Here is a 72,089-nt window from a genome sequence, read left to right on the forward strand (position 1 = left end):
AGTCATAAAATTAGTCTAGCATATTGCTACAAAAGTTTCAAACATTCCCTCTCAGCTCCTGACCTTGTTCCCAGACCAGCGCTGGTTTGAGCAGCTCTGCTCTAACTCAAGGCCCTTGCCTTGACTTAGCCACTGGGAGCCTGGACCACTCATGTCTGACGGATGGGAGAACAGGCCACACCTCAGCGGGTCAGTGATGTCTCATGTCTCTATATTCCAGGGACTCCTTTCTGATTCTTCCTTAGGTTCTAGAAATATTTCCCACATTAGAATAATGCCGACTTCCTGAGGAGGGGATTTGTCTGTACTTCTGACTGCGGATCTAGAGCTACCAGGCTCTAAAGCACCTCGGAGAACAATGAAAGAAACGTACGAGTGAGGAGCAGGCAAAGGCTTTCTGGTTGGAACGAATAGGTATTTTGAAAAGCATCCTCAAAACATGTCAAAAGTCTGAGAATTGTCATCATTGTGACTGGTGAGTCATGGTCCAGGCTGGCACTAATGCAATTGCCAGCAACGCAATTGGCTGCTGTCTATTCAAAAACCTGCTCCTGGAACCATGCGCGGGGTAGTGGGGGGTGAAGGTCAGTCCTTAAATGGCTTTGGACAGGAAAAGAGGGCGAGCTGGTCTACAGCACTCAGGAGGGTCTGGGAAGTAGCTGGGAGGGAACAGTGGCCCAGTTAAAATTCTTTCTTTACTTCCCGAGGAAGCAAAGCGATCTGTCTCTACGCATAACAAAGGACCAATCGCCCTTTTGGAGCAAAATTGGGTGTGATCATCCTTTAGTAGTGGAAGCTGGAAAATGAGGTCCGACAAATTGGCTGGGGGAAAGGACTCCATTTCCTAATTTTAAAAACAGCTTTATTGATGTATAATTGATATCCAATACACTTCACATGTTTACAATGTACAGTCTGACGAGCTTTGACATATGGATGAACCGGGGAAACCACTCCCACAATCACAGTAAGGAGCGTGCCCATCACCACCCAGAATTTCCTGGTACCCTTTTGTAACCTCTGCCTCCCACCTCTTCCCACCCCACCTACCAGGCAACCACTTTCTATCACTGTAGATTAGTTTGCATTTTCTAGAATTTTATATGAATGGAATCATACAATATATACTCATGTTTGGTGTGATCTCTCTCAGCAAAATTATTTTGCGATTCATTCATGTTATTGTATCTATCATGTTGTTGATCATTTTTACGGCTGAGTGGTCTTCCACCTCGAAGCAATTTTACATCTCAAGCAAGGTTATCTTGGGACTAAGATTTTGAGGTGTTAAGGGAAGTTTATGAAGATTTGAATTCTTCCTTAGAGTGGATCTTGCTGCCCCTATCTTAGAAAATAAGCCTTTTTTGCTTCAAAATTAAGGATAGAACAAAGAAAAATCAGCCATTTAAGATTCTTAAATGATAAAAGGGATTTTGCAATATGCAAGGTGTGTGGCCTATGAGGAATAAGGAGAAAGAGACCTGAGAAACCAGCATCCTTCCTGCTCGAGACACTTCTCCAGCTTCCTGAATCTCCAGTGCCTGTTCAGTTTGTTTCTTCCCCTGGGGTAGGAAATGCTCTGAAGAGAATGTTCCCATCACAATTGTGATTTTGCTTTTGGAATCTCAAAAAAGGAAGAGTACACTGCAACTCCATAATTAGAGTTACTCATTCATTTGTTCCTGCAATCATTCACTCACCAGACATGGATGAGGGGTGTCTATGTGCCAGGCACCATGGTGGGGATACAGAGCTGCCCTAGGGACTTATAGGAGGACTTGGTTCCTGCTTCCACAGAGTTATAGGGTGTGCAGGCTTCATGGCTGGTTAGTTTTACATCAGACTTCTTCACGATAAATCAGGGATCAGAGATGGCAAACAGGTCAACACAGTGGTTGGGCCAAGCTGTTATCATCCTGGAGGCTGGAAGACAGGATTGAATGTGACAGTGGTGGCAGAGGAAGAGCTCTGGTTCATGGACTATCAAGAAGCACAGCGCCCCACTGACAGTGACAGACAATGCCACCCCAACAACCCCATAGCGGGCAGTGGGGAAGAAAGGAAGACATAGGGGACACATGGAGCATGTCTCCTGGCTCCAAAAACTAGCCTTGGACATGCACATTGTTGGCTGCCCTACCAAAAAGTAGAGCCTATTTTTGTAAATAAGTGGTGGTGGTGTTCTAACAGAAGAAGGTTTCTTTAAAAAGCAGACCTGTATTTGTTCCCAATCCTTCTAGCAAGGCTACACTAAAAGAGCACAGTGGAAAACAGCAGGATACAAAAGTGAATGAGTAAGATGATGATTATAATAAATCAAACAATCTATTCCTTAGAAGGGAGAGGTCTAGTGGAGAACTGTCCAAAGAAAACACACTCAGAAAGTTGAAAACCACTTGTTTGTGTCTTCAAATTTTCTCCAGTGAGTATTGTGCTGCTAAGACTTTGAAGAGTTGCTCTGAGACGCACTCTTCTTGGGAAATATGGATTCTCAGCCAAAGGAAACCACAGTCAACAGTTCGAATTTGCCTGCAGTCTGGAGAGAAGCCCGGAACCATGGAGGGACATCAGAGAAACCAGCGACAGAGGAAGAGTGAGACCTTGAAAGGGGGCTTTTGCCAGCCGGAGGGCTCCACCCTGAGGTGCGGAGAGTGAAGAAGACGCGCAGATGGAAGTGGGGCCTGGGGTTCAGCTGGAGAGCAGGGCAGAGGCAGGCATGAGCGTGCCGCTTCCGAAGGACCAGGGCCAAGGAGGCCAGCACCTGGCTGGGAAGTCACAAGAAAGTAGTTTCTTTTGGCCTCAGGATCCTTGTCTGCAAATGGAAAAGCAGGACTAGGTGATCTTTACGGTCACTTCTAACTCTACACGTGTAGGAATCTGAATTGTATGAATCCTGTCAACATCTCTCCATTGAGGACCTTCCATGTCTGAAGCACTGTGGGTCGGCAACCACAAACATCTCTTCAGTTGAGCTCACACCAATCAGAAACAATTGAACACCTGTTACGAAATGTACAGTGATGTATATTTTCTAGAAAAAGAGTAGTACAAAAGCAGTCCCTGATTACAGCAAAGGCTAAGATAGCACATCTACCTCTTTTATAATGTGACAATCCATTCTGGTTAGGGGTGTCAGAAAAAGGATTCTCCAGAAGTCATGGAATGGAAATTGACCCACGCCTTAGCCGGGAGATGCCGAGGCATTGAGAAAGGCCTGCTGCCCTCATGGGCATCGCTGTCGGAAGAGGTGTTCCTCTTCCGGCTCCCAAAACCAGCTCCAGTCACCACTGTTGACTAAAGTTGGAGGTGAACTGCTGCCTGTTGGTGAGATATGTGAAAACTCACGCACAGATGGGTGGAGCAGGAAGCTGAGGGAAGGTCAGAGAAAAATAAAAGGGGTTTCCTGTGATGAGTCACTGCCTTCTGGGAAACAATTTCAGAAGTGACCACAAAGTCCCCAGCACCTGTCCAAGGCTTGTACTTTGTGCCAAAAGAAAATATGGCAAATGAAGGACTGAGCCACATCTGACAGCCTGCAGGCCATATGCAGGGCAGAGGTCTGAGAAAGAGCCAGGCTGGGCCAAGCACACGTGACAATTTGCAGATCGCCTGCCGGAGTCTCCAGGGCACGCATGGGGGTGGGCTGAAGACTCCCAGTTCTTCTTTTCCTTAAATGGAGCAAACACTATACTGTTGTTTCTTTCAGTAATCACAGTGTGGATTTTCAGATAAAGTTTTTTTCTTCTTTTTGTTTTTTTTCTATTGCCCTGTGATTAAGGTCAGAGAATATCAGATAAGGTTTTTAAGTGTAAAAACCTTACTGAATCTAGAAAGAAAACAATTTGACCATAATTCTGGGTCTCCAAAGCAAAATGGGAATTGTTGGACCTGACGTGGGATGAATTCCTTTTCTTGGTTTATGTTGATCTGAAAACAAAACCAACATTTATTTCCTCATCCATTAAAAGGGTGTGGTTTATAGGTAGTAGGGTAAAAAGCACAGAGGCAGTCTCGAGCTATTACTAGATGATATATACAACAAGCCGAGAGAGTAACCAAGACATAAGAAGACACAGGAGCCAGAACCCAGGGGATCCAACTCAGGAGAGAGGCGGAGGGCATCTCCCGGGCGACGATGAGGAAGACGTGGAGCAGCCCTGGAGAGCCACCAGTCCTGAAAGGAGACGGGGGACAGGAGCCTCTAGGAGGGCTTGCTCGCTCTACAGAAAAAAAAATAATAATGTTTGCACATAGATCAAGCTGTGATATACAGCTCCGTCAGAGAGCTCTGTATGGAAAACTAAGCAACTGCATAAACAGAGCAGAGCTGCCCCTGCCCCCCCACACACATCAAGGCTCACCTCTTCCCCCAGGGCGTCCTGCTTGGCCAGCTCCCCTCCAAGGGCAAGCTCCCTGGAAGCAGGAGCCAGGGAACACATGGAGGGACAAGACATCCAGAAGCTGCCATGGGGCCCTCGATGGAGCAATCGGACTTTATTGGTCATCTCAGAAAAGACTATTGAGAGCTACTTTGGTTTTTAATTTTCAATCTGTTAAAGTTACAAATTTAAAAATCTAGGTCTTCCTCAAGCTTTTAAGTTTAATTTAGAGGTCTTATTACATCCGTTGTCTAAAAACCTCTTATAGCTCTAACAAACTTTAAAAAATGACAAATCTTAGAGTCTTTCAAATATTCCAATACTGACAGTAATTTTAGAATGTCTTCTAATTTAAAACGACAAAACTAAGTCAATTTCTTAATTACATATTTTAAATTGGTATCAAAAGGATGATCATTACTCTAATGGGCCAATTTCCCTTAAATATTGCAAATACTTAAAATACCAAATGTGTACAAATTAACAAAAATATAATGAGTTTCATGATTCTCTTAAACATTTCTACATTTATTTATAAATCTTTGTGGGATTAAAAATGCTTACCCAAAGTCCATGGTTTACTCTACAGCTCACTCTTGGTGTTGGACATTCTATGGGTTTGGACACAAGTATAATGACGTCATAAGGTAAACTATGGACTTGGAGTGGTTATGATGTGTCAGTGTAGGTTCATCAGTTGTAATAAATGCACTCCTCTGATGGGGGATGTTGATAATGCGGCAGGCTATTTATGTGTGGGGACGGAGGTATATGGCAAAATAGAGCAGTTTATTTTTTTAACTGCTCTAAAAAAATAAAGCCTGGCCGGTCCGGTGGTGCAGCGGTTAAGTTTGCGTGTTCCACTTCAGTGGCCCCAGGTTCACCAGTTCGGATCCTGGGGGCAGACCTACACACCAGTCATCAAGCCATGCTGTGGCAGGTGTCCCACATATGAAATAGAAGGAGATGGGCACGGATGTCAGCTCAGGGCTAATCTTCCTCAAAAAAAAAAAAAGTAACCATCAAAAACTAAAGCCAATTTTTAAAAAATTGCTTACCCTCTAAGGAAACAATGCCCTCTTAAATAGTCCTAGGTTGCTGTCCCAGACAATTTTGGGGGTGCTATCTCAGCTGGATGAGGCTTCTGGTGGTGACCCCACAGGTGTCTGCCTCCAGCCCGCTGTCATGTGGAGGATGTTTCTGAATTGCCTTGTCTCATAGACTGCCTCCCAAAGATTTCAGTAACTCCTTTTCTGACTCTATTCTCCCCCAGTTCACCACCTGGTTAGTTCCAACCAATCTATTTTCTCTGCCATTTTGTTCTTAATTTTTTTCTTATTCATCCTTTTAGCACCACAGATCTTACAGATATTTCAGTGCCACCCCATGGAATTCCTCACAGTGCTGTCCACCTCTGTTTTCCCAGTTCCAAGTTCATGCCACTGATGGGAAGAAGAAGACGGAGAAGGTAAAGCGTATTTAAATTTCTGCATGGCTTTCGCCATAGCACCCTCCTCTCTATAAGGATCAGGGAACAAGCAGAGAAGGTACCATTGCCCCTGAACTCTTAATGCACCCTGGGGTCAGCCCCGTCACTTCTCGTCTGCCTGAGCTCAGGATTCTCCCTGTAGAGTCCTGAAGGCCCAGGCCTCCAGGCCCAGGGTCAGTTCACAGAGCCAAAGGGGCTGATCAGGCTGGCGAGTGATTTTGCTTGTCTCTCTCTCTCTCACACACACACACACACACACCCCCTATACAACTGATCCTCTGTGGCCCTGGACACAGGCTCATAATCATTCCCATCCACTATCACGAGGCCAGGCCCTTCCACGTTGAAATTCCTAAGCAGGTTACACGAACTCTGTCACATCCTTTGGCTGTTGACAGTGGAGCTGCCTAACCTATTTCCTTTCTGGTCTTCGTTTACAGCAGTCTCACTTAAATACAAAATAGGTTTTGGTACCAAGGCAGACAAGTTGAATGACTAGTTTAGAACAGACTGTTTGGGGGAGGGGGATAATTTAACAAAACAGATGTGGCGAGGCTCCCTCCTCCCACCACGGGGGGCAGTGGTGCAGTGAGTGGAAGAGCACTGGACACAGATTCGGGGGCTTGGTCTCCAATCCAGTTTCTGTGACAAACTCTGCATCTTGGGCCCAACTCCCATGAGCCTTGGTTCCTTCACCTGTGACATCACTGACATGGACACAGGAGCAATTGACAAGGGTGTTTCCAAGATTAAACTTGAAAGTACACAACATAAATGAAGTCTTCAGTTGGCTCCCAAGATCTGACACGTTCCTGGTTTTCCTCCTGCCTCATCAGCTGGTCCACCTCAGTCTCTTTGCTGGCTCTTCCTCATCTCCCCAACCTCTAAAGATTGGGTTCAATCCTTGTACTTCTGCTCTCCATCACTACTTACCTGATGCTCTTACCCAGTCACGTGGCTTTAATATCATCTGTAGGCCGATGACTCCCACATTCCTATCTCCAGCTCAGAACTCTCCCCTGAACTGCAGACTCGTCTTTCCACCGCCTACTCATCATCTCAGCTTGGGTGACAAATAGGCATCTCGAACTGTACATTCCAGCCCTATTCTCCAGCAGTCTTTCCTTGTTCAGTAAATGGCAATTCCGTCCTTCCAGTTGATTGGATCCAAAATCTGTGCACTCATCCCTGACTCATCTCTTTCACACCTCCCATCCATTCCATCAGCAAATCCTTTGAGCTATCTTCAAAAGATATCCTGAAGCAGACTGTTCCTCACCACCTCCACTGCCACCACCCTGAGGAAGCCCACATTATGTCTTACCTGGATTCTTGCTGTAGTTTCCGAAGTGGTCTCCTTGGTTCTGGCCTCGGCCCCTTCCACCCTCCTCAGTCTGTTTTCAACACAGCAGACACAGTGAAGACTGTTAAAATATAAATTAGATCATGTCATTCCTGTCCACAAGACCTTTCAACTTCTACCCATCATATTCAGAGAAGTTACTGTTACACATCACTCACTACAAAATGGGAGCCATAATAGTGCCTACTTCATGGTGTTGTGAAGATTCAAAGAGTCAATATATGTAAAGGACCTAGAACTAATACTGATTGAGTGTTTGCCACGGATCAAGCCCTGCCCTCCATACTGATATATATTAACTCATCATGTATTAACTCATTACTTCTCAGAAGAATTCTAAGGTATATACTATTATTATACCCATTTTACAGTTGAGCAAACTGCAATGTGTTACAGAGAAGGTAAGTAACTCCCCCAGGTCACACAGCTAGTGAGGGCAGAACTGGGCTTCCACTCCTGGTAGTTGGCTCCAAAGACTGTGTGTTCACTACTTGGCCTCATCAGTAAGCCTTCTTCTGTGATGTACTCTTTAGAGGTTGACTAGTATCCCATCCAATGGAGGGACCATTCATTTACTTAATCAGTTCCTCATTAAGTCCTCTGATCATTCTGGAGGTTCTCATTTAAGCTAATAAATTCATTTATTCAACAAATATTATTGAATAACAATATACTAGGCACTGGGGACAGAGGAATGAACAACCAAAAAATGGACACCGAACTCTGTCCTCATGGAACTTACATTCTTCTGGAAGTACTTTTGATAATGGAAGGGTTTCTAGAGACCTGACTGGCTTGTTGACGAGTCGTTCTGCTCTCCTGAGGCGATCAGGCTCAACTTCGTTCGTTTGGCACCTCTCTTGGGCAAGGCCCTTGGCTGACTTCTGTGGGAGGAACAACAATGATTCAGACGTGGACCTTGCTCTCGGGAGGTTGTACATTAACGTGCGCCTGGGTATCTCTAGGAAGCAGTTCTTGTCGAACTTGTTTCTGGGTCTCTCCAGTGCCTTTTTTCATTTGCACACCTCTGATTAAACATCTCAGCTCCCTAAGGAGGAGGAACACTCTTGTGGCTTCCTTCTCTTCTCACAGAGCCTAGAAGAGTGCTTTGAATATGCTGGTTTCACAGTTTTATGTTCTTTGTTGAGCACCAAGTTCTAGAAAGATTCCTCAAAAAACTCTTTGGCCACAAATTTTATTCCCCATCTTTCTGCCCTTATTAAGGCCACAGAAGTTTAGTCCATCAGCAGACAGAAGAAGATAAGGCTGTGAGCTACCTTTTGTAATTATGAGTATTTTAATCGTCCTCTTCCTGACGAGTTTTAACCTGTCAGTCACTAGGATGGAGGAGGCCTGATGATCTACTGAATGCTCACTTCAAAATACAGCAGATGAATTGCGTCACAAACACACACACACACACACATCCTGCTTAACACCCTTCAAGGGCTTCCCATCATGCGGGAGGAAAAACAGCCAAATCCTCAGCAAGGCCTCCAGTGCACATGGCCTGAGTGGCCTGGCTGTGCCTGCCCCTCCAGCCTGGCCTTACGGTAGACCATGAATCTCCTTGCTTTCTGCACTCCAACCACAGGGCCTACTTGTGGTTCCCCAAACAACCTGCTCCGTTCTGCCACAAGGCTTTTGCATGTCCAGTTCCCTCTTCCTAGAAAGCATTTTTTCCTCCAATCTTCAGATTCAACTCAATCATTACTTCCTTGGGAAAGCCTTCACTGGCCCAGGGCCCGAGGCTTTAGCCAGCATCAGTCCTTCTCAGAGCATCAGTACCTCTCCTTCAGGGGTACTGTTTACCTGTTCATTCATGCTGGTGGCAATTTTACTTGTATACGTGAAAATAAGTCATTACTGTCTCTCCTCCACTAAACTCTGTGCTTCCCGAGAGCAAGGACCATTTCTGGTTCTGCTCACCGTTGTGCATCCAGAATAGAGCACAGTGCTGGAAACTAAAAAAGTGCTCATTCGCTCAACACATATTTAATGAGCACCTTTTGTGTGCCCGCCCTATTCTGTGTGCTGGGGATACATGAGTGAACAAGCCACAGCCCCTGCCTTCCTGGGGCTTACATTCTGGTTTGGAGAAGAGAAAATAAACAGAGAAGCAAGGCGATTTCAGGGAACAATAAGTGCTATCAGGATAAGGGTGTAGGATGTGACCCCTGGGGATAGGTGGGACGCTGTTTCAGATAACCGTCAGGGGAGGCCTCTATCAGGAGGTGGCATGTGAGCAGAGTCCTGAGCATTCTGAAGAGGGCTGGATTTTCAGAGCAAAACTTGGGACAGTCCCAGGCAAACCAGGACAGTTGATGACCCTAGCACGGAATGTTGCTGGGAGCCTGCCCACGCCTTCGGCCACTTACTCAGGAAAACGGTTCTCCCACACATTCTAAATCTCTTTTCCAGAAACATTAACTTTTTGAGAAATACAGTTTAGAACTTAATAAATGCTTTGTAATGATGAGGAAGCTTCCCAGGAATCCACACCCACTCAGCTTAAGAATGACCCTGGCTTTGGTATTGATCCCGGCTTTAGGACTCCCAGTCACACCAGGCCCCCTCCTGCAAACCTTGGCTCTTGGAGGCCCATATTTGGATTTCCATTTGGGTGGAATCCACTCACCAGGAAAAGCTCATTTCCTCCCTCCCTCTGGTTCACACTCTCAGCCTGGAGACTTCTTCCACAATACCCCCTGGCAGACTCCTGCACTCTCTCTTGGCTGGCTGTGCCTCCAGTGAGTTCTGCCCAATAATCAACTACCTGTAATAAACTACAGAGTGGTCGATCCCTGCCCAGTGGTATTCCCACTCCTTTGGGCAAACGGTCAAGCCAACTCTGCCTAAATAATTGGGGGTGGGGGGGGGGCTGCCCCCTTGGCACAGGTGCTAATTCTTCCCCACTCTAACTGCTCTAAACTACTTCCTTTTTTGCTTTTTTGCTGAGGAAGATTGTCACTCAGCTAACATCTGTGCTAATCCTCCTCTATTGTGTATCTGGGACACTGCTACAGAGTGGCTTGATGAGTGGTGTGTAGGCCCTCACCCAGGATCCAAACCTGTGAACCCCAAGCTGCCAAAGCAGAGTGCACGAACTTTAACCACTACACCACCAGGCGGGCCCCTCTAAACTATCTCTTTAATGGATTTCAAAATAGTTCACTGACTAAACTTATTTTTCATTTCATCTGTGGTCAAATTCCTAAGCCGTTGTCACACGCCTCTCTTCTTCCTCATCCTCTTTCCCACCCTCGTTTCTCCCTCCCCTTCTCCTCTTGCCTCCCCACCTGCTCCTACTGATCTGAGTGTCCTGGGGCTCCAGAGCCAAACCTCCAGGGCTCTAGTCCCAACTCTCCTCTCACCAACTGTTTGGGTAACATTAGCACCTACCTCCTTGGGAGGATTGAAAGAGTTAATGTAGGTTAAGCCGCTAGAACAGTGGCACACAGTAGGCCTTCACATGGATTCACTGGGCAAATGGAATGCTAGCTCTTATTACTGCCCCTGAGACCTGAGGGCCCTCTGTGCCCTGCTCAGAGAGTAAGTGGCTGCCTCTTATGGCTTTATTTGAAAAGACAAAATATCCTTTTGTCCAAATGCCTCCTTCCTAACTTTGAAATCCCTACAACTAGCATCTTCATTCAATAGAGCACACGAGAAGGAGGGGAAACATTATAACAATTACCCATTCTTTTTCCAGGAGGGCTTATCAGATTAAATGGAAGAAGAGGGGCTGGCCCGGTGGTGCAGTGGTTAAGTTCGCACGTTCTGCTTCAGCGGCCTGGGGTTCGCCGGTTCGGATTCCAGGTGTGGACTTATGCACCGCTTGGCAAGCCATGCTGTGGCAGGCATCCCACATATAAAGTAGAGGAAGATGGGCATGGATTTTAGCTCAGGGCCAGTCTTCCTCAGCAAAAAGAGGAGGATTGGCAGGAGATGTTAGGTCAGGGCTAATCTTCTTCAAAAAAAAAGAAGGAAGAAGAATACTAGGGACTAAAGACAGACAGGGAGGAGAGACTATGTGCCTTGTTGAAAAGAGAAGGTCAAAAGTGGTGGGGGCCGGGGGGGGGGGGTGCGCCTCTAGAGCCAGCCCTGATGGCCTACTGGTTAAAGTTCGGTGCACTCCACTTCTGTGGCCCAGGTTCAGTTCCTGGGTGCAGAACCACACTCATCTTTCAGTAGACATGCCATGGTGGCAGCTCACATAGAACTAGAAGGACTTACAACTAGAATGTACAACTATGTACTGGGACTTTGGGGAGGAAAAAGAAAGAGAGGAAGATTAGCAACAGATATTAGCTCAGGGCAAATCTTTCCCAGCAAAAAAAAACAAGGGGGAGCTCTCTAAGGAGGGGAGGCCTCATGAGGGCACTGGGCTCTCAAGCGGGCGAGGGAAGCTGAAGCAGAGGGCATGGAGGAGTGGGAAGGGTATGGATAGGAGAGATGCAAAGATAAAATTCGTGTAGGGTGATGGAACCAACTCGTTTTCTAGATCAACCCACCTTCCCTCCCCAGCTCTGGGCTGCTTACTGCAGGCATTCAGGCCAGGAGAAAATAGCCTGGATTTTCATGCCAGCATCAACTCAGAGCAAATTCCAGTTCTACCATTTACTAATTGACAAAGATAACTGACCTCTCTAAACCACGGATTCCTCTTCTGTAAAAACAACACAAAACCAAAACTCTCCAAGAGTTGTGAGGATTAAATAAGCTAAAACATGTGACATGCCAGCTTAGTGCCTCGCTCCCAGTAGGTGCTTTCTTCTAACCATCACCCCAACACGCGCCTGGAGCATACTCAGTCAGCTTTCTCAACACACTAAATCCATAACTTCGTGCACATTTTCACGTCTAGTTTTACATGTAATTGATCACATCCAATTCAACTCAATAAAGAGTTTACAGAACGCCAAACACTAAACTGAGTGCTAGGAACACAACAGGATCAGGTCCCACTTGCTCCTCCCCCCAAAACTTATAGCTTACTGGGGAGCCTGGTGATCAGACATGTAGTTACGACAGTAGTGAGCATTCCAATAAGGTAAACACAGGAGCTGCCAAACACACACAGAGCTCTCATATTATATAATAAATGCATATATGAGATCTACATCCTTTATGCTGTGTCAGGACTCAGCAATCAATACAGCCACAATAGAAATCTACAGAGACATCACAGTGGGGCTCATTATTAGGTTGAAAGTAGCTCCAAAGTTAGCACAAAACTGAAAACTACATAAGCAATCACCTCTAAAAACAATCCCTTTATTACCCATAAAGTACAGTACACACGGTTTTGATGTACAACCATGGATAGTTATGTAAGTATGTAAATATGTAATAATCTACAATAATAAAGAATATGTAAAATATATTTATACATTTTTATTATACAGAAGAGACCAAAAGGTGAATTGGAAAAAGGTTGCAAAATTCAATGTTCCTCGTGTAATACCTTTCAGTAGAAATGCATGTTTATTTCTGACAAAGTCCTAAAAGGTCAATATGCAGCTGCGATGCAACGCACACTTACACTCAACTGCCCTGAGCTTTTCTCAGAAAGTGTAAATAAAGGCCGCAGATTCAGGAAATCATCCTTTAGTTCTGGTGGGATCCGGTTGATCTTACAGAGTAATAGAAAGAAAACTAGCCCTCTAAACCTTACTAGCCTTGCATCCTTGGACAAGTGATAGCAGCATAAAATCTCAAGGTTTTAAGGGAACTTAAAGATCATTAGTCCAACTTCTCATTAGATGTTTCAGTCCCTCCCAAGGGATCAGCAACCTCTACTTAGATCACTCCAGTGGCTAGAAACCACCCATTCCACCTAAGAACGCCTCCAGCAAGAGTAATTAGACACACAGGGACTTCAAAATGTAATATGACAAAATGATGTGTGGCATCAGGATCTCCCTGGTGTTGCTTCACTTTAAAAATATTATGAAGAATTTACTCTGCAGTATTTTAGAAAATCACTAAGATCTCAAAAGATACACAAGTAAAAATATAAATAATCACGATATTTGATTTAAAAGTTTAATCTAGCTCATTTAATAGGCAAAAGAAGATCTCACATTTTAATACATTAAATAACAAAGGTTTTGAAAACGATAATACGCAACATTAGCAAAGCAGCAATGAAACACACCTAGAAACTGCTGGTAGAACCATAGATTGCCATCAGTTTTATGTATTTCAATTTGGCAATACTCATTTGTCAAAGAACAAAGACCAAGACCATCAGAGGTTTTGCTTGCTTTTTTTAAAATCACAGCTGAGTCTCCTAATTTACCAGGCACGGGAACATGCCCCAGTGGAGAAATTTGCAGAGTACCTTCCTGAAGGGAGAAAAGTTGCGGGGGGGGGGGGGGGGGGGGGGGGCGCGGTTTGCTTTTTTAAGTGCTAGGACGGTGGTTATTCTAATTAAGCACCGAGAGCTAGCCTCCTGGAGAGGCAGTTGGTTTAAACCAGTCCTCCTACTCACTGGGCAGAAGGGTCTTCAGTCAGGTCTGGGGGCCAGGGCCTTAAAGTTCATGGTCCTTTATTATCATCAGCTGGTTAGAACCAGTTGGGATGAAACATAATGTTTAGTTTTGAGATTTCCTACGCAAGTTCTCCCATAAGTGAAAACTTTTCTTTTCATTCATCTATTCATTCAAAGACGTGCGTTAGGAACCAACGCCAGGCTGGCCCCTGGCAATGCAGCAGCCCAGAAGGCAGGAATGTCGCTGCATTCAGGGAAATTGCCACTTAGCAGTGTGAGCCCGTCATGAAAATGTTTATATCATTTGACCTAAAAATTCCACTTCAGGAAACCCATGCTAAGGAGATAATAAATAAAGTGGTCAAATATTTATACACAAAGACAGTCACTGGAGTATTGCTTAGCCAAAAAATGGAAACAACCTAAACTTCCAACAATAGGGAAACTGTTGGAAAAAATATAATACATTTATAAAATTGACTATAAAAGGTTTAATGACATGGGAAAATGTGTATGACATAATATGAAGCAAGGCAAATAACATAAAATAACATAGATTGTGGTCTCAATTAAAATGAATTTTAAAATACCTAGAAATATATCTGACATGCTAACAATATTGGTAAATGAATGCTGGATTATGAAGAGTTTTTTTCTCTTTATATTTTAGTTTGATTAGAGCACGTATTAATTTTATAATCTAGAAAGTTTGGTAAACCCCCTGTCCCCTTCAAATAAAAAAAAAAAATCAGAACAAAAAACAAGCCCAAATAGGTAAAACTGAAAAGCACTCTACAAGTGGCTTAGTTCCGTGTTTGCAATCGAGATCCTGTAACCTAGGACTCGGTGTTGAAAGGCAGAATGTCCATGAGAATTAATCTCATTTTTCTTCCTACTGACTCTATAGACACTGCGCTCCCCACGGTTTGCCCAAGATGAGCAAACAGGGTAACACAGACTTTTCTGAGATGGACAGTGTCGTCATGTGTCCCGCGTCCCGTCCCCCCCGCCCCCCCCCCCCCCATTGTATGACCAAGGAAAAGAATCCCACCTCTCATTTCTATGGGCCACAGGAGTTAAGGAAACTTCCTCATCTTGAGCCTCACAGCAACTCAGAGAGGTGGCAAAGTGAGGAGAATCTAAAGCTCAGTTGCCTGGAGTCACGGTCGTGACCAGAGAGAGCCTCGGACTCAGACGCGGACCTAGGGCTCCAGGCCGGGCCCTTGCGGGTGCCAGGCATCCTAGGACCCGTTCGGTGGAGCTGAGGACTGATTTTACCTTAAGCCCGGCTGTGTCCATTTTTAAATCTACCAAAAGGTAACAGCCCTGGAAAGATTTCACACCTCTTAATACAAACTCTCCCTCCCCTTGGTCCTCTTTAGTCTTTCCAGTGAACACAGGAAAATGGGAGATGTCGCCAAAACAGGCTATGCCAGCACTACAATTTATTATCCAAGAGCTAAGTACTTCTATATATGTTATCATAAATCGTTCTCTTGTCGACAGATAAAATATCTAAAGATACGCTTTGATTTCCTCATCTGTCAAATGGACTGAAGAGCGCCTGCCCTTCCCATCCTTTCCATGCCACAGGGTTGTTTAGGGATCAACCGAGATAAAAACGGTGGGAGAGAGCACGTGGACACTAGATGGCTCTACTTAGGAAAGATGCTGTGAAGTGCAGACCCAGAGGCCGGGCCCGGGCCGCCCCAGGAGCGAGGAGAGGCTGCCCCGAAGCGTCCGTGCGCCCCTGACGCGCCTCCGGCTGCCCTGCCGAGCAGAAACGCCCGGACGCTACCGCTGCGGATCAGGGATCGCGGCCCCGCTGCGGCCGCACAGCCGGAAGCTGCTCGGAGCGGCTCGCGAACGCGGGCAAGGGCGAAGTCCCCGCGGGCGCGGCGGCCGGGCCCGCCGCCAGGAGCAGGGCGCCTGCGCGCCACCGCCCCGAGCCCTGGACCGCGGCGCGGGGGGCGGGCTGGCGGCGCGCCCGGCCCGGCGGCTCGGCGCTCACGTAGCGAGAGCGTGAGTCAGCGCGCTCGGCCGCCCGCCCGCGGGAGCGCGCGCTCCGGGCCCCCAAGTGGCCCTGCAGGGACGGCTTCGGCCCAGTCGGTCCCGGCCGGCCCGGAGCGGGAAGGGTGGGGCAGGGCAGGCCAACCCCCACCGCGGCCCTTCCGCAGCGGGAACTCGATGTCCCTGTCCCCGCGTCCCTTCCTCTGAGCCGCACACTCGCGAGCTCACGCCTGGCCCGACTTGGTCGTCCCCCGCCCTCCGCCCTGGTCGGGAGGCGATGGAGCCGGGGCTCTGCGCCCAGCGGCGCGGGCCGTGCCCAGGGCAGACCCTGGAGGCTGAGGCCACAGCCTCCGGGGGGAAAAGTCCCTTATCAACTGCGTCTCCCAGGCTGCGGGGACTTATCCGAGTCGGCCTGCATTTCCTCAATTCTGCACCTGTTCAGTCACAACCACCAACTTTCTAAGAGGAAGTTGCCTACGTGCCTGGCGGCTGAGGGACAGAATTAGAAGTCCTCTTGATTAAACGTGTGAACGGAGCCTCCCGTTCAGCTCTAGACCTACGGGGTTGCAAGGCTGGGCCTCCCAAGGGCAGAAAAAACGCCAAGTCCTCCTTTGCCTTTTGGTAAAATATTCTTTCCCAAATTAGGGCACATTATAAAGCACTCCTCTTCGTGCACCTGTGATGTTCCTGTGTCACTTTTTCAAAGCTTGTGCAAGAGTAGGCGTGTTATGGCGAGGGAAACAGGAGAAGGATGCTTAGGAAGGGAAAGAGATACATGGGGAAGAGGGGAAGTTAATTAGGAAAGGAGCATTGAACAATGAGTAAAGGATTAACAGAACATATGGAGCCCCTAATGGAGTTCACGCATGGCTGGGCACTGGAGAGGCAACATAAGTGGCTCCCCAAGGTCTCCACTCTCGGGAGTGCACAGGGGAGAGGAGGACGTCAGCTAAGTAGAAAGTTCAACTTAAGGGAGACTCAGTGCCCTGGTTCAGCACCCAGACTCAGGAGTCAGGCTGGCCAAGTTCCCATGTCAGCTCTGCAGCCTGCAGACTGTGTTACCTTAGCCCACTTGTTGTCTGCCCCAACTCCCACTTCATTTACCTCGTTTGAAAATGATAGTTGAAAACAGTACTTTTTAGGATTTTTCAAAGAACTAAATACGTTAATACAAACAAAGCCCTTGAACAATGCCCTGCGTTCACTGGGCACTCGATAAATATTGCTAAAAGAATGAATCAAGGAGACACAGACCGGGCCAAGTACAGCAAGGCGGGCTGTGCACTGCACAACTCCAGGAGGCCCGTACACACAGACATGAATGAAGCTTTCTGGAGCTGTGCGGAGGGGGAGTTCTGAGTACAAGTATGTCTATTTTAGAATTGTTCATAATAGCAAAAAATTGAAAATTCAAATGCATTTATTTATAAATAAAATGTGGTACTTTCATACAATAAAGTACTATTAGAGCCATTAAAAGGAATAAACTACATCTGTGTGTATCAACATGGATAAATCTCAAAAATATATTCAGTAAAAAATAGCCAGTTGCAAAATGATACATGCAGCATGATGCCATTTATATAAAGAAAGCATGCACACAAAAAATCTATGTATTTTATCTATGTACGTATTTTTTTAATGCTGGAAGAGTACACACCAAACTTAAAGGTATTTCTGGATGGAGGGGGAGGAATTAGAATTTGCAATGGTGGTCATTAGAGATTTAGTTTATTCCACATTGCACTAATTGTTTCGAAGAACAATGTACCTATACATCATATGGCTTTGTGTTTTTTTAAGGTATAGATATATAAAATAAAAACAGAAGCCAATATGTCAAAACTGGCTAATTCTGGGTTGCAGGAACATAGGCAATCACTACTTTTTCATCTGTAATTTTCTACATATTCAAATTAAAAATAATTACAACCTTGCAGGGTAAGTGCTGTGATAAAGTTATGAAAGGGGTGGGGCTGGAGGGGCGTCTAGGCTTGCACGCCGAGATACTTTGGTCCTAACAGAGAACAGAGCTGGCTTCCCGGGAGCCCTCTGTTCTAACTGTACCCTGGGGCAGGAGAGGGGCCTCTGGCATCCCAGGGCTGGCCCGGGTTTGTCCCTGAGCGTGATGTTGCTGGTGCCCACACTTTGCCCGTTCCTCTTTCTATTTTCAGCCTCCCTACAATATGGCATTGTCATGCCCGCTGTGGAAACACTGAGTGACAGTAGAACCCCTGAGAGAGGCCACCATGCTCTACAAGTGTGTCCCCTACAATACTGAACATTTCAGTGAGCTACGGGCTGTCACACAGCCAGCGAACAGTAGAGGAGGAGAAGGAAATCGCCTCCACTCCCAGCGGTGAATGCTGACTCTTCACCTCAGCCTCTGCTGAGGACACGTTTATGGGTGTTGCCCTTTTGGGGAGCAGCTCCAAGGAGGGATAAAGATTCAGGCTTTGCAGTCACTCAGACCTAGGCTCAAGTTGCCAACAACTACGATTTGGGACAAGTTACTCAATTTCTCTAAGCGTCTGGCTCTTCTTTTGAAATGGGGATGACAATAGCGCAGGGAGGACACGCTGGGATGGCAACGCGGTGGCCCCCAGGGAGCCCTCAGTCAGTGGTGGCTGGAAGAGGTCTTTTCATCACAGCGCCTGTTCTAAAGAGGGGCTTCTTCCTCACCCTGTGGCTGGTAACCCTAGCAAAGGGTTAAATAGTGTGTAGAAAAGGAGGAAAGCCCTTGCCTCCGTCACGTGGGACTGAACTTGATATTGACATTCTACAAGGGTTTGAGGCCTAGGAACAGTTGTTTGAAGAGCGCCCAGACCCCCCTGAAAGAACCACTTGTGTTTTTGTTTCTTAACAGCCACAACTATCCCCTGAAAGCTCCCCATCTCCAAACATTAAAAAAATCACTTGGAGCCAGTGCTTCTGAAGGGAGCAGACTAAGGGAAAACACACTAAAAATTCCCTTTTTCTCCTTTGGTTGCTTTCTCTCCCTGGCACCCAAGAACAAAAGTGTCTAAGAGATTTTTAACTCAGCTGTGCTGAAAATCCAAGGTTTAAACCCGATTCCCAGCTGCTCCTTTAGAACGGGTTGCACGAGAGGTGGCTAGCTCTGGGGAGGGTTAAACCCGTACCGCTGGATAGTGGGACGTGCAGAACGTCAGGAGAACAGAACCAAGCAGAGCTAAGCATGTGCTGTGACTAATAAAAGATGACTTAGGGTGGGGCTGTCATGAGAGAAATCACCTCCCCATAGGGCCGCGGTACCTAAGAGAGTTCGGGAAAACAACATCTGACTCCCAGTGTTTACCCAGCTAAGGTGAATGTGGCTTCAGTTATCATGTTCATGCTTTTCCCAGCTGCCCTCCTGTTTGTGTAGGAAAGGGGTGCTGCCACAGGGAGTCTTTTGGGAAAGCCCCATACCTGCGAAGCCGGCAGCCCAGCCCCCAGCAAGACAGAAAAGCCCCCGCCCTCAGCCCTGGCCTGAGCAGAGATGCCCAGACATTTTCCATAGGCATTCCCAGCCCAACACTCCTCCCTTTCTTTTCCCCAGGGTTTGGCTGGGCGTGGAGGGAGGCTCCTGGCACAGCGCACCATCACTGGCACGACTACACTTTCCTCCGTGTTCCAGGACAGCACTGGCCTCTCACCAAATGCAGCTTCTCTTATTTTTCAAAGGATTGTTGGTGAGGATTGCATTTGTTTGTTGCTGGCTTAGAAGTAACACATGCAGGTTGCAAAAAGGAACTTAGATGAAAGAGAAACAAATGAAGAAGGAAATATCAACCATCCTTGTACTGGGTTGAATAGAGTCCCTGCAAAATTCATGTCCACCTAGAACCTGTGAATGGAAATAGGGTCATTGCAGATTTAAGCAAGTTAAGTTGCAGTCATACCAGACTAGGGTGGACCCTAAATCTAATATGACTGGTGTTCCTATAAGAATCAGGAAATGTGGACACAGACACACAGGGAGATCACCAAGTGATTGATGGAAGAGGCAGAGACTGAAGCGCTGCAGCTACAAGCCAAGGAATACCAAGGGTTGTTGGCGACCACCGGAAGCTGTGAAGAGGCGAGGAAAGAGCCTTTGGAGGGAGCATGGCCCTGCTGACACCTTGATTTCAGACTTTTAGGCTCCAGAACTGTGGGATACTAAATCTCTGTTGTTCTAGCCACCTGGTTTGTGGTACTTTGTTATGGCTGCCCTAGCAAACTAATACAACCCCAAATCTACTAACCAGAGAGAAACACTGTTCACTTTTTAATGCATGTCCTTCAATTCTTCCTATGGCTACATGCATCTTATGGGGAATGGATGGCCAGCCTTCTTCTGGGAAAATTCCAGTCATAGTTCTCCTAACTGACCTCAGGCATCCACTACATTTCCAGAGAACTAAAAAGCTGGCAGAATACTGAGGAATACCCCCTGATCCCTCCCAACATACCCCGAAGCTCAGAGCCCAAGGCCCTAAAAAGCCCTGCTGTCACCTCCAGGTGACTGTACAAGTCATTCTGGGCAGGACTGTCCTAGTTGGTCTGAGTGGCAGATGCAGCCAGCAGGGCCTTCATGCCAATCACCCTCTCTACCCCTGTGTTCCAGGGCAGTGAAAGCCTCCCCTCCCCCATGGAACCTCTTTCCTTAACCCTCCCCCAGCTCCAAAGGGAGAAACTGACTTCAGACTAAATGTCTTTCCTGGACAGATCACTAGCACCCCAGCTGTGTTTGTCATACACTAGCCATGTGCCCATTCACCTTGTTGGAAACCTTGACAAAGGTTTTGGCTCCTCCCTCTCCTTTTCCTTTTACTCCAACCATCCTCTCTAAATCTAAGGAAATGTCACATTCTGAAAACCTTCCCTGTGTAAGATTTCATAAAGTCATCCTCCTTCTACAGCTGCTCAGACAGAGGCTCCAGATCAAGGTCAACATCCACAGTGATAAATCATATTGATAGTATAATGTGATGAAAATGGCAGTTTATCTCTGTAATCTTCCTCCCCAAAACCATAACTCTAGTCTAATTGAGAGGAAAAAATTAGACAGATCCAAGTTGAGAGACAATCTACAAAATATCCAACCAGTGCACCTCAAAACTGTCGAGGTCATCAAAAACAAGGAAAGCCTGAGAAACTGTCACAGCCTAAGGAGACAGGTTGACTAAACGTAGTGTGGTATCCTGGATGGATCCTAGAACAAAAAAAGCCCATTCTATAAACACCAAGGCAATCTGAATAAAGTATGGTCTGCAGTTAATGATAATGTATCAATATTGGTTTATTAATTGTGACAAATGTACCATAGCATATAAGATGTTAATAATGGGGGAATTGGGTGTGGTGATATATGGGAATTTTCTGGGCTATCTATGTAATTTTTCTGTACATCTAAAGCCATGCTAAGAAATTAAGTTAATTTTTAAAAACCTGTGTGAGATCTCTTACATAAGGCCACCTCTCCAAGATCAGGAGATGTAGCTGACCTGCCTAGTACATAGCTATAAGCACAGAGAAAGAAGCAAAATGAGGCGGCAAAGGAATACGTTTCAAGTAAGGGAACAGGACAAAACCCCAGAAAAGGAACTAAGTGAAACAGAAATAAACAATCTACCTGACAAAGAGTTCAAACAAAAAGTCACAAGGATGCTCACTGATCTTGGAAGAAGAATGGATGAACTCAGCGAAAACTTCAACAAAGAATTGGAAAATATAAAAAAGAACCAATCAGAAATGAAGAATACAATAACAGAAATGAAAAATTCACTAGAGGGACTCAATAGCAGAGTAGATGATACAGAAGAACAGATCAGCAAGCTTGATGAAAGACTAGAGGAGATCACCCAAGCTGAACAGATAAAAGAAAAAAAAATTAAAGAGAATGAGAATAGTTTAAGGAAACTCTGGGACAACATCAAGTGCACAAACATTTGTATTATAGGTGTCTCAGAAGGAGGAGAGACAAAGAGGTAGAGAATCTACTTGAAGAAATAAAAGGTGAAAACTTTCCTAACCTAAGGAAGGAAGCAGACATCCAGGTACAGGAAGCACAGAGAGCACCAAACAAGATAAACACAAAGAGGTCCAAACCAAGACACAGTGTAATCAAAATGTCGAAATTAAAGATAAAGAGAGAATCCTAGAAGCCACAAGACAAAGGCAACAAGTGACATACAAAGGAAATCCCATAGGGCTATCAGCTGACTTCTCAGCAGAAACCGTACAGGCTAGAAGGGAGTGGCACAATACATCTAAAGTGCTAAAAGGAAAAAAACCTACTGCCAAGAATACTCTACCCAGCAAGGTTATCATTCAGAATGGATGGAGAGATAAAGAATTTCCCAGACAAGCAAAAATTAAAGAAGTTTATCACCAAGAAACTAGTTTTACAAGAAATGCTAAAGGAACTTACTTAAGTGGGAAAGAGAAGACCACAAACAGGAACATAAAAATTATTTTTAAAAAAGGGCAATAGCATCACTGGTAAAGGCAAAAAGGTAGCAGATCAACCACCTATGAAGATAATATGAAGGTCAAAAGACAAAAGTACTAAAATTACTTATTTCAATGATAGGGTAGTGGATACACACACACAAAAAGAGGTTAGATGTGACATCAAAACATAAAATTTGGGAGGAGGAGAGTAAAAGAGTAGAGCTTTTAGAAAGAGGTCAAACTAAAGAGACCATCAACTTAATATAGACTGTTATATAAGCAGGTTATTATATATGATCCTCATGGTAATCACAAACCAGAAACCTATAATAAATACACAAAAAATTCAGAGAAAGGAACCCAAACATAACACTAAAGAAAGCCATCAAACAACAAGGGAAGATAGCAAAAGAAGAAGAAAGGAACAGAGAGGAACTACTAAACCACCCAGAAAGAAAGTAACAAAATGGCACTAAGTACATACTTATCAATAGCTACTTTAAATGTCAATGGACTAAATGCTCCAGTCAAAGACATAGGGTGGCCGATTTGATAAAAACACAACACCTATATGTATGCTGCAGACAAGAGACACACTTCAGACCTAAAAACACTCACAAACTGAAAGTGAAGGGATGGAAAAAGATACTCCATGTAAATGGTAATGAAAAGAAAGGTGGGGTAGCAATACTTAGACAAAATAGACTTTAGAATAAAAACTGTAAGATGAGACAAAGAAGGGTACTATATTATGATGAAGGGAACAATACAACAAGAGGGTATAACATTTGTAAATATCTATGCACTCAACATAGGAGCACCTAAATATATAAAGCAATTACTAACAGACATAAAAGGAGAAATAGACAGCAACACAATAATAGTAGGGGACTAACACTCCACTTACACCAATGGATAGATCATCCAAACAGAAGGTCAATAAGGAAACACTGGCCTTAAACAACACGTTAGACCAGATGGGCTTAGTGAATATACACAGAACCTTTCATCCAAAAACCACAGAACACATGTTCTTTTCAAATGCACATGGAACAGTCTCCAGGATTGATTACATATTAGATCACAAAACAAGCCTCAATAAATTTAAGAAGAGTGAAAAAATACCAAGCATCTTTTCTGACCACAAAGTTATGAAATTAGAAATCAACTACAGGAAGAAAATCAGGGAAGCCACAAATATGTGGAGATTACACAAAATGTTATTGAACAACAACTGGGTCAATGAGGAAATCAAAGGAGAAATCAAAAACTACCTGGAGACGAAAATAAAAATACGACATGCCAAAATTTATGGGAAACAGCAAAAGTGATTCTAAGAGGGAAGTTTATAGCAATATAGGCCTACCTCAACAAACAAGAAAAATCTCAAATAAACAATGTAACAGTGCACCTAGAGGAACTGGAAAAAGAAGAACAAACAAAGCCCCAAATCAGCAGAAGGAAAGAAATAATAAAAATCAGAGCCGAAAAAAATGAAATAGTGACTAAAAAAACAAAAAAAATAGGGCTGGCCCATGGCCAGGTGGTTAAGTTTGTGCGTTCCGATTTGGCGGCCCAGGGTTTCGCTGGTTCACATCCTGGGCGCGGACATGGCACTGCTCGTCAGGCCACGGTGAGGCAGCGTGTCACATGCCACAACTAGAGGGCCCCACAAGTCAAATATACAACCATATAGTGGGGGATTTGGGGATAAAAAAGCAGAAAAAAGAAAAAAGATTGGCAACCGTTATTAGCTCCAGTGCCAATCTTTAAAAAAAAGAAAGGAAAGAAAGAAAGGAAGGAAGGAAGGAAAGAAGGAAGGAAGGAAAGAAGGAGGGAGGGAGGGAGGGAGGGAGGGAGGGAGGGAGGGAAGGAAGGAAGGAAGGAAGGAAGGAAGGAAGGAAGGAAGGAAAGAAAGAAAGAAAGAAAGAAAACCAAGAGCTAGTTCTTTGAAAAGATAAACAAAATTAACAAACCTTTAGGTAGACTCACCAAGAAAAAAAAGAGAGCATGCTTAAATAAATAAAATCAGAAATGAAAAGGGAGAAACTACAACAGACACCTCACAAATACAAAAGATTATAAGAGAAGACTATGAAAAGCTCTAGGCTGACAACTTGGATAATCTAGAAGAAATGGATAAATTCTTAGACTCATATAACCTTCCAAAACTGAATCAAGAAGAAATAGAGAATTTTGAATAGACCGATCCCCAGTAAGGAGATTGAAACAGCAATCAAAAACCTCCCCAAAAATAAAACTTCAGGACCAGACAGCTTCCCTGGTGAATTCTACCAAATATTCAAAGAAGACTTAATACCTGTCCTTCTCAAAATCTTCCAAAAAATTGAAAGGAAGGGGAAGCTTCCTATCTCACTCTACAAAGCCAACATGACCCTGATACCAAAACCAGACAAGGACAACACAAACAAAAGAAAATTATAGGCCAAGATCACTGATGAACATCGATGCAAAAATCTTCAACAAAATACGAGCAAATCAAATACAACAATATATTTAAAAAGATCATACACCATGATCAAGTGGGATTTATTCCAGGGATACAGGGATGGTTCAACATCCATAAATCAATGTGATACATCACATTAACAAAATGAAGCATAAAAATCACATGACCATCTCAATAGATGCAGAGAAAGCATTTGACAAGATACAGCATTCATTTATGATAAAAACTCTGAGTAAAATGGGTATAGAAGGAAAGCACCTCAATATAATAAAGGCCATATATGACAAATTCATGGCTAATATCATTCTCAATGGAGAAAAACTGAAAGCTATCCCTCTAAGAACAGGAACCAGACAAGTATGCCCACTTCCACTGCTCTTATTTAACATAGTATTGGAAGTCCCAGCCAGAGCAATCAGGCAAGAAAAAGAAATAAAAGGGATCCAAATTGGAAAGAAAGAAGTGAAACTGTCACTATTTGCAGAGGACATGATTTTATATATAGAAAATCCTGAAGAATCCACCAAAAAACTTTTAGAAATAATAAGTGAATATGGTAAATTTGCAGAATACAAAATCAACATACAAAAATAAGTTGCATTTCTATACACTAACAATGAAGTAGCAGAAAGAGAAATAAAGAATACAATCCCATTTACAATTGCAACAAAAAGAATAAAATACCTAGGAATAAACTTAACCAAAGAGGTGAAGTATCTGTACACTGAAAACTATAAAACATTGTTGAAAGAAATTGAAGAAGACACAAAGAAATGAAAAGATATTATGTGCTCTTGGATTGGAATAATTAACATAGTTAAAATGTTCATACTTCCTAAAGCAATCTACAGATTCAATGCAATCCCTATCAAAGTTCCAATTACATTCTTCACAGAAATAGAACAAAGAATCCTAAAATTTATACGGAACAACAAAAAACCCCAAATAGCCAAAATAACCCTGAGAAAAACAACAAAGCTGGAGGTATCATAGTCCCTGATTTCAAAATATGCTAGAAAGCTATAGTAACCAAAACAGCATGGTACTGGCACAAAAACAGACACACTGATCAATGGGACAGAATGGAGAGCCCAGAAATAAACCCACACATCTATAGACAGCTAATTTTCAACAAGGGAGCCAAGAACACACAACGAAGAAAGGAAAGTCTCTTCAATATATGGTGTTGGGAAAACTGGACAGCCACATGCAAAAGAACGAAAGTAGACCATTATCTTACACCATGCACAAAAATCAACTCAAAATGGGTTAAAGACTTGAATGTAAGACCTGAAACCATGAAACTTCTAGAAGAAAACATAGGTAGTATGCTCTTTGACATGGGTCTTAGCAGCACATTTTCAAGTACCATGTCTGGCCGGGCAAGGGAAATGATTAAAAAAATAATCAAATGGGACTACATCAAAGTAAAAAGCTTATGCAGAATAAAGGAAACCATCAACAAAATGAAAAAACAACCTAACAAGAAGATATTTGCAAACCATATATCTGATAAGGGGTTAATATCCAAAATATATAAAATACTCATACATCTCAACAACAAAAAAACTAACAACCCAATTAAACAATGGGCAAAAGATCTGAACAGACATTTCTCCAAAGAAGATATACAGATGGCCAACAGACACATGAAAGGATATTCAACATCATTAACTATTAGGGAAATGAAAAATCAAAACTACAACGAGATATCACATCACTCCCATCAGAATGGTTATAATTAACAAGACAGGAAACAGCAAGTGTTGGAGAGGATGTGGAGAAAAGGGAACTCTGGTACACTGCTGGTGGGAGTGCAAACTGGCGCAGCCACTATGGAAAACAGTATGGAGATTCCTCAGAAAATTAAGAATAGAACTACCATACCATCCAGCTATTCCACTGCTGGGTATTTATCCAAAGAACATGAAAACAGGCATGCATAAAGATACGTGCACCCCTATTTTCATTGCAACATTATTCACAATAGCCAAGACTTGAAGCAACCTAGGTGCCCATCAAGGGACAAATGGATAAAGAAGATGTGGTATACATACAACAAATACTACTCAGCCACAAGAAACGATGAAATCCAGCCATTTGTGACAACATGGATGGACCTTGAGGGTATTTTGCTAAGCAAAATAAGGCAGAGGGAGAAAGTCAAATACCATATGATCTCACTCACAAGTAGAAGATAAAAACAACGTCAAACAAACAAATAGCAACAGAGACTGGATTAGCAGTTACCAGAGGGGAAGTGGGGAGGAAGGAGGGCAAAAGGGGTGATTAGGCACATGGTGTGGTGATGGATTGGAATTAGTCTTTGGGTGGTGAACATGATGTAATCTACACAGGAATTGAAATATAATCATGTATACCTGAAATTTATATAAGGTTATAAACCAATGTTACTGCAATAAAAAATACATATATATGAAAACAAAAGACAAAAAACTGTGTGTGCATAGGGCAAGGAGCTGGTTGTGGATGAGGATGGCGGTAATCAAGCATCTTTAGCGTGGCACATCCCCTGCTGGCCCGATAAATCAAAACACCATTGACTCTGCCCACTCCCACCTCTCAACCACCAGCAAAGGTGTTCAGAATCCAAAGAACTAATGGCTCTCCCAGTAAGAGGGGAAGACATTTCCTTTCTTTTCTTGATTATGTTTCAGAGAAGTGAAAACAAACCAACAACACGTTGGGCAATCACTGCGTTAAAATATTTTAATATATTGCCCTGTCACAATAATGTGGTCCTAGATTTTCCTTAACACTTTATCTACCACTATCTACCCTGCATAAGTCTCATGTTTTAGTCAAATTAGTCTAGAGCAGTGGTTCTCAAACTTTGCTATGCATTATAATCACCCGGCAGGCTTGTTAAACACGAATTGCTGAGATTCGCCCCCGAGTTTCTGATTCGTTAGGTATGGAGTAGGACCTGAGAATTTGTGTTTCTAACTAGTTCCCAGGTAAGGTTGGTGCTGCTGGTCCAGGAATTACTGTTTAAGAACCACTGGTCTAGAATTATCTACCTTACCTACACACTTTTTTCCTTCTTATCTCTGTGCCTTTGTGCACTTAGAGTCTCATCTGGAATACAATCAACATATTATGTACCAGCCATGCCAACAGATTCTTAGGCTACACCAGTGAAGAAAAGAAATAAAGTTCATATCCTCATGGAACTTACATTCTAGGAGTCAAACAAAAACAAACAAACAAGAGGATTACAGACTATGGAAAGTGCTGTGAAGGACATAAACAGGATGACATAACAAGCAATTCAGAGCAGGAGGTGTATGAACATTTCTCGGGTGCCTCATCACCATCCTTTCTCTCCAGTCCCCACTCGCCGCTACCATGAATTTCTCAGCAATGTTGCTTGGGTGGGACTGACCCTCACCCATAGCTCTAAAGGCGGACCCTGACTGGCTTAAGCCAATGAGTGCAGCAATGCTCTTGGCTCCAGTGATGTAGTGGATGCTGTGGTGCCCAGTTCAGATGTCCTTTACCAGGCAGTGCACATATCCCCGAGCTACTGTGAGTATTGACTGCTAAGTCTCACAGCCGTCCTTTTTCTCTAGAGAATTGCCCTGGCTGATAGGAGCTGCCTTAACTGGGGGCAGTCCTCAGCCAATAAGTAATATGTGGGCACAAAAGACCACTTTGACTCCAAGGCCACATTGCCTCTGTGCGTAGTTTATGCTCCCTCTGTGAATTAGGCCAAAGCTAAAGTTGACCTGAGATTTTATAATTGCTCAGTATCTTCCCCTTCCTTAACCTGTTCCACTCTCTCCCTCACAGGTGTTTCCTCCCTTCCTTTCTCCCTCCCTCCCTCCCTTCTTTCCTCCCTCCCTCCCTTCCTGCCTTCCTCCCTTCTTTCCATTTTCCTTCCCTCCCTCCTTTCCTCCCTTTCTCTCTCTCTCTCTGTGTTTCTTGTCAAAATGCTGCACATTAGGTCTTCAGGGCTTATTCATCTTATAACTGAAAGTTTATACCCTCGGACCGCTTTCCCCACTTCTCAGCCTCTGGCAACCACCATTCTATTCTCTGTTTCTATGAGTTCAACTTCCTTAGATTCCACATATTCTCACTGCAAGTGATATAATGCAGTATTTGTCTTTCTCTGTCTGGCTTATTTCACTTAACATAATGTCCTTTAGGTTCATCCATGTTGTCACAAATAACAGAGTAGTATGGACATTTTAATAATATTAATACTTCTAATCCATGAACAAGGAATACCTTTCCATTTATTTGTGTCTTCTTCAGTTTCTTTCATTAATATTTTATAGTTTTTGGTGTACAGATCCTTCACCATGTTGGTTAAATTTATCCCTAAGTATTTTATTCTTTTTGAAGCTATTATAAATGGGAATGTTTTCTTAATGTCTTTTTCAGATAGTTCATTGTTAGTTCATAGAAACACAACTGATTTTTATGTTGATTTTGTATCCTGCAACTTTACTGAACCCATTTATTAGTTTTAACAGATTTTTGGTAGTCTTTAGGGTTTTCTATATATAAGATCATGTCATCTGCAAACAGAGACACTTTTACTTCTTACTTTCCTATTTGGATGCCTTTTATTTCTTTTTCTTGCCTAACTGCTCTGCCTGGGACTTCTAGTACTATGTTGAATAGAAGTGGTGAGAGTGGGCATCCTTGTCTTGTTCCTAATCCTAGAGGAAAAGCTTTCAGCATTTCACTGTTGAGTATGATGTTAGCTGTGGGCTTGTCATATATAGCCTTTATTATGTTCAGGCACATTCCTTTATATCTAATTTATTGAGAGTTTGTATCATGAAAGAACGTTGAATTTCTGCATCTATTGAGATGGTCATATGATTTTAATCCTTCATTCTGTTAATGCGCTATATCACATTTATTGGTTTGCATCTATTGAACCATGCTTGCATCCCAGGGATAAATCCCACTTGATCATGGTGTACAATCCTTTTAAGGTGCTGTTAAATTTGGTTTGCTGGTATTTCGTTGAGGATTTTTGCATCTATGTTCATCAGGGATTTTGGCCTCTAGTTTTGTTTTCTTGTAGTGTTCTTGTCTGGCTCATGGTAATGCTGACCTTGTGAAATGAGTTTGGAAGTATTCCCTCCACTTCAGTTTTTTGGCAGAGTTTGAGAAGGATTGGTATTAATTCTTTAAATGTTTGGTAGAATTTAGTAAAGTTATCTGGTCTTAGGCTTTTCTTTGTTGGGAGATTTTTGATTACTGATTCGATCTCCTTATTATTGGTCTGTTAAGATTTTCTGTTTCTTCTTGATTCAGTCTTGTTAGGTTGTATGTTTCTGGGAATGCATCCATTTCTTCTAGATTATCCAATTTGTTGGCATATAATTATTTGTAGCAGTTTCTTATGATCCTTTGTATTTCTGTGCCATCAGTTGTAACATCTCCTCTTTCACTTCTGATTTTGTCTTCTCCCTTTTTTTCTTGTTTAGTCTAGCTAAAGCTTTGTCAGTTCTGTTTTTCTTTTTAAAAAACCAACTCTTAGTTTTGTTGATCTTTTGTATTGTTTTTCTGGTCTCGATTTCATTTATTTCTGCTCTGATCTTTGTTCTTTCTTTCTTTCTTCTAACTTTGAGCTTAGTGTGTTCTCCTTTTTCTAGTTCCTGGAGGTGTAAAGTTAAGTTGTTTATTTAAGATTTTTCTTTTTTCTTAATGCAGTCATTTATCACTAAGAACTTACCTCTTAGGACTGCTTTTGCTGCATCCCATAAGTTTTGATGTGTTGTGTTTTCATTTTTGTTTGTTTCAAGATATTTTTTGATATCCCTTTTGATTTCTTCTTTCACCCATTCGTTGTTCAGAAGTGTATTGTCTAATTTCCACATATTTGTGAATTTTCCAGTTTTCTCCTGTTACTAATTTCTAGTTTCATACCATTGTGGTTGGAAAAGATACTTGACACCTCACAGGTGTTTCCTGAAGAGCACTTACCATGTGCACCTGAATCTCTACCTCAGACTCTGCTTCTGGAAAGAAGACATAAGACAAATAAGCACAAGACCCAAATCAGGACTATGGGGGCTATGTGTATTTGACTCAGTACTCAGACTTTGGATGAGTTGTTGACAGCCATTGGGGAGAAGAGAAGAATCAAGCCAACACTAAGGAAGTAGAGTGAAAAATAGAAAATAGATCTTGGTTATTTAGCTTAAGCTGTGGCTATGGTGTAATCTTAGGCCAGATCTATGATTAGTTACTTAGCTATGTGAGACAATAAATTCCCTTTTTATAATATAAGTTAATTTAAACTGGAATTTCCATTACTTAAGAGGAAAATCATCTTAGCTAATATATGGGGATCACGAGAGAAAGTAACTCTAAAGTGACATTTAGACTGAAATTTAGAGCATGAGAAAAAACCAGCCATGTAAAGAGGCAAGAAAGGAAAGAAGAGAGAATAACAAGTGCAGAGGCCATGCAGCAGGAAAGAGTTTAGCAGCTGGAGCAACAGAGAGGAGGCCAGTGTGAGCAAGGTGGAACGAGGTAGGAAACAAGATTGGGAAGGTGAACAGAGACATTATAGATGCAGTTTATGCAAGAAAGGTGAGTAGAACTCTAGTCAACAAACCCCTACTCATAGAAGAGGCTTTGTCTTAGCCTCAACAGATTGATGAGTAATTCTACATTTAGACAGTTTAGGTGAAAATATTATGTTTCTGGTATATATGTATCGTTTTTATGATTCCCAATTGAAAATTTTTTAATTAAGCAACTACCCATTACAGATACCAGGTGAGAGTGTTTTTACCCTATCTTATCATAGAGATATAGTATAATCTATTTAACCTTATTGATTGTTGCCAGTGTTTCCTATAATTAACAGTGCTGCAATGAATGACCTTGTACATACACCTTTGCACAGTTATTTGAGTAAGCCTCCCATTTGATGAACATAGAATTTGTGAATCACAGAGTATTCATATTTCCATTTTAAACAAATGTTGCCAAGTTGTTCCTGAAAATATATGCCAATATATATTCCATTTACAGAAAATCTCAATGGGCATTTTATCAATTAAAAAATACATTTTCTAATCAAATAGGCAAAACAGGCTTTAATTTGCATTTCTTCAATTATTGAAGAGTATTTTCATTTACCTATTGGCCATTTATAATTCTTCTATTATGAATTCCCAATTCATGTTTTTTTGTATCCTTCTGTTGAGTTCTTTAGCTTTCTATTGACTTGTAAGAGGTCTTTGGAGAGTATGAATATCAGCCCTTTATTTGTCATACATCAACCAAATACTTTTCTCATTATCATAGGTCTTTGACTTTGTTTATGGTATGTTTTAGATTTTTGTGTAATGAAAATTATCCTTTTAAAAAGCCCTCTAGGTTTTGTTTCATGCTTGGAAAAGCCTGTGTACTTAAGATTAGAAAGCCTCTTACCCATGTTTTCTCTAACATATTTATGGTTTAATTTTTTACTTTTAAATCCATTTGAATTAATTGTATGAGGAGTGAGGTAAGGATTCAGCTTAATTTCTTTTCCAGAAGGCTTGCCAGTTGTCCCAATGTAATTTATTGAATAATCTACATTTTTCCTACCAATTTGAAAAGAGCCTATTATCAAATACTAACTATTTTATATATTTGAGTCTATTTCTATGCTCACTGTTCAATTTCATTAATATATCTATTCTTACATCAGTACCAAACTGTTGTAATTACTACAACAAAATGCTTGCTTTATACCTGCCTTTTCTTGGCTCTTCTTATTGCCAAGTTTTAATGGTTATTTATTTGTTTTATCCCCCAAGTGACCTTAAGTTCTTTTAGAGCAGGAACTGTTGCTTGAGCATTTTTATAGCTTCAGCAGTTTGGCTGAGTAAGTATTTATTTTTCTTAGTAGCTTTCCATCCTACTCCCCGACCTCACAGTGAAGGCACAAAGTAATCATTCAGCAAACATTTATTACATTTTAAGTGTTACAGAAGCAAGAACAAGATGTTCCAAGATAAGAGATAGACCTCAAAAGAGTGAATTCACAAGAGGCTGAAGCAGATAGCCCAATGGTAGTCATGAAAGACAACTGAGATGATAAACAGCCCCAATCAGAATGTCAGTCTGTTCACAACAGCACCAGTATTGTGGGTGCCGCTGAATCGGCCCTGGTGCTTGATCAAGTGCTCGCGTCAACAGATCTGGTCAACAGATGACTGAAGGAATAAATGCCTTTGTCATCCAAATCTGTAATGGCTGCATGGAGAGCCGACCACCCATTGCCTCCTGTATTTCCTGAAGAACGGCTGTCACTATAAAGTACTGTGACTTGGCATACACAGAGCTAATCATCCCTGAGGAGCTCCCCCCCTTCACAGTGGCCACCAGCATGTTGATGAATTGCCTCTGTTAGGAAGTGGTATATTTATTCCAATGATTCTGCCACAGACCACAAAGTTTTATTGGCATTGCCCTCAGAGCCTAAGGATAATCCACATGTAAGAGGATTTGGGAAAAAGCTGCCAGCTGAGAGTTAAACTCCCAAAACTAACACAGAATCATCACTTTCCAAAATTTGCATCTACGTTAAATTGTTAAAATTTCAGATTTCCAGTCATGTGGAGAGTCTGGTTTGGGAGGTTGGTGTGCGTTTGAATATGTGTGTCTAACAGGCTCCCTCGGTAATTATCAGTTTGGGAAACACTAACATAATGGATTGGATTAATGTAGGTAGAAATGGGTTATACAGGAGACTTAGGAATCACAGAATTAAGCTCATTAGGGTGTATCTTTAAAACTAGAGTAGAACTAAAGAAAACCAAACCTAATTATTTACACCGAGAATTATTTAAAAAATAAATTAAAAAACCTGTGCTGACACGAGATTATGTGTCAGACTGAAGCCTAAAAACATAAATCAGAAAAATATGTATTATTAAAATGAAAGAATGAATGAATACACAGACCAGCCAAAGCAAAATTTCAGCTCCCCTTTGATAAGAGAATTTCGGAAAAGTTCTGGCCATGGCAGGTGCTAGAATTCAGTATACAGCTGACCAGGATGACAGATTTAAAATATAAAACTCATCCGAATGCAGGTGTTTCAACATGGATTACTTTTAAAAAGGCTTATTAGTTTTAAGTCACACTATGTGGCACTGATTATAACTAAGTGTGTGACTTTGGGCAAGCTGCTTACCTCTGTGGGCGTGTTTCCTGCCTATAAAAATGAGGTTAGATGGTTTCTGAGTCCAGGCAATCTATAAGCTCATATAGGCCTCAAATTCTTTGGTTCTATGACATCACCATCTCTCACCTAAGGCACACACAGGGATCCCTGTTGCTGACATTGACCTGGAATCTCATGGCCTCACTTCTAGTCCTTCTCAAAGACAAGCACTGTGACCCAACCTGAGGCTTCAGGCAGGGGAGGCAAGCTGCCGCAGAACACTCCGGCTCCTCTAAGATCCTTGCCTGGCCTCTGAAGGGGTTTCAGGTCTGGGTTCCAGTGATATGCCTTGCTTCCAAATTATTCCTTTCTTTCCAATGGGCATTGTCCTTTAACTGCTGGTCAAGCAACGTGTCACTTAGCCAAGACCCCAAGGTCAAAGGTGAATATGATTTTCTATCATCTTTCAAGGATTTCTGTTCACCAATAGTTATCCAGGCAAAGACACTTGTCATTAAGAGTCCCTAAAACAATGTTTCTATAAAAATGTGTCAAAAAAGTAATAAGAGAGAAAGAGAATTGTGTCCTTTAAAAAAGTAGATAGAGATAGGGACAAAGAGAGACAAAAAGATCTTTATAGGTTAGGGAGGTTAGAATTATGTATATATTAATCTAATACACAAAGAACTCTGAAAAACTGAGGAATAAATGACAAAAAATCTGATAGCAAAAGATACAAACAGAAAATTTACAGAAAAGACATAAAGCAATTCATAAACATGTAGAAATCTGTTCAACTTCAAAATAATGATAGAAATACAAATTAAACAATACTGAAATACCTTTTTTTCCAAGTTGTCAAAACTCAAAAACCTTGACAAAATGTTTTGCCGGCAAGGCCATGGGGAAGCAGTAACTCATACATTCCTGGTTTGCTGTTAGCGCCGTTGGGTGGATTCCAACTCCTAGGACCCCGTATCCAGCAGAGCGAAACCCTGTGCAGTCTTTGTGCACCATCTTCTCACCTTCCACCGCCACATCACACAGTGCTCTGCTGCTTAAATAGGGGTTTCATGGCCAATTATTTCAGAAGAGCATGGCCAGATCCTTTTTCCTAGTCTGTCTTAGTCTAGAAGCTCTGCTGAAACCTGTCCACCATGGGTGACCCTGCTGGTAATTGAAATCCTGGTGGCATAGCTTTCAGCATCAAACCCACATGTAGCCATCACAGTATGACAACTGACAGACAGGTGGTGTGGTTCCCTGAGCGGGAAACGAAGCTGGGCCACGGCAGTGAGAGCACTGAATCTTTTTTTTTTTTTTTTTTTTGAGGAAGATTAGCCCTGAGCTAACATCTGCTGCCAATCCTCCTCTTTTTGCTGAGGAAGGCTGGCCCTGAGCTCAGATCTGCACCCATCTTCCTCTACTTCATATGCGGGACGCCTACCACAGCATGGCTTGCCATGCCGTGCCATGTCCGCACCCGGGATCTGAACTGGCGAACCCCAAGCCGCCGAAGCAGAACGTGTGCACTTAACCACTGCGCCACCAGGCCAGCCCCAGAACACTGAATCTTAACCACTAGACCACCAGGACTGGCTATATTCCTGGTAGAAAGGCACAATGGTACAATTCTTATAGAGGGAAATTTGATAATATCTAACTAAACTACATATATGTTTAACTTCTGACCCAGCAAACTCACTTTTATGACTTTACCTTAAAACTATATCTCTACCATTGGAAAAGATATATCAGCAAACGTATTCATAGTAGCAATATTTGTAATTCCAAAATTTTGGCAGGAAACCCAAATTCTCATCCATAGGAGAGTAGTTGAATGAACGGTGGCACCTCCATTCAATGGAGTCTGCATCCCTGTAAAGAAGAATGAGGAAGACCTCCATGAAATGAGATGGAGTGAGTTACAGAATATAGAGGTAGGTGAAAAAGTGAAGTGCAAAGAATATAGACAGTATGCTACCTTTTGTGTAAGAAAATAAAGGTGAAATAAGAAAATCTACATGTATCTACTTATTTTGCAAAAAAAACACAGCAAGAGTAATCAAGAAATGAATGAGTTTGTTTATCCACAGGACAGGGGTAAAAACAAGGTATAAAAGATAAAGGGAAGAGTGAGAGTTCTTGGAATACATTTTTTAGGTATCATTTTGGCTTTTGGAAGTGTGTCGCTGTTTTATTTACTCAAAAACATGAAGTTAAACCAACAAGAATGGAGGTGGATGAGAAATCTAAAATGGAATATGAACAGAAACAAAATAAAAACCTTACTATATTTCAAATAAGCAATATAAATACACTGAAGAAAAATAAATCCAAATAACTTTTGAACATAATACTTTGTTTCTATAACCTTGATCTAATGACAAAAAGAATAACAAACAAATATTGAACTCTACTTTAGTATATTCCTTTTTCTCAGTAGTATGGATATATAACTCCGAAATTCTGTGTTGAAGAATTAAGCAAATGAATAAATATTTTGATGACCTTGGGCACCAGGTTTCTTGATTTTGGAGAAGAAATACAAATATGGAGGGGGTATGCTAGGAACAATCCTGTGTTGTTAGATTGAAATCAGATATAGTAGGAATTTATAGTTTTCAATATATATAATATAGAAATAGATGTATGTGTTTCTTAGCTCTTGGTAAAAGAGCCTAGAAGCTTTGATACTCAACAACATCCAAATCTTGGTTTCTAAATACCATTCCCCACTGAAAGGAACCGGGAGTCCCTGGAGAAATGGCTGATCACAGGGCTGAGGCAGAGAAAACACAAGATGAATCTAAACTATCTTGTGTCAGAAAGTAAACAAGTGCTCAGAAAAGATGAGGACGTGTCAAAAGAACATAAGGACCAGCTTAAAGGTGCTTCTGCTGGTCAAATCTGAGACAATTCAAGCATCAAAATCAATAATTGTAGTAATGACTAATAACTCATTGAACAAAAATAAGAATCCATTAGTCCATGCTGATAATTAATGATGCCAGTAAGTGCTCCCTTACAACAGAATGCCAACTAACAAATGCAGAAAAAATGGAATTAGAAAATCAACATTTTGCAACCATCATAGTAATAATCGATTCAGGTAAGAATCATTAAGAATAACAAAAGTAGTAGATAAAAGCTGTGTGAGAAACAGTTTATTTACATAATCTCAAAACATCGCACCACTAATTATTCGTTAATTACCAAGGGAAAAGTAGTAACTTTGCAGTAGAGAAATCTGGCAGACACCACCTTAAACAAGTGATCCAAGTTAACATCATCGATAGTGGGTCACGCTGACCTCAAGAGTTTCCTCACAGAGTGCACTGCGAAGGACACGGTATCACTTACGTAGGATTCCTGCCCAAAAGGCATAACCTGAATCTAATCATGAGGGAACATCAGACAAACTCAAACTGAGGGTTATTCTGGGAACTATATGGCCTGTACGCTTCAAGAAAATGTCAATGACATAAAAGGCAGAGGAAGCTGAAGAATCATTCCAGATTATGCAAACTAAAAAGCCATATAAGTAAATGTAATCTTCGATCCTATATTGGATTTTGGGCTAGAAAAGCAAAATTGCTAAACAGGACACAAGATGAAATTTGAATAAGGGTATAGATTAGATGAGAGCATTGTGTCGATTTCAAAATCCCCTGATTTGATAATTGAACTGTGGTTTTGTAACTGAATATCCTTATTCTAAGGAAATATGCATGGAAATATACACTGAAGTACAGAGGTATGAATAATCTCAAGTAATTCAGAGAATGATAGAGCAAATAGGATAAAATGTTAACCATTGGTGAGTCTGTAAAGGGTGTATGGAGGATTTTTTATACTATTCCTACAATTATTCTGTAAGTTTGAAATTATTTCAAAATAAAAAGTTTTTAAAAAGTAAGAAAGAAAAATCCCCCCGATATCCCCCTGCCCAACATCCGAAACTGCCAGGTATTCTTTCTGGCTTTTGTGTGGAACTTGACAGTTACTGATTGGGTCACAGGAAAGCCCTGAAACCCAAAGGCAACCTCAGGCAAGAACCCGTCATTAAGAATTCTAGTCTCCTACCTGAAACCCTCAGGCCTCTGTCCAGGAGGTCACCAGTTGGCCCACTAACGTGTGATCCTCACAGAAGGGAAGCGAGAGTGTTGAATGGCCAACTCATAGCCATGACCCCAAACTATTCATGAATTTGCTCTATTACAAAAGACAGCAGGTAAAGTAATTTTTTAAAAAGACAATCCCAAGAGTCTTCTGTGCACTGGCCAAGCTTGTGTTCTAGTTAGAAATCTTAGGGGGCTTACATGAAGTTCCCCATAGAGTACAGACTGGATTACAGAGGCAGAACTAGGCTTGTGTCCCTGTGTTGTAACTTAATAGCAACTTAGTTTTCTAAGCCTCAGTTTCCTCACCTGTCAAATGGACATAATTGTGCCTACATCATACAACTGTGGAAAAGATGAAATAAAATTTTATATATATATATATATATATATACATGTGTATTGCACCTAAATTATGTTCAATATGTATTTTTTTCTTTTCCTTTCCCACAAATGACAAGAATGTGCCTGATAGTATAAATATCTTTAGGAGTGTGGCCAATATTCAAATATGGAAAGTAAATTTAAAAAAATTCCAAATGAATGAGTGGTAAACAGATTAGTTAACTCTAATCAAGAAGTAAACTAGTCAGAGCTGGAGGCTCAAATCAGAAGAAAGAATTGGATAATGGTCTAATTTGAAACCAGGAGGTCAGCTATGAAAATAACCCCATTTGAAAACAACAAAGGAGTCTTTTGTTATCACCGTGACTATGAAAAAGGTGCTCAGCATCTCCTCAGTGCACAGTCGGGGCCCTGGGCTTTCAGACCTTACAACCATAGCCGAGCCAAAACTCTTGGCCAAAAACAGCCCCAACTTGCTTGAGATGGTAAAAGCTATCTGTCAACTCTGGAATGTTCAGAATTAAATATAGAGATGAGGAAATAAACCAAACCATGCTATGAATAATTTGATCATATATTTAGGAGTAATCCGTGTCTATTTTAAGAATTTGGAATGTTAAAGAGATTTTAGGAAATTTGATATATTTGGCCTTTGATTCTAATTTAAAATGTATAATTGAGTAATTTATTTTAGACAGATTTTCAGTTGAATGATAAAGAGAATTATGCAAAATTTTTAAACAAAATCGGCATGCATATGATTAACTTGATTTGGACCACATTCATTAGTTTAATTAGATTTATTAGAGTGGGAAGGCATTGGTAGGTCAGTTAGGCAATAGAAGTGCTTTACAAGATCAGATATATTCAATTTATAAATGCAGTCTAAAATGTTCCAGGGAATTTTATAAATTAAGATGTGAAAAGATTGTTTCAGGGAATTTGGTCAGTTCAGCTAGTCAATCAAACTGTAATCAGATAACTCACCAGATTTTTTATATTTATTTATAAAATAAGAATTGTAATTCGAACTTGAGAGCTTAAAGAAAACTAGATTGATTTTTACTTTTTAACTTTTCTAAATTGAATATTAAGTTTAAACTCTCAAGGTTTAAATTGTATTTTGTATCCACAAAAACATATAGCACAGATACTAAATAATTCACCTTGACAGTACCAATTTTTAGGTCAATGACCACTTAGATTTCTACTGTATTTTGTTTCCTAGGAGTGCCAGATACAGAAAATGGAATTTACTCAATTTTGAATTAAATATTTTGAAACTATTTTAAACCTCAGGAGATGAAAAAATGAACAGGAGGAAAAAAAATCCATGAAAGGATCATAATGATGATGAGGATAGCACAAACTTATTTTGTTTTTGTGTTTAGTGAGTAGCCGGCACGGCTCTAAATGTTTTACAGATACTACTCATTAAAACCTCCTAAAACCCCACGAAATATTAGAGGTATAAGAACAGCATAGGAGAAAAAAGAAACTGCTGTGCGGGTCACCACAATCTAGGAAAAATTCTTATCTTGGCATGTCAATGTCTTCTAAACAACCAAATGTTGAGGAAAGACTGCAGATTATTTAGAAGTGAGAGTCGATGCAACTTATTGGAAATCAGACGTTAAGGAAAAGGGGGTGTCTTCTCCCAGGTCCTCAAAAAGCAAAGCCTAGGCCAGAGTTAAGGTCATTACAATTTATTTGGTAGATGGAATCCCAAGGAAGTGAGAGAGAGGAAAAAGTGAAGCGGTCAAGGACAGGTGTGCCATAACGCCCTGTGTTGCATTGCCACCTTGGCTCCTGTTCATGACAGGAAGCAGAGAGACAGTGGGTCACTTGGGAGGTGTGTCTATTCAGCACACAAGACTCCTTAGAAGGGCTACAAAGAGCAAACATCACCTGAAGTAATCCATAAAAGAGAGAAAGGAGAGGGGCTTTATCTCACAAGTTACTGCCTATCTTCCATCTACCAAGACAAAGAACCCTAAGGAAGGAGTGAGTGGAGTGGTAGAAGGTGGTGAGAGTTACACTTGGAATATGTTTAATTGGCTCTTATGAGATGCCCAGATGGAAATCTCCAATAGGCAGATGAATGTGGTTGGAGTCTGGAGCTCAAGAGAGAGAAAGCCAGGTTATCAAAGGCTGGAGAGTGGGCACACAGTGTGTGCTAGGCTGGGCCTTTCAGAACCTCCCACTAGGAATGAAGCACTCGTCCTCCTGGCTGCCAGGACTGTTGCCGGTTGGTGGCTCATGGCCATATCCCTCTTTAAGAATTACCCTTTATCAAAGGAAGCTGCCTTGTCCAAGTTTATGCACTTGCCCCGTGCATCCAATGACTGCTTGACATGAGGTTGCAAATACCTGTCCCCTTTGCCTCAATGCAAATCATCTCTGAAAGGCCATCCAAGCTCTCGGGTTCCCTAGAATTGGGTGATGCCACTGTTGCATCTACACTGCTACTCTTCCCTCTGCCAGTCCTGCTGCGATGAGAATGAGGGAGAAGGAGAGGATGGATGTGAATGCAGGTAAAGTTATTTTCAGTGTAAAGAAGGTTAGGTCACTCGCTGAGAGTAAGATGTACTGGAGACAGGGGAGCTGGAAGCCTGAAGACAGTAGAGACATTAGAAATAGGCACTGGGGACAACGGCAGGGAGAGTCACCTGGCAGAATGCCACAGAATTGCTGAGCAGTGATGAGGGACAGGTTGAGAATGAGGTCACCAGGAATTTATAGTGGCAATCATCATAGTACTAAACATGGTATGTTATAATTATTCACAGACCTCTCTCAGCACAAGCTGAGAGCCTGACAAGCTGGAGGATCCAGGAAATGTTGACTGAATGAATGAACCCAGTTTCAGTGAGCCCTCCAGTTAAAGGGCCACATCTCCTCCACCATCACAGTTTCATCAACTAAAACTATATGACAGCTATCTTGGGTCTATCTCTCTCACATTTTCAGTCTAAAGAAATGTTGAGGTGGAAAATGCACCTTTCTCTGCTTTTGTACAAGTTTATTGCATGTTATATATCTATGCTTTGTAATGGCTGTATGCATTTAGTAATTTTCCAAAGATCACTGGGCAGGGCAGAGCTTGAGCTAACTCGGATCACCTGACTCCCATTCCACATACTGTGCTATGAGACGTGCTGTGAAAAACTGTCAAGGCATTCTAGATGATTCAATATTTATATTATAGACTATCTATAATATAATATAATATCTATATTTATAGACTGCCAATATTTCCTCCCTCCCTCCCTCCTTCCCTTTCTCCCTCTTTCCCTCCCTCCATCTTGCCTTCCTGAGCATGGTGGGCCTCTTGGAATCGTTTCCAACCTCCCTACTAGGCTGTCCCCCAGCTTCATTATGTTCAGCCCTCATTTGCACATGCTCTTGACACCTGGTGTTTGGTGGCAGAAATGGCTGATAAAATTCCACACTGATTAATTTCGTGTTTAATCTAACTGATACCTCTGTAGCCTTTGCAAATAACCTTTTTGAACAAAAACTGCAAAGGCTCATTCCAAACCCGATCAAAGAGGTATGCATGACTCACGGCCACTAAATAAACATTGATGCCTGATGGCAGTAATATGGCTATTTATATTCAGAGCCTGATTTAACCAGTGGCATTCCTGTAATAAGATAATAAGCATGAGCTGTTTACTAGAAAAAAAGGAGAGTCTGTGGTGCTGGTGTTCAATAAAATCTCTTAACAGGCAAATGAGTCTCTGAAATTGGTTGGCAAATACACCCAGAATGAGATGTGCTAATTAGTTGCTGTTACTGATTTTCTAAAATAAAGAGTTTAAACTTAAATTAGCTCTGAAATTTAGTACAATAAAAAATACTGAATATATAATATCATGTTGAGAGTCTTATAGATTATGCCTAATACATGGCCAGCAATACAATTAAGAAAAAAGGACTCTGCACCTAAATCATTAGATTTTAAACAGAGACTGTCGATGAAGAGGTTTTGTATGTGGAGAATTATAAGCATAGATATTTGAATCTCAGGTTCAAATTTTTTTGTATTTGGAGAATACTTATAGGTGATCTTCTTGGCTAAACTGGTAGAGATCCATTACTGTCAGCACTTTAATTTTAAAATAGAAAGAGCAAAAGAATGCAAGAATTATCTTAATAGAATCAGCATACCCTTTAAAAATAGATTAACCCATTCAAAACCAAGATCCCAGAGGTCCTAGGTAAGCAGGTAGGAGACAGTTGTCTGGATTCAGAAATAAATGATGAAAGCGTCAAGCTTGTGAAGCCTCTCCCAACACCTTCCAGCGCTTTCTCCTCCCCTGACGTAAGAGCAGCAGGTGCATTGTGCTTGCTTCCTTTCTCCTTCTGCTACCCTCCACACAGCCCCTCCCAGCTGCTACACACGTCTTCGCACCTCCACCGACACTGCTTCCTTCGCCCAGTTGGAAGGGACTGCCTCTCTGGGCACTTGCAACCTTAAATAGTGAGATGATCTCAGGGGACATCCAAATATTTTTTTTTTAAAAAAGCAAATATTGCATATAAAAAGATATGGCCAAGTCATGAGAGGATTCATGTTGTGTCTCTGTCATTTTTTTTAAAAAACAGGTTTGAATTCAAGAACCTGTTGTCTAAATTTAGCTGTTTGACATGTTTGTTTTCCCACAGCAAATGGTCATTCTTCTTTTCAAGCCAGCTAGATGGGTAAATGTCAGTGCTGTAGCCCCAAAGTAGTAAGGTTCCTAACAATAGCAAAGAATTTATTCATTCATTTGGGTTCTATTTATCTATAGCTAAACAGACCAAGTTTGATTTTTCATTTGTTTTAATTAAGATGTTCAGTCTTTATCAGAGTCTTTAGTCACCAGGGGTAATTGATCATGTACATCTTGGTTTCCATCTCACAGTGCAGCCCCCAGCTCAGGTAGCAACCTTTTCTGCTATCACTGAGATCTAGGATTGTGGGGAACACTCTCACATAGCCTAGCAAAGAACTGAAATTATAAACAGAACCCTGAGTCATGAACATATGGTCTTCCCTATATTTGTCAATAGTATTAATTAAGGTTCTCTTGAAACCAACTCTGGCTAGCTTAAGACAAGGGGCAACTTACTTGAAAGGATGTTAGTACTCTTACAAAATATAAGGAAGACTTGGACAGCCATGCCTCAGAAGTGCAAGAACCACAGCAGTTCCAGAGACATAAAAACAAGAGTTTCTGGGCTTATTCTGCTATTTTTGCAGCTCAACAACTAATATCTCCTGGTTCCTTTGTTTCTTTTTTTAAGATTCCATATTCTTAGACAAGAAAATCTGGTTGGTCCAGTTTGGCTCAAACAAATGACCTAAACACATCAGTTATGACTAACAGAAGAGGGGGTCGGGGCACGTGGTATGGACGTGGCTTCTGTGGTGGTCCCCAGAGACTGGAGGATGGTTGTCAGCTGGGGAACAAACCCAAGGGGCCGTAAACCAGTGCTCCTCTAAGTGCCAGTCCCCAAAACAATTTGATGCCAGTCCAGGAGCGGGTAAGGAGCACGCACCAGAATGTAAATCAACACACTGGTTACTTTTGAGAAAGTCTCACTATTTAAAAAAATGTCAGCCAGCCTAAAGAGTGTGCTTAGTGTCAAAGTGGGTTTACATTCTGGGTCAGTACTTCTTACCTCCTGGGGGACCAGGAGCAAACAGTTTGCTGACGGGCAACTGCCTGTGGACCACCCCTTGAGTAGCAGTCTCTTCTCTTCAGCCCTGTCCGATTTTATAGGACTGGTACCAGAGGAATCGAGAACGTAGACTTTGAAGTCATCTGGGTTTTAGTTCCTGCTGTGCTTCATAGCTGAATGAAAAAGAGATGTTATTGGTTTATGAAACAGGAAAGTATAATAGTGAGGGAGGTACCACATACATCTGAATCTGGGGCTCAAATGAAGAAAGAGAAGCCTTCTCTTTCCCAGCAATCAGAATTGGATTACGTGGCATATAAAGACTCTAACTGGCCCTACTTAGGTCATGCTCCCAACCCTCAGCCCAATCACTGTCAAAAAAGACATTAAGTTTCATGATGGGCCAGGCTTGGGTCATGTGCTTGGGAGTAGGCAGGACGCTATGACTAACGGATTGACAGGCCTGTCAAATAAACCCTTTCTGTCTTGTTCTGTCATATCTCTGGTGCCTAGCACATAACAGGTGCCCCCCAAATTAGGTAAATCAGTGATTAGGGAAGGGGTAGTATGCAGCCTCTCCAGTCAAAAGAGCGGACAGACAAAAGCAATACAATGCCACGATAAATGCCTACATCACTTGGTTGTTGAGATTAAATAAGAATGTGATGCACATGGGACAGGGCCTGGCACATAGTGGCACTTTCTCTGCGATTTAGATCAGGTCAATATGGGAGCCCATATTTTCTGTGCAGTGACTTGCACATAGCAGGTACCCAGGTTTTTTGATTGACTGAGTAAGCTAATAAGTGAACTCATGAATGACAACGAGCAATCTGGATCTCATATCTTCCTTTGGAAAATAGTCTTCATCCTATTGCAATTTTGATTTTGTCTAAAGTTTTTCTATGAACAACCAGACAAGAATCGTACAATCAACAGAGCAAGAGTAAATGGGCACTAAATTACAACTGGGGCATTTTAGTTAAAGACCTATGTTAGGAAAACATTATGGAGTCTGGAAAACAAATTTTCTTTGATGAAACTTACAGAAAACAGGCTGGTTTTTATTACTATTCTTCCTAGTGGAAGAAAAGGGACAGATGACTTTTAAGAGTCCTTGCCCATTGACTGGCAGCTTTTGAATGTCACATTCCGGTCCAAGGGAGGACAAAGGAAGGGGGACAGGAGCAGGAGACACAATGTCAGAATGTTTGGCCTGGAAGTGTCCACAGAGCTCACCTAGTCTAACCCCCTCTTTTTGCTGAAGAGGGAACTGGGGCCTGAGGAGATGAAGTGGCTTGTCTAAGGGTCACAGCTGGTAAGAGGCAGAGCTGAGTCCAAATCTTTTTAGTCATGACCAGTATTTGTCCTCCACACCACACCACAGGCAGTGATGACTCACCGTGCACCATTAATGCCCCTGTCACCACTGTAAGGTGGACAGGGCAGCATGTGAGGAATCATAATGCCTCAGTGAGAAACTAGGAAAGACCCTTGTGGGGTGAAGGGTCAAAGGGTGGGGGGTAGCATGACCCAAAAGACAATCTGACTCCACTTTTGGTCACAACCCCCGTGTATTGCTAACCCACACCTTCCCACCTGCCACATGAAGAAAATCCAAAACATGTACAATATATTTTTTTAAATGTTACATGTGTCAAGCAATTTAAGCAAATAACAAATTAGGCTATTTTATGAACACTTCATTTTTTAAAATAAAATTCAGGACGCTTGAATCCGACAGAGGATATTTGAGCCTCTTTGAGTAGGAAAAACATACATTCAGGTGCTGAAATGTTAACTGTGTGGGTTTCTCAGGAGAACAGGCAGCTTATTTGCAACTGGGACAAATCTAGGACATGTGCTCACTTCGAGGGTCTGGGTATCAGTCGTGGGGCAGACTACTAGTTACCCACCGATAGCAGTTCCGCCCTTCCTTCCTGGCAGAGCTCCTCTATTGCCGGGAGTGAAGGATTCCCAGCTTAAATTTTTTTTATGATTTACGTGAGATGCAAGTAAAAGTCATTGAGGCTTTCTAGAAGCCCCTTTAAAGGGACTGACTCAGCTGGCAGGCCCGTTCTGTCCTCCCTCTTTCTACATCTTCCAGATGCTGATCAGATGACTGAAGCTCCAGAAACCATACTTTAAACATGGGATGAGGATCTGTCCTGGGGATCGTGGAATGGCGAGCAGCAAAGAGCTTGGGTCCCCAAAACCTCCTGGGCCCACCACAGCAGGCCTGCACTGCCCACTTCTGGATGTCTTATTAGATAGAGGAAAATAAAGCCCTGTCATACTTAAACCAATTTTCAGATCAGCCAAGTTCTGTTCCTGACTGATGCGAACTCATGGTACAGGCTTGGCAAAGTAAGTTCTTTAGCCCCTTCGTGCCTGTTTCTTCCTCCTTAAAATTGAGTAAGAGTACTAGCCACCATGAAAGAACACAGAATACAGTGTTTTAAAATTCCGTTGACTGAAGCCTTAGAAATTTTTTGGAGGAAGTTCAAAGGAGTGAGGGGGGTGAACACATGGGTATCTGAACTCCACAATCGATCAACAGAACAGTTTCTCTTCTATTTAATTTTTATATTGAGTTTCCAAGTAGGATTTCATTTGGATGGAAAAAAAAGAATTTAATGGCTAAAATAATTTGAAAATCTCTGGCCTAGATAAACGCTTAGTCCTTCATATGTGAGAAGGACACCGGGGCATACCACTGCTCCTGAGATGAAATTTTTCCAACATTGCCAATGGATCTGATGATGCTGGTTGGAGCCTTCTTGGGACCAATATCCTACACTTGTAGACCGGCCTAAGGGAGCAGTCTGGGGCCTCCAAGCAGTGTAGGCCACCCCGATCCACACAGGAATAAAACCACTCAGCCCCTCTGCCTTCACACCGTGGTCTAACCCCCTGAAGAATAACTAATGAGTCTGAGGTGTTACATAGAGAAGGGAGGAATCTGAGGAACCCTGTCCATTAGGAAGGTGTCTCATCCATCCGTGGTTCCCATGGCCCTGACCTCTCTGACCCGTCAGACTCCCTGGACTGACTTACCCAAGGGTTCAGCAGCCTTTCACATGAGAGAAAGTCCCCATCTGAGATTAAAAAAAAGAAAGAAAAAAAAACGTCCTGGGACTTTTACAAAACCTTGACTTCTAATCATCTATCTCTTAGCAGAACATCTCACCTGGGCTCTGAGGGATGAGCTAAACCACAAAGATCTTGGGACCTTGGAAATTAGCCATTGTCTGGCTGAACCCCAATGCCTTTGCATCCACAGGTATAGCCTCAAATCCCAAGAAAATGATACAACCAGGGCCCTTTCATTATACAAGCCTCCCCTGCATGCAAGGCCACCTCAGATAAGAAACAGCTGAGGGCTGAGGCTGGTGCCCTGGAGCAATCCCAGACCCTGACTCCAAATTCTCTTTCCTAACCAACTTGATCTCAACTTTGGCTTGCCAATCACGCTGCAGCTTGTTCAGCTCAAGTCCTTGGCTCTGTTTCTATGAGCGTGACCACTGTCTGTCTGTTCCTCTCACTTTGTTGGGGTCACGTCCCATTGCTGAGCCCCAAATCCCTTGTGAGCCCTTGCCTTTAACCCCTGCTCACTCTGCAGGCTATCTCCAACCTACATATGTGCCCGTTCTGACCACTCCTAGCTGCCAAATTCCAGACTCTTCTGGGGATAGTCAGACTGTCTGCCTTTTTTGTTTTTTATGTTCTCAAACATCTCTACACAAACAGCTCATTCAAATAGATCATGAAAGTAGACTATATTCTGTTTGCATTGCATGTTACCTCTTTCCTTTTCAACTCTGCTCTCCCACCCAATGTGGCTTCTGCAAATACATCCTTCTGAGTGAGTTTTTATATAATGGGAGAAATAAAAGAGGAAAAGTGACACTAAAAATAAGGGGAAGGTGTCTAGAGAGTAATTATGAAGAGAAGATGGAAGGTCTCTGATTCCTATCAGATTCAGGGAGGTTGATGGGAGTACTAGATATTGTTTCTCAGCCCTCAGCATCTATTTCTGCCTCTTTCTATGCTCCCCTTTGGATCATAGGGGCTGAAAGTCTTAAAACCATATTTTCCCAACTCCCTTTCTGCTGGGGTTTTAGATGAGATTTATCTTCTGCCAATAAAATGTGCTCAAGTGCTATCTGGCCATGCAAAAGGGAAGTGGAGGGCATTCTTTCTGGGGCAGTGGTGACTGATGAGCATGCGCCCTCAAACATGAGCTTTTGCAGTGGCCAGACTCCATGTTACACTGTCTGATGACCTGCCTCATGGGTTTTGGGCAGCTATCAGGCTGGCAGCAGTTTCCTGCCCTCTGGGTAATAGTAGAAAGCAGATGGAAGGGAGAAAGAAGTCTTCTTGGATTAAGTAAGGTGGATTGAGCCACGCCCCTTAGCTGGAAGAGCTCCAGCTTCTTACCCCCGCATCCTCTCCCCTGCAAAATAGGGTCAAATAACGGAGACACTGTTCCTTATAAATGCTCTTCAAAATGTGATACTATTGGAATGACTACTGCTCACAGGATACAAGACTGGTTCAATGTTCAAAAAATCAATCAATGTAATCTACCATATTAATAAACTAAAGAGGGAACATCACATGATTGCAGAAAATCACACGTAGCAGAAAAAGCATTTGATAATATTCCACACCCATTCATGATTAAAAAAAAAAAAAAAAACCTCTCAGAAAACTAAGAATAGCAGAAAACTTGACAAGAACATCTACAAAAAAACCTATGGCTACCTTTATTTAATCCTAAAAGACTGAATGCTCTTCCCCTAAGATCAGGGACACGGTAAGCATGTCTGCAAGGACGTCTTCTCTCATCACTGCTATTCAACCATGATCTAGCCAGCTCAATAAGGCAAGAAAAGGAAATAAAAGGCATACAGACAAGAAAGGAAGAACTAAAACTGTCCTTCTTTGCAGACTTAGATTTTCCACATGGAAATCCCAAGGAATCTTAAAAAACATTCCTTGAAACTAGTAAGTGAGTTCAGCAAGGTCGCTGATACAAGATCAACATACAAAAATCAATTGTAACAATAGAAAAATTAATTGCATTTCTATATTCTAACAGTGAATACATGGAGACAAATGAAAAATACAATATCATTTATAATCACTCAAAAACATACAGCAATGGAGTGACTGCTGTTCACAGGTCTCTCGGCTGCTAGAGAGCCCCGTCCCGTGATAAGATGCCTCTCCACCCTGACTCTAGTGAAGAGGTCAGGAAACCTTGAGTAAGGTTGGAGGTATTAATTTTGGGCAGTTAATTACATTCTTTCAGCATCCGTCTCCCTGCAGTTTTCACTGGGCAAATCCTTCAGGAGGACATCCCCATTAGCTATTCATTTTCCTTTCGCACTGACTGGAGAATGAAGTGACTGTTGGCTGTGTCACACAACTCGTCGAAATTCACCCCTGGGTGCAGTGATCCTCAAATAATTACCAAATGTAGTTCAGGTAACTGAATTAGTGAATTACATTGGCTCCTTTGAGATGAAAGACTCTTTAGGAATGTGAAATACTTTGGCTCTTTGTTATTAATAACCTGAACAATGAAAGGACCCAAAGTAGTATTCAATATGCTCCAGGAATGGGATGACTAAAATTAAAGAATACAATTGATTTTCATTTTTCATACTTTTCATTTTCTATCCCTTTCATTTCAATAGTCAGGACTGAGCCTGAGAAGTCGTCAAATCCCCTCTGATGTTAATAAGGCATCAATGATAGAGAAAAATTCAGCCGAAGTATGGCAAGTAGGTGGATTTCCTCCTTTCTATGATTTGTTGCCATTTCCTCTCCCCTGCCCTATGACAAAACTTGACAGGAGAAAATCTTGTACCTTCACCTGCTTCATTTTCTCCTGCCTTAGTCTAATTTTCCAAAATTAAGTGTGTCAACTACTCTTCTACCTTTCAGACAAACAATTGCTCCCTTTCATGGTGCTCACGAGAGAAATGTAGGATGCCCTCTGCTTAGTGCTCTGCCCTGGGTGTGAAGAAGACAGAAGCAGAGAGGTGAATCCCTGGCAGACAGCCTGACCTTAAGGCAGGAGGGATAGGAGTGGTGGGAGGGGGTTAAGGGGTGGCAAATCAAGGCCCAGTCTACCTGAGGTTGGTGGAGGGCTGAAGATGTTGGTGGAGATTCTAGGCCCTACTCATGCTGGATATGAGTGTGCTGCATTTATGGAATCCAATTTACAGTTCCTCATTTTTCGTTTTCATTTTTAAAGCATTGAGGGTTTTCTCTTTCTCTCTTTTAAAATATCTTTTGAAGTGCAATTTATTTATTTTGCAATTGGAATAGGTAATACATTCACATAGTCCATAATTCAAAAGGCACACAACTGTATACAGTGAAGTCTCCCTCCACCCACCCACATGCTCCAGCCACCCAGTTGCCCCTCCAGAGGCATCAGTGTCAAGGACTTCCTACTTTCCCTTGCAGAAATATATAAACAAATTTGTATAAAGTACACCCCACCATCTTTTGTTTACACAAACGGCAACTCACTGTTCTGTTCTGTATCTTTCTTTTCTCACCATATATTTTAGAGATCATTCCACATTAGTACACAAAGAGCTCCTGAATTGTTTTTAATGATGAATAGTAATCCATTATATTAACATGTCATCATTTGTCTAACCACTCTCCTATTGATGATCATGTGCATTATTTCCAATTTTTTGATACTACAAACAATGCTGCAATGATTAACCTTGTTCAATAAGTAATTTCCACATGTAGGAGTACGGCTGTAATTTAATAGAATTTCTGCGGTTAGACTTACTATAAATAATTCCTATTAATAGAATTGCTGAATCAAACATTATGTATATTTGTAATTTTGATAGATATTGCCAAATTGCCAATGTACATCACCTGACACAATATCCTTTGCCCATTTTTCTGTTGCATTATTGGTCTTTCTCTTATTGATTGTGTAGCAATGAGTTGCAAGTATGTTTCCCAATTTGTCTATTGACTTTTGACTCAGCTGTGGTTGTTTTTGCACACAGACATTTTTTAAAACACAGACGAATTTTTCAATCTTATATTTGATTACTGCTGTAATTTGCTCATATTTTAAAAGGTTTCTTCAGTCATAAGTTACTATAGGAAAATCTTTCACGATTTTTTTTCATATTTTTATGGTTTCACCTTTTTATATTTAAAATGTGTAACCCATCTGGAATTTATTTAGTGGTGTGAGGTATGGTTTCAACTTTAATTATTTATTTATTGTTAAAGCTGGCTACCCTGTTGTCCAAACATCATTGATAAACAAATCTAATTTTCCCCAGTGATTCGAAATGAGAACTTTCTTTATCATACACTAAATCCCTTTATGCATTTGGGTCTACTTCTTGATTTTCTATTCTGTTTCATTTCTCTATTCACGTGCCAGTGGCACCCTGTTTTATTTTTTAAAAACTTAATTAAAATTAGTTATACCTCAATTTCTAAAACTTTATTTATGTATCTCCCCACAGCGACTTTTCCTTTTGGTCACTGATTCAATAGAAACAAGGTTTCCTGTCTGTGTCTTATGTTTTGTTTACTTCCCCTCAGATAGCCCATGACCAGATTTTTCTTAATCTTCTAGGAAAAGAAATTTAGCCTGTATCTTCTGAGTGGAATAGTCAAATAAATGAAGTAACCTCGGGCTTATAAGGAAATACCATAGGAATACCATATTTCACTTTTCCAAATCCTAGTGCATAATGGGTTCACAAGGAACATGATCTTTTCTTTCTAAGGCTATCACTTTAACATAAAGTTATAGTTAATGAATGTTTACTATCTGGCAAGTTGTCTCAGGTAGGATGCTTTGGGCTTCAGGTCGTAGAAACAGTAATGCCTTTCACAATAAGGAAATGCATGAATTTGGCTAACTGTAATTCTTAAGGGGCAGGGGTTGGGTAGGCAGATTCCATAGCCCGGCCATATCCTTACAGATCCAGTCTTTTACCCTTTTTCTGTTCTGCCATCCACAGCATCAACTCCTTTCTCAGGCTGATGGCAAGATGGCTTCAGTATTTCCAGTTATCCTTTCCAGACATGACAACACCCTGAGGAAGAAGAGACAGCATCTCTTCTTGTTTTCTTTCTTAGGAGCAAGGAAATATTTCTCAGAAGACTCCCATGTATCATTGGCCAGAATTGGGTAACATGCTCATTCCAAGTCAATCACTGACAACAGGAATGTGATTGCCTTTAGACCAATCAGACCTACCTCTGGGCTGGGGAAGGGTGAGTTTCCCCTAAGGCGCATGGCTGCTTGGAAGAGGGTGGATACCTGCACAAAACCTGGATCCTAGTAGTGACAGAAGTGAGTAATGGATACTGCTAATGAGTCTGCCCCATTCCTCTCTCTTTCTCTCTTCTGACTGGTTTCCTTTACTAGACAACCAGCAGTGTCCCCCTCACATACACTTAGTGTTTGGTAATGTATTAACTGCAAACTCATTTATCCAATAAACACTTAGTGAGCTCATTCTATATGCCCAATACTATGTGAGGAACTGAGGACTGGAAGAAAGAAAGACAGGGATCCTGATCTGAATGATTTAGTGAGAGAGGCAGAAAAATAAGGAATTCCACAGCATAGTGATAGGTGCTATGTACATGATTAAAGGTTGCTATGGGAGTTCCAAAGAATGAGCAACTTCATGGGGAACTTCATGGTAGACCAAACAGGGAATATTCAGCTGGGCTTTGAAAAATCAGTAGGTAATCAAGGAAGAAAGACATCCAGGAAGGGGAGATAGCTTGTATGAAGGAACAAGAGGGCACTGGCACGGCATACTCCGCTTACTATTCGTGTTCAGGATGTCAAGCTACTGGGTGAACATGATGGTGAGGCCCCCTGGGGAGGCTTTGGTTGCAACCTCAGTTTATACTGTTTAAGAGACATCACCAGTGGAAACCATCCCTAAGAAGTTCTAACAGTGGCTAAAGCTAATCATAGAATTCAGACACAAACAACAGATTATTAACCAACTTTTTGAAGTCAAAGACCACCTCTCAGAGACCCCTAAATCCTTCCATCACTTCACAATAAAGCTTTTTGAAAAAGATATCCACACTAACAATCTTCTCACCTCCATTCAATCCTCAATCTCAACCCAGTGATGTGAACAATATGGTGGTTGCTCCTGCTAAAGTCACCAGTGGCTTCAATAATTGTAAGACACAAAATAGAATAAAACCACCAATAACAGTGAAAAGATTCTCCCACATTCTACCTTCCAACCACACTGAACTATTTAAAATTCACTAATTACACTGATTAATATGTTTAGAGACCCATGGCACTGAAAGTATTTCTTTCTTCCACTTCAACATGAAATTAAAATTAAAAACATCCTAAATCATAATTTTTTTCCATGAGGACTTCATTTTTCTTTTTTTGAAATATGAAATTCTTTAAAAAAACAAAAAATCTCTCTCTCTCTTAGTACGCCTGCTTTGTGGCTTATCTAAACACATCTGTGATCCACCAGTTGAGTAGTCCAGCAAGAAACACATTTGTACCTTGTTCATAGTGTGTTGAATAGTGTCCCCAATAAAGTTATAGCCACCCAGAACCTCAGAATGTGATCTTGTTTGGAATAAGAGCCTTTGCAGGTGTAATTAAGGCAAAGATCTCAAGATGAGATCATCCTGGATCAGGGTGGGGTCTAGATCCAGCGTTGAGTATTCCTATGAGAGACAGAAACAGAATTATAGAGACTACACGGGAGAGTACCACGTGAAGACGGAAGCAGAGATTGGAGCAAGGCATCTACAAACCAAGGAATGCCAAGAACTACTGACGACCACGCAAAGCCAGGAGACCTCAGAGCCTCCCGAAGGAACCAACCTTCCTGACACCTTGATTTCGGACTTCCGGCCTCCAGAACTGTGAAAAAATACATTTCTGTTGTTTTAAGTCACCTACTTTGTAGTAATTTGTCACAGCAGCCCTAGGAAATGAATACATTGTTCTATAACATTTTGAATTAAAATCAGGGAACTTCCGATTGTAAGAAAAAGAAACTCACTCCAGTTAGCTCAGGAAATGAGAAATTTATTTTAAAGAACTACAGTCTCACAGGACACAAAGACAAGGAACTAAGCCTCCTGCTTTTGGAGCTGGAAACCAGGGCTGGGAAGGGAAGTGACTCTTCATCTCTAAGAGTCATCTAAACTCCCTCCTACTGCTCTCTCTGTGAGTCACCCTGCCCCTCTCTCGTCCTCATCTCCTGTCTGGCTTCCTTTGCTTCATACACTCTCTGGATGTGCACAGCTCATCAAGGTGACTTCAGCCCCAAGTCTCTGTAAACTTTAAGCTCACTCCCCACATCTAACTGACTGTCTTTCAGCACCCCAATTACAAATTTTCAGGTGAGAAACTGGGTTGGCTCAGCTTAGAGTTACCCAAGAGCTGGACCCCAGGCCAGCCAGTGGACGCCCATCTTTGGCGCAGTTATAGCACATGAGAGGTGGAGTCTGTGGTATGGAGCACTGCCCTGTCCACTGGCTATGGCCAGAACTCTCCCTGCAGGGGCCACAGGAGTGTGGGCAAAGCTTCACCCCTCTGATGCAATCTGGTCATTTTTCTGCTCCTTGGATAGATTGTGAACCCCTCGAGGGCAAGAAATTCAGGTTGTGTTGTCTTGTTCATGGTAGACTTCTCCAAGGTATATAGGTCTCAGTGCCTGACACACGGTAGATATTCAAGATAAGTTTGTTAAATAAAAAGGAATTAGTTGAGCTTTATAGAATTGTATCTATTCAGTAGACTAAGGAAAAGAAAAATGTTTAGACCACCTGCTCTGTTCTTTCTTGACAAAGGGGTGATTTTAAAACTGACTCACTTCCCTTAGCTCATTCTTGAAGATAGCAAAGAGCTTACTTCTACATATTTGATAAAAATAGCACTCACAGGGGCTGGCCCCGTGGCCGAGTGGTTAAGTTCGCACACTCCGCTGCAGGCGGCCCAGTGTTTCGTTGGTTCGAATCCTGGGCGCGGACATGGCACTGCTCATCAGACCACGCTGAGGCAGCGTCCCACATGCCACAACTAGAAGAACCCACAACGAAGAATACACAACTATGTACCGGGGGGGCTTTGGGGAGAAAAAGGAAAAAATAAAATCTTTAAAAAAAAAAAAATAGCACTCACAAATCCACACAACCTCACCATGGGCCATGATCCTTTATCAGGTAAACAGTTCCCTGATCCCTCTCTATTGGTGTCCAAACCCCCTAACCTTTTGCCTGCATATGATCCTCTGAAACAGAGAGCCCAGGCAAAGAGGCTGTTTGGGCCATCCTTTGCCTCCAGTTATGGATTTCCTTTTCCTCCTTTTTTAAAAAAGCAGATTCTTTCTTCCCCAGAGAAGATCTTATTTTGACAAAAACAACCTGCTGGAAGGTTCTTTCAGGAGCTTGATTAGCTTTCTAGAAACTTCCCTTGCTTTAGCTATAGCTAGTTTGTTGAGACTATTTCCTAATAGCTTCTCACTTTGGCCTAACCTTCCCTGAGTACACAGTGCTGTGCCAGGGCCTGCTGGAGAAAGAATTAAAAAGGACTAACCTACGTCATCACAGAGCTCCCAGAGTGTGGGGGACCTTGCTGGGCCAATGCTCAGAGAGGACCCAGGAATCATCAGTGCCTCACCTCCATGAGATTTGCAGACCAAAAGGGTCATGGCCCTAGAAACCATACTTCTCAGTCTGGTGGGGAAAAGATGGCCATTATTGTACTAATCAGATGGACAGACTTAGCCCTGAGCAGGAAGAGAGAGACAGAAAATTCCTAAAACCATTCTGTTTCTTCCAAGACAAGCAGCCCTCATCTGAAGGCCCCCCAAATGATCATTAAAGCCACCTCAAGGGAGAAATATTAGAAAGGAAGCAGGTGTAGGGGTCACTTTATACCCTGCAAGGCGTGGACATCACAGTTCCTTCCATGACGAATTGGAAGTGCAGAAACCTAAGTAAAATCATTTCTGTCCCCGAACTATAACTGTTTCTAAGTTTAAATGTCAATCACCTCTTCTCTTCCTTGTACGTACCAGCAAAAGGCCCTGAGTGCTGTCAAAGGGCTGTGTAAATGGTGGACCCCCATGCAAGGGCAAGGCATTATTGCAACCCACACTCATGCTTGCATAGTCACACACACATACACACACAGCATATACACACATATGCACTTGTCCAGAGAGATAAATGGCCCAATTGCCCAGCAACCAATGCCTAGTGCTATGCTGGCTGGATTTCCAGAGAACCAAAGTCCTTGCCCAGTATTAGTAATGTGCTCACTTCCTCCACTATTTACATCCTCGGGTCACCAGGGAATGGCTGAGACTGAGATCCCCTGCATGGGGACAAAGGATAATTGCCAGGGTCCCCATCAGATAATCAATAACTGTGAATGAGTGGACCATATGAATGAATGGGGCCACTGGGCAATTGGACCAGCATTAGGACAGAGTGAAAACATTTTGTTTTAGAGTCTTGGACATCTACAGAAAAGGCCTGAGGCAGAGGTAACCCAGATGGAACACAGGACCTCTCCTCCCTGGAAAATTACCCTTCCACCCCTTTCCCAACTCTCCCCTCACCCTAGTGAAAGCTCCCAGCCAGCCCAGACAGTGTCCCACCCACTCCAACTCACTTCCCATTCATTCATTCGCTCACTCATTCAACAAACATTTACAGATACTTACTGTGTGTCAGTCACTGTGTCTGGCCGTGGAGAAACAGGAATGCTAGACACAGCCGGCTTGCCAGACCCTGCTGGGGAAAGGGTGGGAGCTGGCCCTCTGCTCCTCTCATTCCAGGCATGCTCCACACAGGCCATCTCTTCAGAGAGCCATGGTTTTTCCATTTCTTCTCTCTGAGGCTTCACCCTAGTGCAGGAGCAGTGACAGAAAATTTCTGTCCTTTCCCTCTCATTGTAGGACTTTTTTAAACAGCAGCAGTAGCAGCAGCCTTGGCCTCCAAGAAGCCTGTGGCTTAGGCTATTATTTACATGTATTTGCATTTCCTTGATACCCACGGATGGGGAAAGGGTAAGGAAGGGAGTTTTGCCAGCGAATGAAAATGCGCCCTGGACCAATCCTCAAAGCGCTATTGCAATTGACAATTTATAGTCAAGAAGCAACTTGTTTAGCTAAAATTCAGGTAATTTCTATCACTTCCACTCTGGCTCTTCTTGCCCTGCAAACTCACAGCTCCTGAGCCGACCTGTGCAACTGTTCAAGCCAGTTGTGGGCGAGCTGTGTTTTGTCTTGGTCTTACATGCACTGGAAATCTTCTTTCTCCTCTTAATTCTTCAGGTTTTGGTCATTTTCAGAGAGCTCTGTGGGCACCCTCTGGTGGCTGACGGAAAATTTTACCTGCAAAAATTGCAGTTTAACAGGGATGGCTTTATCTTGCAGTCAGGCCCTATGGTTGGATGTTGGAAACTGCAAGTTTCCTTGCTGTCCTTCGTACCACCTTTATCACCACACGATACCTGAAGTTGAGCCTGGAATAATAGCTTTGCCCTCTCGGGAGGAATGGTTCCTTATGGAAGGGGCAGAGCTGAGGAACAGGGCCTGACTTGCAGGTTGCAGTATTTCCAGGTCAGCCTGGGTGAGGAGGATGAGAGCAGCCCTTCTTTGGACTCTCAGAGGACTCACCCTTGAAGGAAAACCACCTGCATTCCCGGAGCAGGCCAGGCTCCCTGAATGGCTTTCTTCCCAAAATTCCCACTCCTCCGCCAGCCCAAGGGGCAACCATTCCTGAGAGTCTTCCTGGTCTTTGGAGAAGGGTGGGAATAGGGAGGGAGGACGGAAGGAGCAGAGGCGGGAAGGAGAGCTATCTACCTGAGGCTGAGCCCCCAGGCCCTAAAATCAGAGGATCTGATGAGCAGAACTGCTCTGTCGACACAATAAATACCACCACCTGAATTTCCTTAGATCTTTCTCCAAAGGATTTTATTAGTCTTGGGATACTCCCCAGAGTCGGTTAATGTGCCATCATTTTGCAAAAAGAAGCCCCAGGAGGTTAAGTACTAATGTGACTTCACCCAGCCCGTCAGCGTGGGCCAACAAGAGTTTTGTCTCCTGCCGGTAGCACTCTGGAATATTTACCTGCGGCTGCTGTGTCTCAGCCACACCCCGCCCCTGCATCTGTCCATCGGAGCTAGCCATGCTCTGACAGGCAAATCATGACAAGGTATTGTAGGGAAAGATCTTAAGGACGGGTACACTGGAGGCACAGGAAGTAGCAATATCACAAGTGGGTTCCAGAAGCTGGAAAGAGAACCAGGTTGCTCAGATTCCAGACTCCATTGTCTTAGGCCTAAGGCATATCATTTACCTGGAAACAAAGAGGCATTGTCTACGAGGGGCAGCCTTTTTTATTGCTACCATTTTTCATTTGCTTTCTTTCACAACCAGGCCCCAGGGCAGAAGGGAAGTTCAGCTCCCAGTAAGCCATCCGTCACCCGACACTGGCTGTGGCAGCCCCATTCTGCCCAGGTGGGTGTGAGAGTGCCACTGGGGGGAATGATGTCTTTGGTGGGCAGCCCAGAAGCTAAGATATGACTGGAGCAGAGCAAAAAATGCTCTCCCACCTCCCCTTAAACCAGGGCAGTCTTCCAAAGCTTCCACTGACCAGATTTTGCAAAATTCCTGCTGGACATTGGCTCTGAAACCCAGGGAGCGGCCTCCTTTCCTCCTAGAGGCAGACCTGAATGGACTCCTCCCTCTCAGCACACTGCTCCAGGGATCCCCTCCAGGCGCTAGCAAGGTAACAGGAGTCCTGATTCCGCCCAGGTTGCCTGGGTTTGGCAATCTGGGGCTTCCAGCCCTGGAAGCTGTCCCTCTCTTCCTTAGCCAGATTATTCCAATTTCCCTGGAAACACAGATATTCATTTTATGGGACATGAAGGCAGAGCCAGTTCCTTCGCTGGGTATCAGGCTCCCCAAGGGACCCCTCAGACAGCCACTCAGGAAATTGAGGAGTGGGTGGCCCAGCCACACCACTTCTCCTGAGGAGCCCACATTCATAGGGCATTACCGCATTTTACAGCTTATCTGTTTGATTAAGAAATGTCTTACGCAAATTTTTCTCCCTTCTAGCTTATCAATCACATACCTGGCTACCTTCCAAAATTGACTCTGGCCTTTGTCTTTTAAGGTTTGTGTTCTGCTGTGTTGGGCAGTTGAGTTTTATCAAATGGAATCAACACCATGACACCAATTTCGAATTGCCTGGGGCCTGTGCTAGATGTCTTCCATTTGTCCCTCCAGATCTCCCCTTCACATGTCTCCAACCTGTTCTGTGTCCCAGGGGGCTGATCTATGAGTACGGTGTCAACAGCTTCCTTGTCCTCTGGCTTTTGTTGGGTTCGTCCGATGGAGGTCATGGCAGTAGATGAGTAGACAGGAGGAGAGAGAGGCCAGGGCCTGTCCCCCGGCTCCCTTCCTGCCTGGTTACCATGGGTTATCTGTATCCCTCTACTGAGCCTACAGCCCACATATTCTGGCATCCATAGGTAGGTAACAAACTACCCCCAACACATAGTAGCTTAAAGCAACAATCATTTATTTTATTGATGAACCTATAATTTGGACAGGGCCTGGGGGGTCACTCATCTCTGTTCCATGTGACATAAGCCAGGTCAGCTGGATTCGGCTGGAGAATCTATTTCCAAGATGGCTAGTACACGGGTGCTAGTTATCGTCTGGCTGTTGGCAGACTTCCAGGGGGGCCTCTCCTTGGGGCTGTTAGACTTCCTCCCAGCAAGGTGTTTGTGTTCCAAGAGCAAGCGGTCCAATGGAAAGGAAGTGGAAGCTGTCAGTCTCTTAGGTGCTGGGTGTAGAAACTGGCACAACATCCCTTCTACCATGTTCTACTTGTCACAGCAGTTGCAGAGGCCCCTCTGATTCAAGAGGAGAGAACATAGACTCCACTCTTGCTGTATCAAGGACTTTTAGACTATCTTTACTCCCCTACGTTTCATAAGTGGCCTCTCCTGCAGCACCATCTCAGGTTCCAGTACTGCTCTCTCCCCTTACTCCTTCAGGCCAGGAGCGGAGCAGCCAGCTCTTTGTGAGTGCTTGTCCCGAGGTGCTGGACTATCCTGGGTTTGATTTTCCTAAACCCTAATCACACATTGGTCATAGTTGCTTTATTAAACTCCCCTCAAAGTATCCAGCTGGAGTGAACCCAAGTATTTGCTGAGACCCTGGCAACATTTCTCTACCAAGTTCTTACTTGCTCCCATAGGAATATTCCATGAGACCACCCTCCTCAAAACCTTTCTCCCAACTCCAACCAGCCCCCAAACTCCCACACTCCAATCTCTTTCCAACTTTACCTCTTGCTTTTCTTCTGGTCCTTGGAAGACCTCCATTCAGTCAGTAAGAGCTGGTTAACTTATCAAAATAATTCATGCTTCCATGCTTCCAGGGGCTCATGGCTTCCCACCCACCTCACTCAGGAAAATGTTTATACTGTCGTAGAGTTTCTCAAGAGTCACTTCTTAACCCAAAGAGAAATCCATAAAAAGAGAAATTTGTGACCCTCCAATTAGACCAATAAAGAGTCTTTTGGGGCAAGCTAGACTTTTAGCTCCTCTGAAATCACACAGGCAACCTCCAAATCTTCCTACTCTCAGCTTCTCCAAGACATTTGCCTTGACCTTGGATCCCCATGCAGAGCTTGAAGATCTATTTTTCTTTGTTTGGCTTTTCCCTATAATTCAGTGCGGGAACTGTAACTGATAAATTCAGGGCCAGGGCAAAAGGGCGTGTTTACTGCCCCAGTGCCTCATTTCACTCAAAGACAAATGTATTTACAGCAAGTGAAGAGGAACAAAGGTTGCATTTCTATGACAGTGCAAAAGATAGCATTTTCTGGATTCTTATCTAGAACTCTGATTATGGATTTAATCAGCAGAGACAAGAAAGGCAGAAACTTAACTATTTCTCAGATGGTTTCTTTCCTTCTAGTGCTTCTGAAACTTCTTTTCTTTAATTAATTAATTGAAGAAACAGTTATTTGAACACTTGCTGTATGTGCCAGGCAATGTACTAAGCATTTAAAATCAATGACAAGCAAAAACAGATGGACTGGAAGACACATTACTCAAAGAATGACACAAATTGAAAACAAGTTGTGATACCAGTTTCTGTGTAGCATGAGTAAGTATAGTAGGGAGATTGTCATAATCAGGGAGGTCACAGATAGGCATCTGTCACTCAAGTCCCATTGATGCTCTTGCCCTCAACCAAGCTCATCGCTGCCCTGGAATAACCACAGAACTGCTAAAATAAAAGCATTAGTCCCTGTTGCTTGTAGCCCTGAGCTGCCAAATGCTAGGGACTTCTACCTACAGCAGCCCTGTCAGTTTCCTAGTTCAACCCACCCACCCCATGAGATGTCAGGAGCCGTGGGACACCACTTCTATCAATGAGAAGGGTCCGGAGTGGGTCTTGGTAGGAGGCTTCTTCTAAAGCAGAGTAAACCTTGTTTCACAGTGGCATAGCTGGGTCTTCTATGACATCTACCTGTTGCCACACCAGGCTGCCCAAGGAAGCAGTTTCAGCCCCATTTACTAGAACACCTCAAAGGCAACGTTACCAGAGATGTCAGTGGGGTATCTGGCTCGGCTCTTCATCCAGGTTTTTAAAGAGCTGGTTTTGACCCCTTCCCTGAGTCCATGTGTTATAGGATTCTATGGGGCTCTTTCTGCCATATCTCCAGGTATTATTATCCTGATACTTTTAGTTGCTTCTCTTCTTAGAGGCAGTCACAGATTTAGGCAGTACCCAAGGTTCTCTGGGCTCCATGTTCGCTCTGTCTTCTAATGGGAGCCAAGTGCCAGTGAACAGCCGCCTGGGGACTTCTGTGCCCTCCAGATGCTGCTCATGTTACTAGAGCAGACACCCCATGAAGCTCTGCCCTCCCCTGCTCTTTCCTGCCCGTGTATATAGAACGGGGGCCTGCCTCGCGGCAGAGGCCTCATGTGCTAGGATGAATGGTCCCATTTAAGGATGCTAGTGTGGTGAGGCAACAAACAGTAGTGAGAGAAACATGAGTCAGAAGTTGATTTAAATGCTGGTTCTGCTATTCACAAGCTATGTTCATTTGGGCAACATACCGAAACAGCGTCCGTTTCTTCATCAACAAAAAATGAGATAATAAATTCCACCTTCCAAGCATAAATAAGACAACAACAACCCTAGCACAGGGCTGGGAACCCAAAAGGGGCTCGATAGAGTAAGTTTGCTTTCTGTTCTGACAAATCTGCTAAGGCCAAAGATCCTCCAGCTAGGTCTACACTTGGCCATCCGCTCCAAGACTGAAGCAAAGATGCAGGTAATCAGAAAGACATGCTATTTGCTGAAATAAAACACTCTTTCCTGGAGAGGAGGATGGCATCCTAAACGCTTTGGAGGCAGAGAAGTCAGATTCCACAAAGAGCACCATGATGGGGCTGAGCTACACTTTCACACGCAGTGGAAGTTCAAGGCATGGAGGCTGGGGGGTGTCTACTGGGTCGAAGAGATTCCTGCAATTCTGAGGGAGAAAATGGGGATATTGGAAACGTTTCAAGTAGAGTCGGCCCACTGCCCTAAAATGCTGCGCTGACCTGACTCAGGCCGGCAACTCCAGGCCCACCCCCATTCTACGAGGCAAGAGGGAGGCAGTGATGAATGACAGGGTCTCCAAACTCCTAGAAAGAGCAAGCTAGTGCTTCCCAACTGCTGGATCAGAACAGGATCTGTGAAAGGATCTGACGTCACCAACAACACCAACAAACGGATCTTGACGACCTCTCCACGCTGAGTCAAGAGTTTAAGAGACCCTCTCTGCGGGGCTTGGAAGAGGCTGTGAGAGGGAATATACACATATGCATGGGGCTCAGCGCAGAGCAAGCCTCCGGAGTGTCTGAATAAATGCATGTTGTTCTGCATGCCCAGAGGACAGGGCTGCCTCTCCTTGGGTGACCTTGCTGGCAGCAGTGGCTTTGTTAGTGTGTGGACTTTCATCATATTCAAAAGACTCTACATTTGAGAGGAGTTAAGCTGGAGGAAGCTGGGAAAAAAGGAGTCAGAGAAGGCCTACTGGGGTAGTATAAGCCTTCAACTGAGTTGTCACCCGGGGGCCTGAGTGGGTAGTAGACAAAGAGGGCTTTTCTCTCATACACACACTTTTCCACAAGTGAGAGGTTATCATAACAATAGTGATCATCATCACCATGACCGAGTTGACCGCATGCCCTGAACTCTCCCGAGCACTTCACATCTGTCCTGTAATTTCACCCTCACAACCACTCCATGAGGTGAGTATTCTCTCCGGTTTACAAACAAGGAGACCAAGGCTCAGAGATGACAAATCTCCAGCCCTAGGTCATAACTGTTAGTAAGTGGTAAAGCTGCCATTCTCAATTTGTGAAGAGTAATAAAGGTAAGTCCAGCATCTTAGAATTAGAGTGCAGGGCTGGCTGGTGGCATAGCGGTTAAGTTCTCATGCTCCGCTTAGGTGGCCCGGGGTTAGTGGGTTTGGATCCTGGGCATGGACCTAAGAATCACTCATCAAGCCATGCTGTAGCAGCATTCCACAGACAAAATAGAGGAAGACGGGCACAGATGTTATCTCAGCAACATTCTTCCTCAAGCAAAAGGAGGAAGATTCGCAACAGATGTTCACTCAGGGCCAATCTTCCTCACCAAAAAAAAAAAAGAGAGAGAGAGAGAGAGTGCCCACAGGGTAAGGGTTTTGAAGTTACAGACTCTGAGGATTAGAAGGCATCCCGTCATTCACTCCAGGCTTCTGTCTCCTGTTCCCCAAGGGCAGGAGGAACGGGACCCTGGGCTCTCAATGAAACACCTCCTCTAACTCATGGGCATGTGACACACACTGCAGGTTTGCCCCAGAGTATTAGGGCCCTTCCCTTCCTATCCCATCTTCTTCTTATCTAGGAAGGTCCGAGCTAGGGCGGGCTTCACAGGCCTGTGCCCTGCGAGTCAGAGGGCCCTTGCTGAGGAGGATCCCACCCTTGATTTACTGCTCTGCAGTCACTGCCTTAATACATTTTTAAACAAAGGACCCTGCATTTTCATTTTGCAATGAGCCCCACAAATCATGCAGCTGGGCCTGGATGGAGCTGTAGGGTTAGGGTGGGGCGAGGCAGCCACTCAAACCACAGTCAGTGTCTTTCCCCTACAGCCTCTGCTCGTAAGTAGTGGGCGACCCGGTGGAATGCCCGTCACAAGTGATGGAGCCCGAGGGGCACTGACAGGCCCCTTTCCAACAAATGCAGATGAAACTGTCCTGGGAATTTGTCAATATAGGAGAAGCTCACTGGTAAACGTGCGTTTTCAAAAATTTACCTGTGTAGTCTCTAGTACCAACAGCACAAACTGGTCACTAACCAGCCCAGGTTTTACTCAGTTTCATAAAAACCACAAAGAGCTTGCCACCCTTTCCTCATCACTGCTAAGCTCAGGAATTTCAAGTACACAATTGTAGCAATTATCACACTTTTGCTCAGATTTCCACAGCATTGCAGAGGGTCATAAGGAAGAAAAGAGCATTGTTTGCTGTCCAGTTGTGTGGAGCATGTAGGAACAGGAGTGGAGGTCCTGATGGCAAAACCCTTATGTTTCTCTTACCCTGTGCTTCCAGGCACGCTTTGCTTTCTGGTGCTAAGGAGCCAGGGGCCTGAATGAAGAGATGCTGGGCCTTGATCATTGTTATAGGACTGAGATCCTCTGAAGTAGCGTTTGCTTTCACCTAAAGACAAACCGCCATTCCAGTAAGGATCTGTGTTTGTGGAGAAGTAGGCTCCTCCAAATCTTGATTTCATGGCACTTAAAAATTTGTAGGCAGGGCTGGCCCCATGGCCTAGTGGTTAAGTTTGGTGCACTCCACTTCAGCCGCCCAGGCTTGGATCCCGGGCGCGGACATACACCACTCATCAGCGGCCATGCTGTGGCAGCGGCTCACATGCAAAATAGAGGAAAATTGGCATGGATGTTAGCTCAGGGAGAATCTTCCTCAACAACAACAACGACAAAAATATGTAAGCAAGATGAGCCCAGGTAGATATAAAGAACTAAACTAAATAAAAATTAAGTGGGGCTTCAAAGATTATTTTAAAGAGAGGAACAACTATTTTGACATATAGGTCTATTATGCACCCCTGGAACACATACAATTTTATCTCCTTTATTCAAAGACTAGAGGTTTTTCCTCTCTAGATTTGGTGCTGGAATAGCTGACACCAGTGATATTTATTCCAAGGCATCATTCATTCATTCATTTACAAGGTCAGGTTCCACTGACTAGGCTACTGGTTGAGCACTCCTTCCTCCAACATGCTTTCACTATTTGTTCAGCATCTATTTAGCAGAGGTTGGAAAGCTGATTTGATATTAATAAAAAATGAAAATGTCTTTGTTTATAACCCACATCAACTATCCTTTCATCCCCTTCTCCGCATATATTCAAAGCAAAACTCCACTTGCTGAAGAGCATTGGTGAGCAATGAAATTTACTGACATGTCTGAAACGGTGATGGAGAAAGGCATTTACATTGCACAGCAGCCAGTATTTTGCTTGAAAAATCCCAATATCATATGTGTAAGATGCCGATATATGTTCTAGGTAGACAGAAAGGCTCCTCCAGGGAAAGAAAAATATGCTTAAAATAAACCTGCTTTGTCCTCACCTTTTTATTATTACTCTTCCCCCCACACATCCTCCTGAACTCAAAGAGTGTTCCACATTTGAGTGGAGTTAGTGGATCCTTGGTTAATCCAGCTAGGATGACTGGGAAGCAAAGCAAAAGCAGCGCGGTCCTCCAGTGCCTTGTAGTGAGCACAGACTGGGAGGCCCAGCGTGGCCACAGAGCCTGCGCTCACCTCTTCTCTCCTGCACGTCTCCTCCACCCTACCCCACCTACACAGACACACTCACATAGTCTTCAAGACAACCCACCCCCAGAGGCCCACATTCGCCGGAAAAGCCAGACTTTGGTACAGTCTCTTAGTGTAACTCAAAGGGGACGTTGCCCATCTTGTAGTCACCCAGACCTCCTCTATCAGGGGCTCAAGGCTCTAGGCCCTGCCTTTATCTGCAATCCCTTCAGTAGAAGGCCTCCTGGGATAGGAGACCAAGAGTTCTGGAAACAGAAGATGGAGAAGTAAAAGCTAGCTGGGACTCTTTGGGAACAGGGAGAAAAACCCCTGATTGCCTGCAGGAGTAGGGGTAGACAGGAGAGTGATGTATAAGAAGCTGAGGGGAAAACCTCCTGCTAACAGTCACATGGCAGGTAAACCACTCCCTCCTCTTTCCATTCCAGAACTCTCCAGAAGGATCTCCTGGGAAGTGTAGGAAGTAGGTAGTGATAGTTTCTTGCTCCAATTTACCTCTTGCACAATCTCTTCCCCTATCCATAAAGAAAGCTACTCCTTGAGCATTTTTTATTGGAAACCAACAGTGATGATTAAGAAAATCACTAACCAAGCCTTATAAAGAAGGCACATTATGAGAACTTTTGAATATCTTCAGAATGAGACCCACAGAGACCTCTCCTTCATGTCATTTACTTTGAATGTTACTCTCAGACTTTAAGTTATTTTAATATGCCTTTCAAGTCACTTTCCCCTCTGCTTAAGCCCTCTATTGAATCACCCCTGTCTGTCATTGTTAGCACTGGTGCTGACACCCCTAAACAGTACCCACTCTCCCCACCCTCACACGCTAGGTGGAGGTACAGGGAATACAGTAAAAGAGCAACAACAAACCCAAACAAAGTAAAGGGTGCAACTGTCCAATGAGTGTTGCAGATAGAAAGAGCTGGAGGAATCAAGAGGGGAGAGAGAGCTTTAACCAGAAGCAAGCAGAACAGGAGTGACATGGAAGCAGAGGGGAGTGGCAAGGATTATGAAGACAGATCTACTTAAGGGAAAGTGAATTCCTCAGTCTGAACTAGTCTGTTGATTCAAAATGGAAGGGCTCAAGAGAGTGGTGTGCTGGTGTGGGGGACTGGAATTGGCCACCCCAAGATATGTCTCTTTGGCATGAGGATTATTTGGGGCTAGTTACTTTTAAAAAACTTCAGACAGGAAAGAAACTCTGAAAAGTAGAATTTACTTACCCTTTGTTGAGAGACATTTACATTTGTAAAGGAAATCTCCATCTGTAAAGGTGTCTCCCTCTCTGTACAAGAAAGAAGGAGGGATGACCTTATCTCTAGAAACTCTTATCAATGTAGAAGGCAAGGACTCAAGTCTGCATAATAATCTGACTCTTGTTTACTGTACTTGTGTGGTCATCTCCTGTAACTGACTCCCCCACCCCCAACATCCTCCTTTGTCTTTAGCTGAAGATGATATTTAAGGTGGTGGCTTCAGCCATTTTGGTGAGTTGCTCAGTTTGCCTGAGCCTCTCCCATGTATACATGTTATAAAGCTTTGTTTAATTTTCTCCTGTTATTCTGTCTCATGTGAATTTAATACATTCTCCAGCCAGAAGGACCCAGAGTGGGTAGAGGAAATGTCTTCCTCCCCTACACTGGTAAATGTTTGTCAGCTATCTCTGATTTGTAGACTTTGCCAATTTCCATGGTGTAAATACTTCCTCCCATTGCAACCTGCCAACATGGTCTCACCAAACACAGAGTTAGGAAGACATGCACAAAACTGGCTCCCCCTGCCAAGGAGGTGCAAGTTGGCTCAAGCACACCACTGGGGCAAGACCTCTGGTGCCTGCTGCTTAAATCTAACAGAGTTTCATTAGCCTCAACCAGCACTTTTCAAGATGAAAATGGGCTGACATAGAGAACAATCAGCTATGTCAACACCTGATGTGCTGCCTCCATGCAAAGAATAGGGAACTGGCCTGTTTTTAGCATTGCAATTCCCTGAATACTATTTGCAATTCTCTGGCCCACCTCTAGTCTTAGTATTCCCTCTGTAAAAGAAAGGATATCTTATCAGCCTCTGCTCAGCCTTTTGAACTAAAGAGAATGTGCTCCAGCCCAATCTACCCTGTTCCCACCACTGTTGATGCCCCTAACAGCACCTCCGCAGCCTCTCTTGGGATCTGCCTGGAGGCACAGGTGGTCATATACTGATTGTATCAGTTCCTAGTGCTAAAATGGTGATCTTGAGCCTCTGGCCAGGTAACACGTGCTAACATAACTCCTAGAAGTAAAATACCTCAAGACTCTCTGAACCCAAAGTTTTTTTTTGTGCTACAAAGGGAAATTGGAAATATCAAAAGGCAACAGTTAGGGCTCCTGGGCGGACCTCTTACAGGAAGCTCAGCTTTCCTAGGGTCCCTTCCAGAATTACCCCACTTCCCTTTTACAGCTACCCTACAAAAAGGATGCAACTATATGAGTCAGGCCATAGCAACACTTCAGGGCCTACTTCCAGTGCAAGTAAAGTGGTGGGGAGTGATGGGGCCGAGGGGCAGAGTCGAGTCTGTGAGTCCGGCATGAAAGATTTGTCTTCCATCCTATAAGTGTGTCAGAAGCACCGCAGGTTCAAGTGTCAAGAAACGAAAGCAAACACTTTCCAAGCTCTCCTTCACCTCTCTTCCAGTTGGAGATCAATGCAGGTTTTCTCAGAAAACAAGATAAGCCAGGAATAAGAAGTAAAGAGCCAAAGATATATCCTGAAAAATTAATGCAAATAGATATGAGGGTTTTTTTTCTTTTTCATCCAAATCCTACTCCCAATTATTTTTTAAGACCTTGGTTATGGTACAATTGGAAGAAAACATTCTAGGTAGCTGTTCTGAGACATAGTCAATAAGTCCATTTATAATTTCTTGGAGTGTTTGAACTATACAACCATTCTGTCTTTCTCTTGGCCTCTACCCTTTGCTTTCCAAGTGACTTGAGCTAAATGCATTGTGAGAGATTTTATTGTATCATACTCCCTCTTTCTAAATACCTGACTGATTTCATTGTTTTCTCAGGCCATGAACCTAAAAACCTAATTGACAAAGGAATGTGTGTTTTCTCAGAGTTGCACATTCATCCCAGCAGAGGGGTTTCTGAGTGTCTGCTATCGTTCCAAAGTCCCTGGTTACTGATCCTGATATTGCACCATTGTCCTATAAAGATCTTAATCACACAGACATAAATTAGCAGAAGGACTGAGAGTCTTCCTGAATATTCCTGGGTAAGAGATGCTTTTCTGACTAGAAAAGCCTGCAGGCAATCGCATGCCATGTTGGGAAGAGGAAGAGATTTCCACTGGGAGAACTTATCATTCCTTAAATCTTTATGTTTGCATTCTCAGTTATAAAATTACCACATCCCTCTGAAGAATTCCATCAAATATGTCTACTGTCTGAGGGGATTGTTTTTTTCTTTTACTACAGCTTTCAAGTTAATACATACATGACTTTTTAAAACTTTCAGTCAGGGGACTCTCTTTTGTCACAAGAGAGACGTGCAGGCTCACCAATTTCTTGAATGTTTCTCTTTTTCGTAACTATACAGAAACCACACTCTGTGCGCATTCAACACTCTTCCAGGAAGTACAGCTTATGACAGTGGAGATCCTGCCTGTCATTTACGACACCTTCCTCTCTGTTACTTGCAGTGAAATCTTAAGATTTCAGAGTCAGATGAAGTCATCTGAAGTAACTTTTACAATTTATTTCTCTTCACTTTCGTTATGGGCAAAATGGGGAGAAACATACCTGCTGCTATCCCACAATGAAGAAAGAATGGGTGGCTTGCCTTCCCTGGGGAAAGTGGCATTCTACAGAGCACAGGACAAGTGCTGGCAGAGATGGAAGCTCCTAAGTAACTTACAATCTGAGCCAAAGTCTATAGAAAAGCCCAGAGACAACTCCATTCATTTATACTCCAGGATAAGGCCTCCATCTCCCTTTCATAATTTCCCAAGATGCTTAGCACATTTTTATGTCCAATAAATGTGGCTGACTAAATGAAAGATGAATAGTCAGCTTGAATTAGTGTTTTATCTTTGGCTAACATGTACAATATTTAGTCCTTCAAAAACTGAAATGGTAAGATGGATAACTCTTGCTTGGAATTATAAAGTGTCCAAATGAAAAGTGTCTTTTTGTCATCATTAGTGTCATTTTGCTATCATATCTCAATTTTATCCCATTCAGCAACTTTCTAGGATACAAAGTAGAATGATGGAGTCTTAAGGACATCTCCTGAAGCCCAAGAGATTATCTCATCCCATATTTCACTTTTTGGAATTCCTTTGGCATTCTGTTGTTCGACACAAGTCAAAAACAATATCAATATGTTTTTACGTGATTTGTTAATTTGCAGAGAGAAAAATATAAATTTTAGGCCGAATTCAATGGTCAGAGAATGTCTCAGATGGATAAAGACCAATTGGAGAGATTTTTAGTGTTTGCTCCAGCACATCTCTAACTGATTTCTCAGAAATGTTACCTGGACCATTAACTTCTTTAAAGTGAGCTTCTAGTATAAATTATATCATTCTTCCTATAAAATTTTCTTTTCACCAGCTAAATGGACTGCTAGATTTAGAGGAACAAGATCAGAGCTCATTCGTTTATTTTACAAGTGAGACCTTAATAAGTGTCTCTTAGTGAAAACCAAAACAGTGGTAGCAAAGACAAGCTTTTGGTGGAAGCTGAAATCCCGTGAATATCATGGTTTCTGATTTCCTATTCTGCTACTTTCACGCTGAAAATTACTCCTTGATCACCTTGATAATACTTCACAAAAGTGCTTAAAATATAAAATGTCCTTGAATCTTTATAACCAAAATGTTGTATTAGTATGAGTTCAATTCTCTTCAACAGTTCTATAATTAACTCTGAATCTTTTCAATATTAAAAGGTGGCATATCCTCTAAAAAAAAAATCACTTGTCATCCAACACTATTTTGGGGTCTCTTCTCTAACAATTTTGGAACCACCTCCTTAGCAGAGTAAGGTTTCTTAATGACCAGAGAGCTCCCTGGCCCGGACACCAACTGGATTCACATCCACAACTTTAACGGGAGACCCCGAGCTCTGTTAAGACTTCTTATATCACTCCCCTCAACTGGAGAGGTCAGACCACTGAAAGCCTGAGATGAAATAACGCATTGCTTAATTTCTCAGGAAGTCAGCATTCACCACTCTGCTATTACCCCTTCGTGCTTTTCTTTGATTCCTAAGATTTTTAAAAAGTCTTCCTTATTTCCACAGATCTTTGAACTGGATAGAACCCTGCCTTCTTTGAATATCCTCATTGGATAGGGCCACAAACCTACAGTAGTAAATTAATATCTGATCAAATCTCTCATGGCTTTGCCCAAATCTAGTCGTAGCTCTGGAGTCTATGCCCATGACAAATCTCAGGCTTTCTCAAGGTCTTCTGATGGCATGGACTGGGCCAGCTGATACAACAACAAGGAGTGTGATGACAGTAGTGGCAGCAGTAGCAGGAGTCACAATAGCTATTAATAGATATAGAAATGTGGGTACAAAATGCCATGTCACAAGTAGCCATAATTCCAAACTTCACAGACAACAATAGGGTCAATGCTGATATTTCTATTCCAACCAAACCACAGTCCACTTCAGTGAATGTATCCTTTGTGCAATGTGTATTTTTAAACATTGACATTCCCACTCAACTTTCATTCATTTGTGCCTTCCGACTTTCAGCTGGCAGTGAACATTTGAAGCTATTGCCTGGGCTTCGGCAAACCTACCAATGGTTCACTTTCAGCACCATTACCTTCTTTGTCTACACAGCATGAATTTGAAGAATTTGTTGCATTATAATGTTATTGTTTGTTTAAGACAAAGAAAATAAACAAGTGCAGTTGCCAGTGATGTAAAGCACAGATTTTATAAACATATTCTGATTGAGTTCAAGATAGAAATCATTAGTAGTATCAAAAAACTCATGAAACTGACCAACAGAGACTCTTGAGCACTTGAGAAAAAGCTGTTCCTGATCCTCAGTACCAACCTTGTCCAGGGCTGCTGGTTCGGACCTGGAAGGCCACAGCCAGTCAAGTTCAGGCCAATCAGATTCTCCGTCTCACCCATCTGCAGCTTTTCTGAAGCCTGAGGCCTCCGCTGGAAGCACCCCACTC

General features: G+C 42.8%; 1 long non-coding RNA gene across 2 annotated transcripts; it reads right to left on the reverse strand.

The window, feature by feature from the left end:
- Positions 1-846: 846 nt before the first annotated feature.
- LOC139084711 (uncharacterized) lies at positions 847-56,986 on the reverse strand. 2 transcript variants are annotated; one of them, XR_011542353.1, is made up of 4 exons: positions 56,691-56,986; positions 7,974-8,115; positions 7,193-7,292; positions 847-2,812 (listed from the first exon to the last, which is right to left on the reverse strand). It is a non-coding gene; the product is annotated as an uncharacterized lncRNA (long non-coding RNA). The 2 variants fall into 2 exon arrangements; XR_011542354.1 differs by having other exon boundaries at positions 1,791-1,923.
- Between the last annotated feature and the right edge of the window lie 15,103 nt (positions 56,987-72,089).

Source organism: Equus przewalskii, chromosome 1, assembly GCF_037783145.1.
Source record: "Equus przewalskii isolate Varuska chromosome 1, EquPr2, whole genome shotgun sequence".
NCBI classification, from domain to species: Eukaryota; Metazoa; Chordata; class Mammalia; order Perissodactyla; family Equidae; genus Equus; species Equus przewalskii.